The sequence below is a fragment of the Clytia hemisphaerica genome, unplaced genomic scaffold (assembly GCF_902728285.1).
Source record: "Clytia hemisphaerica strain Z4C2 unplaced genomic scaffold, Clytia hemisphaerica genome assembly, whole genome shotgun sequence".
NCBI lineage: Eukaryota > Metazoa > Cnidaria > Hydrozoa > Leptothecata > Clytiidae > Clytia > Clytia hemisphaerica.
The window spans coordinates 1-71,235 of NW_027103758.1; the positions used below are offsets into that span (position 1 = coordinate 1).

At 36.2% G+C, this 71,235-nt stretch overlaps 6 protein-coding genes across 7 annotated transcripts in view; 3 read left to right on the top strand and 3 right to left on the bottom strand.

The window, feature by feature from the left end:
* The first annotated feature begins 809 nt into the window (after window positions 1-809).
* LOC136805521 (uncharacterized) lies at window positions 810-15,913 on the top strand. The gene is made up of 5 exons (XM_067062088.1): window positions 810-830; window positions 12,199-12,373; window positions 13,729-14,246; window positions 14,390-14,620; window positions 15,066-15,913. Exons 2-5 carry the CDS (start codon window positions 12,250-12,252, stop codon window positions 15,132-15,134), a joined length of 942 nt encoding a protein of 313 aa, XP_066918189.1. The 5' UTR covers window positions 810-830; window positions 12,199-12,249; the 3' UTR covers window positions 15,135-15,913.
* Window positions 15,914-21,221: 5,308 nt separating this feature from the next.
* On the bottom strand, window positions 21,222-23,973 carry LOC136805524 (transcription initiation factor TFIID subunit 11-like). Its single transcript, XM_067062092.1, has 6 exons — window positions 23,786-23,973; window positions 23,573-23,640; window positions 23,146-23,351; window positions 22,689-22,821; window positions 22,368-22,514; window positions 21,222-22,138 (listed from the first exon to the last, which is right to left on the bottom strand). Exons 1-6 carry the CDS (start codon window positions 23,884-23,886, stop codon window positions 21,891-21,893), a joined length of 903 nt encoding a protein of 300 aa, XP_066918193.1. The 5' UTR covers window positions 23,887-23,973; the 3' UTR covers window positions 21,222-21,890.
* A 150-nt stretch (window positions 23,974-24,123) lies between these two features.
* Window positions 24,124-29,091, bottom strand: LOC136805522 (uncharacterized). 2 transcript variants are annotated; one of them, XM_067062090.1, is made up of 9 exons: window positions 28,943-29,091; window positions 28,308-28,416; window positions 27,759-27,916; window positions 27,133-27,212; window positions 26,931-27,020; window positions 26,456-26,545; window positions 25,817-25,868; window positions 25,293-25,563; window positions 24,124-24,977 (listed from the first exon to the last, which is right to left on the bottom strand). In XM_067062090.1, exons 2-9 carry the CDS (start codon window positions 28,364-28,366, stop codon window positions 24,245-24,247), a joined length of 1,533 nt encoding a protein of 510 aa, XP_066918191.1. In that variant the 5' UTR covers window positions 28,367-28,416; window positions 28,943-29,091; the 3' UTR covers window positions 24,124-24,244. The 2 variants fall into 2 exon arrangements, with proteins under 2 accessions (XP_066918191.1, XP_066918190.1); XM_067062089.1 differs by lacking the exon at window positions 28,943-29,091 and having other exon boundaries at window positions 28,308-28,527.
* A 615-nt stretch (window positions 29,092-29,706) lies between these two features.
* Window positions 29,707-37,820, bottom strand: LOC136805523 (serine/threonine-protein phosphatase 6 catalytic subunit-like). The gene is made up of 10 exons (XM_067062091.1): window positions 37,676-37,820; window positions 35,928-36,023; window positions 35,749-35,814; window positions 34,332-34,399; window positions 34,054-34,127; window positions 32,688-32,767; window positions 32,506-32,571; window positions 32,239-32,292; window positions 31,550-31,639; window positions 29,707-29,991 (listed from the first exon to the last, which is right to left on the bottom strand). The coding sequence occupies exons 1-10, from the start codon at window positions 37,745-37,747 to the stop codon at window positions 29,740-29,742; spliced, it is 918 nt and encodes a 305-aa protein (XP_066918192.1). The 5' UTR covers window positions 37,748-37,820; the 3' UTR covers window positions 29,707-29,739.
* A 4,617-nt stretch (window positions 37,821-42,437) lies between these two features.
* Window positions 42,438-45,227, top strand: LOC136805565 (uncharacterized). Its single transcript, XM_067062131.1, has one exon. It carries the CDS (start codon window positions 42,438-42,440, stop codon window positions 45,225-45,227), a length of 2,790 nt encoding a protein of 929 aa, XP_066918232.1.
* Window positions 45,228-55,710: 10,483 nt separating this feature from the next.
* The window catches only part of LOC136805526 (transient receptor potential cation channel subfamily A member 1 homolog), a 19,472-nt gene continuing 3,947 nt past the window's right edge, over window positions 55,711-71,235 (top strand). Inside the window, exons 1-8 of the mRNA XM_067062094.1 lie at window positions 55,711-55,903; window positions 56,590-56,816; window positions 57,330-57,498; window positions 58,127-58,245; window positions 68,084-68,319; window positions 68,969-69,256; window positions 69,822-69,955; window positions 70,621-70,831. Of these exons, the coding sequence (XP_066918195.1) occupies window positions 55,737-55,903; window positions 56,590-56,816; window positions 57,330-57,498; window positions 58,127-58,245; window positions 68,084-68,319; window positions 68,969-69,256; window positions 69,822-69,955; window positions 70,621-70,831 (1,551 nt within the window). The 5' untranslated portion in view covers window positions 55,711-55,736. The remainder of the gene's footprint in view (window positions 55,904-56,589; window positions 56,817-57,329; window positions 57,499-58,126; window positions 58,246-68,083; window positions 68,320-68,968; window positions 69,257-69,821; window positions 69,956-70,620; window positions 70,832-71,235) is intronic.

The window sequence follows — 71,235 nt, forward strand, 5'->3', positions numbered from 1 at the left end:
GGACGGTTATTTCGGTCTTATGTCAGCTTTGCTTTATACCGTCCCCCTCGATTTATCTCGATCGAATAGATAAACTCGCAACCTCGTTCCGTCGTTCCCTGCGTAATATCAGCTTTTGATGCTTACTGATAGCGATGGCGTCCATAAGTAACGTAAATAAAGCCTGGGATACACGGGGACGAGGTTGATAAACTCGCTAATTAGCGTAAGGGGGTTAGATAAGCCGGGGCCGAGGGTGGAACTTGCCAGTGATGTCATAACATGGCAACCAAAACGAGGGAGATATCATATGTTGATAGACACAAAACACAAAACCTACTACCTGAAGACGAGAGGTGCCAAACAACCCAAGAACACCTGATACCTTGATGGCAGATCGCGATATTTTATTTGAAGGATTGGTGGACTGGAGCCGAGGGTGGAGGGAGAAAATCAGATCAGTCCGTGTGGTAATCAACCCGTCCTGCCCGTGTAGTATAAGTAAGTGTATGGGTACCAGTGGTGCCAAGTTTTTAGAGTATATGTATGTGTGATGATTCCCAGTGGTAGCATGGCCTACCACATTGAGTTGATTCTCTCTCTAATTCGATCTCCAACGGACCAGAGCTTCGAATTAGAGAGAGTTTTTTCCGCTCTCTAGTTTCAAAGTCAACTTGGCTATGAATTACGTAAAGATAGCTACCAAAGTTTTGTTCATAGTATGATCGGTGGCTTAGACGAGACACGAGAAAAACATTCGCGATTTGGTAAATTTACGAAAAACAACATCAGGCAAGCCAAACTGCCACAGCAGGCAGACAATAAGTTTATTGCATGGAGATTTTAAGAAGGTAAGGGTCTGTTTTTTTCTGACAGTCTTAATAAAAATTTATGGTATTAGAGTTCAGGTTAATTGAGATGTTTCAAAGCCAAGTTGATCAGGCACCTACATACCATAACTTGGTCTAATGTTGACATCCAGTCAGGCACATCCTGGCAAATGAACGGGGTGAGCATTTGCATGGGGTATTCGTCACCCAGTGTAAATGAGATAGGACGTCTCAGGCTAAAAGCGTAAAAATGAATAAAAATGAACTTCAAACTGAAAAAGGGAAAAAAGGAAGAAAACTGGGAACTTTATTTTTTCGTTAAAAGTTTCTTCAATCTTCGAAGACAAAATTGACCCATGGAAAAAAAATTTCATCTATGCAGTTCTTTGAAATGAAGCAAAATATTTCCAACCCGGTTCAATTAAACTGGGTATTCGGCTCTATTACGTCACTTTCGTTTTCAACCCTGTTCATTTGCTAATGGTCGCAAGTGAAAAATACCCCGTTCATTTGCCAGGATGTGCCTGACTGACATCCCTCCTCTAATTCCAATTCCGACACCCTTTTTATCAGCTGAAATTGATAGAAAGGTTGAAACTGTTTTTCTTTGCTTAGTGGTCAGAGAGGAATAATCCCTTTTCAATCAGTGATTCAAGCTTTCATATCATTCCTGACTCTAAAGAAGGGTGTCGGAAGTAGACGAGGGATGATGTCGATATTAGACCAACTTAGCTTATTTATGCGACCATCGAAAAATTGTTCTGTTTGCGTCGCAACAGGTGTTAAAAATGCATGCAGGTGGACATGCAGTCGGAAAAATTCCCCGGGTTTTTTTAAATCGCTTCTGTAACTCGGGGGCAGGTGGTCTCTGGTGGTGACTGACTAGTCGTGTGTCTGGAGCAGGTGGTGACTAGTCTGGAGATCCATACTCTCTATTTAAACTTACGCCACATAAGCAAAAACCCCATCAGAAGCTACTCATTGAGAGTATGGTATTTTTGACCCAGTTTGAATTTGTTTACATTTGGTTTGAATTTCGTGCCAAAAAAGCCGTTGATAAGGTTAGGGGACCCGTCCATATTCATTTGACAACGCAAAACATCAAATTGACGTTATCCTCTGAACCCCCCCCCCCCCACAGATAACGTCAAGCAATGTACTGATGTATACCAAAAGTTGTAGCCATTTTTCATCAAAGTTTTCCCGTTCCATCGCAAAGTCCGTACTTGGTTGTACCGGTGCGTGTATGTGTTCTTTTAACTAATGACTTTTATTTTAAAAAGAAAGTAAAAGCTTCACTTGGCGCTAGGTCCGTGCTGTCCTTTAGGCGTTACACCTTCTTTGCCAACTTGTGCGATGTGGTTCGCTCGACCGCGCAAACAATGAAAATATGATGTAATGATATCATAGCGCGAACCAATGGTATTATGCGAGCAGCAAATTTTCATGTATTTCATACACGATCATATGTTTTCAAAAGCTTATAAAGTATAGTGTGGTTGGTGGTTACAAGTATCCGCGATTTTCACAAAAATGTATACCTTTGATTTCTTATAACGTCAAACCTAACTTTTGAAACCCCCCACCCCCTCGTAACGTCAATTTGACGTTTTGCGTTGTCAAATGAATATGGACGGCTCCCCTTAGCCAATCAGATTTGCGCACTTCCAATCAAAACAATAATATCACGTGATTTCAACAATTGTTCAACAGCCAATAAAATTCTGCAACCAGATTTGGCATCTACAAAAATTCCCGGCCACTCTGTTGTTTCTATATTATTATTCGTTTTAACTAAATGTTATACTTCGAAACCACACAAACAGAGAAGACGGGTCTCCAAGCTAGGTGGTGACACAAACAGAATAATTTTTGGATGGCTGCCCCAGAGCGATCAAGAAAAAAGCTATATGTCAAAAGAACAATTTGCTTTTTCCGGATTTTTCCGGAAAATCAGGGGAAAATATGATGCGGGCAGGTGCAACGCGAATAGAACAATTTTTTGATGGTCGTCTTACAGTATTCAGTAGTTGAACGAAAGAAACACCATCGACAGAAAAAGTTCCACAAATTTACCGACTCACCAACTCAATCAATTCTACTCAATTTTCAAGAGTTTGTCAGGCGACGCGAAACAAAGATATTTATGATAGACCTTTTCGCCTTTTCATCCGCCATATTGAATTGTATGCAAAAATTATGGTGGCCGAATTTCTGTGGTGAAATTCCCTTAGAAAGTATGCAAAACATATGCAAAAAGAAAGTATTAATATAAAACTTACATGCATAATTGGCATTATATTAAAATGTAATCTTGTAGAAGAAAGATTAAATTTGCTTCTTTTGAAAACTAGAAATAATAAAATTCGCTCATGTCTTAGAACAAGCACTTCAAACCATAACATTAGACATAAACTTAAGCTGAAAAATCACCCAAGAAGGTACAAAAATAATCCTTATTCGGCCGACGGTAAATTATTCTTCTGAGAATAGAACCACCAAACGAACGAATCAAAACATTGATCTGAACCCGCTGACGTCATAATTACTGCTTTCAGTTTGCGTGTTTGAAAGTTGATGTGTGTACTCCGTCTTTGTGGAATTTTTAATGGCATGAAAACAGAATATGCTATGTCTTTAAGAACAAATTTCTAAAAGGCTTTTGTTGTTCTGTAAATATTTCTTTTTGGATTAAGAAATTCCATCTTTTATTGTTCTAATGATTATAATATTTCTTTATAAGATGCTTTGTTGGCTTTTTAATCTTTGTGTAAACTTGCATATGTTTTGCATATTTTCCAACTAAATCCAACCACAGCTTTTTCGTTCCTGTATTTTTACATACAATTCAAGATGCGAATGGAAAGGCGAAAAGGTCTATTGCCGCCTTATTTTATAAACATTAAAAGATCAGATAGTTGCTATGACAAAATACACAAAGTTATGGTACTCAGTTTTTGTGGAATCCAATTTTTTTAGGGGCGCCGAAAAAGTCATCTGCTAAAAGCTAGGAGTTATGAATCTAAAAAGTATTGTAATTAATATTGCACATGGTATAGAGCTTTGTGACGGGATTTGTATATGTAACATGTCGGCCTATTGAAGTAACTCATTATGTTATGGTATACATGATAGATTAGAAGACAAAAGATCGAAAAGATATAAGAGGATGAAAGATCAAAATGATCAAATTGTAAACTGGCAGCTTTTAACACCAAATTTAGAGACTTTAACAAAGTAAAAATAATCCAAATAAAAGGAAATTATATTTCTGCAATATCCTTACTTTTACCGAACAGAACATACACTGTTCTGCATTTTTCAGAATATTTATTTTGGTTTATATTTTTTCGAGTAAGAGAAGAAGGAAGACAACCATGATAAAAAAATTGTAAAAATTTCAGTATAAATGCAATCTTAAATCTGATTTTTGTAAATGATCAATCGAAGGCGTAGTATTATTTTATCATGAACTCAAGCATCAATTTGTAAAATTTAGGGTAAAAAGGGGTGCCCCAATGAGTAGTCCAATTGGGGTACCCTTCCTTTTAGTAACACCCTACCTTTTAGGAACACCCATTTAAACTAAATTTGACCCATTTTTACAACTCTAAAAGTAAAAAAAAGAAAAACAAGGCTCCCATTCACTTTATCAAAGTGGCATTGGTAAAAACTATTTCATAAATGCCTATGCTGGGGGTTAGAAATTAGACTTCTGAAAACCCAATGATAAGGTAAATATAGGCTAAAATCAGGCTATTTAGAGCAAAAGAAGGGGCCTTCTCTTTGACAGTTTTTCAATATTATTAAAAATTGATAAGTGGGAGCAGGGTCCTAATAAGGTCCGGGGGTTGGAAAATTTTCGAGAAGTGGAAGGGGATCGTTTATTTGGAACCTAAGAGTAATTTCAATATAAATAAGTGTAATAGACAATTTCAAAATGCATTTGATTGACCCCACAACAAGTTACAAAGTTTTTATTGATCCCCTGTTTTTTATACCCCTGCGATGTGAACAGGGTCATACAATGCTTATATTAGTTGACACAAAAAAATATATTTCCTGTGCAGTCAATGTTTATATGAAAGTCAGCAATAAAAACGAAAGTAATCTCCTCTACTCTGTGCTTCTGTTAGTCACTCCATCTGAAAGCCTTTTTTAATTTCAACCAATGAGATTGCCGCATATGATGGAGGTAACAATAGGCCCTAGTTTTTTTGCGCTGATGGCTTTTCAATGCCTTGGATGACTGGAAGTCTTAAAAATGTCACCCTATTAATGCCATTTTCGTTTGTTTCAATTGGTAATTCTAAGGGTTGAATTCTTTCTTATCTTTAGTTTTCAAACAAAAGTGGGAAGTTAGAACTGGTTAAAATGCAGAGATGATAGTATCAAAAATCTTCTCTGATTGGATGAAAGTGCTTAACCTTCATTTGATAGGATGTTACTTTTCAAACAATCCTACAGCAATTTTCTGATCGGACAAAATAAAACAAATTAAATATTTCCCAGGGGGTGGTTTTTCTAGTTTTTCTACTATTTCTTCATGTTTGCCAATCCATGGAGTCTTCATTTATATATCATAGAAAGCTCATGAAACCTGCTAATCTAGTTTAGAGTTTTGAAAATCCTTAAAGGGGACGTCAGCCCAAATTTTTACCATGCATTTTTGTTACATTTAAACATTTTAGAATGAGACGATCAAAATAAGCTATATATTATTGAAAGTTTTTTTCTTAATGCTTTATAATAGACATTTGAAAATTTCCCTTCTTTTTAAACGTGCTTCTTAAAAGATGAGAATTTTTAAACAAAATTTGTTAAACAAGATTTTCGGTAAAAAGAGAGAGATTTCACAATTATTAAAAACTTTTGAATCGAAAAAGACAAGATTCCTAACGAATCAAGTGATACTTTATTAACCAACTAGGATGCATGTGGACATGTTAGACATATAATCTGAGCGGGATTGATGAAAGAATCTATGGCTTTTGAAACAATCAGTTTGAAAATGGTAGCTGTATTATAAGTTCATATAACACAATGTGGTTTAGCTCTAGAATCTTTAATATCATTACAGCAAATTCCCCTTATCATTTAATTTTAAAATGCACTTTGATCGCTATATTTCTTTATCTTTTGATCAGGAATTCTGAAGATCAGAATCCTCTATTTTCTACATTTAGTCGCATGAATAGAAAAAGGACCTAACTCCATCACTTGTAAGCAAATAAAAACAGATAATTTTGAAGAAAGTAATATTCATGATTCTGTTCTAAGATTGAAAATATTTCCAGCTTATTTATTGTTTATGTTTATTGGTTTTATCTACTCTTGGCTAGAAAAATATGATGTGTTCTGTAATTAGAGTTGCTCTGATTATAAGATTAGTGCCCTGTTTTAAAAGTCAAAAAATTGTGAATTTTATGCCGATGGCTGCTTCTGTCTCTCCCTCAATTTCGTAATTTGTTAATAAAAGAAAGAGGAGGGGGAAACAGAAAGACAAAATATACTTCACAAACTTACTCTCCTTCGTTCATTTTCTCCCCCGTAGAGTCAAAACAATAAAGATTAAAAATTGAATAACTCAGCCAAAACAAAAGATTTTTTAATCGCTCTTTTTGCGATTCATTTTTTTCATCGTGGGTATCTTCTCTCAAAAAATGACAAAAATGATATCCCAAAGCTGACGCCCCCTTTAAGATAGGCGAGCAATCATTTTCTGACTTACAGTTTCTTTTTTGATCTCTTATTGGTTTCTTTTGTGATTCACTTGTGTCATCATTCTAATGAGTCATTTCTTAGAATAAAAACACATGAAATTTACTAAGCTGAATGACTCCAAATGCAATATGTAATCTTGGCAAAATAACCTGATAGCGGATCTTTTTTCTTATTAGCGCTTAATTCTCATCTATATATTGACTTTTCCATACAGGCTATTTCAATATTTGCAGACTTGGCAACCTAATGATTACATGCGAACTTTAAGGCTTGCTGTGTGCTGCTGCGTGAACACTCTTTTTGAGAAACACAATAATATAAAAATTGAAGAAGAGGAGGAAATCAATCTACTATCGGATTATAGCAAAAGGTCTGTCAATTTGATGTCCAGCACAGGTTTTTTACCCCTACCATTTTAATATATATCACAATAAAAATTATTTTGTATCTATAGACCTTTTGCTAGATGCAATACCATTTTGACTCCATAATGAATTAGTGGTGAAAACATTACGTAATGGCTCAAAAACATTACATATATTTGTGTCTGATAGCAGATCAATTTCTTTTTTTAAGCGCTTACCTTAATTCCATTAATTTTTGCGCCTTTTACTTTTGTACCTCTAATTTTTGTACCTTTAATTCCTGTGCAGCTTATAAAATAGAATTTTTGTGCATCCTTTAGTTTTCGGGCATCTTGCAATTACTGGGTTATTTTTCTGAGTGTTTTTGAATATTTAAAGTGAGTTTTACTCAAGCTCAGTGTGTAATCAAGCTAGATTTTAGGGCATATTTACCATGAATCATTTAATTTTATTAAAAGAGCCCTAAGATGAGATTTCTACACGTTCAGAACAATTACTTATCAGTTATTCAATAGCAGGGTGTTTAATAAAGGTAATATTCTTGCTCTTTTTGGCAAATATTGTTGAACACAGCAATATTTTCAACACTGTAAAAGTGAAATATTGAATCAGTCGAATTCATGAGTTATTAGGGAAAAGATGCCAGAGGTGCCCAGGAAACATTGAATATTAATTGCATTGCAGAAAAGATTTTTCAGATTTTTATTAAGGATTTGCTGTTAGATTGCTTTGATTACATTCGATTATGTTCACTCAATTCAATTGCATTCGCTCGCATTAATAGCTCTCTCAGCTCCTGCGGTGCTTGCGTGCTTGCTCTTATCTGATTTTCCAATGACATATTGGGGGTTGCCCACGCTAATGCTCTAAAGTTCTAAAGGAGTGGGCTAATCTAATTGCAATCAATCTTATCGAACATTAGCCTAATCGAACATAATCGAATCTCAATTGAACATAATTCGAACACAATTGAACACAATCGGATATTACCTAGGAATTAGCCTTTCAATTGCGTTCACCAATCAAATAGCAATTATTAGATTGCGTGCAATTACATTTGATTGGTTCAATTGAGATTTTCGCTCGAACTTGTTCAATTGACATTGTCTGGCTTTTTAAAATGCGTCCTTTCATCTTAGCGTCCCATAGGTATATATTGAATTCTATAATATGTTGTTGGACCTTCCTTGAGGTCCTATAAATTAACCTGTGTTCGTCTAGTCTGAATCGCAGACCTCTACAAAACCCCAGGTAGTATAGGATGCTTATGCTTAATGATCTACAAACCGCTTTCCGGTTCAGTTTTTTTTTAATTCGATGTATTTTACAGAATCTTGGTGAGGTAATAATTTGATTGACATTGATGTGCGCGGAAAAACGATCGTTTCGAACGTTTTCAATAGAATGTTTACAGTAAAAGTTTACGAAAATGCGTCCTTTCATTCGTTCTTTACAAATTCAAGCATCAAAATGTAGTTTTATGAAGCAAATTTTTGTTGGTGCACACAGAAGATATATACATCATGGCACTTAAATTCAATAAATCTATTTTCTAATCTTTTAAAAAATCTCCACATTAAACAAGAAAGGAGGAAAAAAAAGGAGCAAACTTCCTTCCGCCTACTTTTTTTTCGAAATCCTATTATATATTTTCCAATCTATGATTTGGTGCCTCACAGAAAATTTAAACATTACCTAATGTTTTATTTGTAGACACTCGCCAGCTTTGACCCGTTTTTGGATAGACCATTTTAACGCCGGACCAATATTCCTTTATTTTAAGGCCCGGCGTTAAAATGGTCTATCCAAAAACTGGACATAGCTGCTCACATGGGAATTATAATTTTATTTTTTCTAATTACTCATTAATTTTTACGACTTGTCGATTCTAGCAATGTTTGAATTTTGAATTTTTTCAATTAGATCAAACTTGTATCATATGTAGCTGATAATTGTAAGCATGAAACTTTAAAAGTTCTACATTAAAAAAAAAGTTTTGACTCATCATTATTGTGTGAAATCAAGTGCGTATTACTTATGGGTAATGAATCAACGGATCCTGCACATCATTATTGTATTGCTCCTTTACGTAGAGCACTGTCTTTGGTGAAACAAACCCACCTTTATCGCTACTATATTCTAATTAGCCTACTCTATAATTATAAATTTGTTTTAAAATGTTCGAACTACCTTATTAAAGGAATATTACTAGGCAAATATTAAGCAAGCTTGAAATTTCATATTAATTCGTGTTAGTTACATTTCTTCTTATTTTCGTGTAATAAGTTATTTTTCATTTAGCCCAGGAATTATTTTTTCAATTCAAAAAAATGATTTTTCAAAATTTTCAATACTCAAAAAGATGGAAAATTTCAAGATATAGTAGGGGGAATTTTGTTCGATTTTTTGGAATCGCTTGACTGTTTTGTTAAAGCACTTGTTATACATTTTTGGAAAGCTAAGGGGTAGGGGAATCGAAATTACTATGCTTCCAATTTTTTTTCGGACACTTTGGTGTGATTTTCAGACAAATATGACGGTCTCAGGCAAAAATCATAGGGTTCAAAATTAATGAAAATTTTAGCTCGAGAAAACAGAGACCTGTTGTATATTTTTGGAAAGCTCTTAAAAAATTAAGATTAGAGATATATTGCAAGTATAGGTGATTTCTGTACCTAACTCGAGATATTAAACCCTTGAAAACCGTGTTTTTCAGCCAGAAACAGCTATTTTGTCCAGTTTTTGCGCTTTTTGAAGCTCAATATCTTGAGTTAGGTACTGAAATCACCTATACTTGCAATATATCTCTAATCCTAATTTTTTGAGAGCTTTCCAAAAATATACAACAGGTTTCTGTTTTCTCGAGCTAAAATTTTCATTAATTTTTAACCCTATGATTTTTGCCTGAGACCGTCATATTTGTCCGAGAATCACACCAAAGTGTCCGAAAAAAAATTGGAAACATAGTAATTTCGATTCCCCTACCCATTAGTTTTCCAAAAATGCATAACAAGTGCTTCTAACAAAACAGTCGAGCGATTTTACAAAATGCCCTCTACTAATAATAAAATTATCCTGCATGGAAACTAAAACACAGTCAGACAGAGAAAAGAAAACTCCTGCCATACATTTATTTACATAATATTTTACGCACCACTCACTTAACTTATCATAAAATCTCTAAAAAGCCCTAAAAACTTTCAATTTCAAGTTGTATTTTATAGGAATACAAACAGCAAAATTTAGCCATGCGTGACAGTGTGCGAAAGATTTACAGTGGGGAAAGGGTTATCTCCTTTAGCCAAGAAGTTGAGGCAGGATCTTTTCACATATTTGATCATATTGCTGGAGTTTCTAATTAATCAACAAGATATCTTGATTATGATTTTAAAAAGAAAAGTTGTATTAAATTAGGATATAATCCTAGGTATTGCCCGGATTTGTTTTAGTCACTTGGTACATACCTTATTTTTTGAGAGAGAACTGATTCTGTGTGATATTTACACAATACATTATGGCAGGACCAATGTATTTATGTTGACAATGATGTTTGATTTTTAACAAATCATTTTGTATCCAGGCATAGCTCATCTTGAACCCTAATGTTTTTTCAAATTCAGTTTTGAATTTATGATAATGATTAAATAGTTTTTATTCTATGACTCGAACAGAGTCTTCTAGATGGCACTAAAATAAATTTGTTGGATTTGTTAACAAACGATTGTTTTTCAAGACCAAAGTTTTTTAGAACTTATTTCAAAAATGTGTTTGCGTTACGACCACATTTTGAACATTTATCTTCTTGGAAGGTGAGAAGCTTCTTTGTCATCATGGAGTTTCCACCCTAATGAATTCGGAAACATAACATAAATTCGATGCAAATCATTATAGTAAATAAAGTTTGAAATTGTGTTCAGCAAGGTAATTTCCTCTTTTTTCATCCTGTGAGATCCCTTAGATAGCCAGAGATTTTAGTAGTATATTGAACCTTGCATTTTGAAACTTGCATAAACAGCCTTTTTCAAGGGTATCCTTTTCACTAATGGGATATGACACTTTGGTCCTTGATTTTGATGGGATATTTGTCCCGGTTTTTGGTACTGAGCGCTTGTTAATGCGCCATGTGCTTAATGTAATATAAATTTATCTGTTTTTTTTAGACACACTGTATACAAAATCCAGACTAACAATGCAATCCAGTGGCATCCTTCAAAGAATCTACACCGTTAAAATTTAAAATACTTAAAATACTTATCCAACAAACTAAGTAGGAAATGGACATGCTGTGACGGATGGGAAGATTTTCATTTCAGCGCCAACCAGTCGGACATAACACATCAATATCTCAAATTCATAGACCTACATATTTTTTACTAGTTCAGTGTCAATTTTATGCTCAGGACCTCGTGAAAAAATGATACCTTTAGAGTTGAAACTTTCGCGAGGCTGCAAAATCGCGAAATTACGTGAAGCTAACTTTCGCAAATTTTACTTTTGGAACGAATTCAGCGGATATAACTTTCGCGATTTTTAGAATGTTATTTTATTTTGAAAAAGCGAGAAAAATGCACAAAAACTGAAAACTGAGTATGAAATATCAAGAAAAGGCAGAAACTTTCGCGAAAAAGGCCAAAAATCGCGAAAATCACGAAAGTTTCTGCCATCGAAGTTTCTGCCCTTAAAGTAGACATTACCCATGAAATATGCCCATGTGACGAAGGATTATGTCCGCTTAGGGTATCTTAGAATTCTTTATCATAATAATTCTCTCTGATGTTGTCTCAGTCCATCATTGTATGTTGTACTCAAATAATTGAGTGTCAAATACCGGTTCTTGCTCCCATCATTCCCTTAGCATCAATGAAATTTTTCATCATTGTTTATTCGAGGCTTTTCTGGCCAGTTTTTTCCCAATGGTATGAATGTGCTTCATAAAAACTTTTTTCTGAAGTATTTTTCTTTGTTATGATCATCGCAGCACTCTTATTTTTCAAAATTGTGGAAACTTCATTCATTTTTATTTCGCCCTTCCTGCTTTCAATTGAAGAAAAAAAGAAAAAGGTGAAATGTTTTCCATTTGAATGTCGATGTCTAATGTTAAGGGTTGGAGATTCTTTTACGACAAAGTGAAATCAAAAAGTAGAAATAGTTTTTCTATATTTTGAGGCTCAAATATTCCTTCGTCATGCCCAGTTGTATCTGAGAGAGAATTCTTTCGTTAAAAAAAGATTACTGGCTGAAATGATTTTAAATTTAAAGTATTTTAAATGTCATGATTTGATTTTTTATTTATCATTTAGTGAATCAAAGAGAAAAATAAAAAAGGATATAAAATATAAAGAAAGGGGAAGATGAGGCCACTGAACAACAACAGCCTGGTCAAGAAATGTGAAGTGGAAACTCAAAGACTTTTCCAATTGTTTCTGACCGTTGGAGAAGATTCGCACAAGTTTCAATCCTCAGAAACTGATGAAGGTAAGAAGCTTTTATCTGCCATTTATTGTTAAGGTAAGCTAAGATTTCGTTTTCTAAGATTTTTTCCTTAAATTGAATCATTTTTGCGTGGTTTTGATTTGGCGATCGGCAAAAATTTTGAGACGGTTTGAGACACTATATTGGCTGAAAAATTTTTATTTTGTATACTATAGTCGTATAGAAAGTGATTTTTCGCATAGTGTTTTTTTTCTCGAACAATTTAGAGCATCGCCGATTTGTTTTAATTTTACGCGGGGATTTGATTTAAGCGAATTCGCCAAATTTAATCCCCGCTAAAATTAATCCACTAAAGGTTTTACTATTTTTATTCATGGTAGAATTACTTGACTGGCAACGGCTTTAAGTCCCCACCTGAAGATGTTGAAAAACTATTGATTTCCTAGGGTGAATTTTGTACCTTCAATGCTGGCTCACCATGGGGGACGGTTACTTCCTCTCTCTAGGGGATTTCCTTCCAGCAATAATTAAAACATGAACAAGATGTTTGATCAGTTTTTCTGCGTGAATATAATTTTTTCAATGGATATAATTGAGAGTGTATGGTTTTGCATTTTGCACACTTATCCTGAGGGGAAAGTCTCATAACTGTTCCAAAGACAAACATTTCAAACAAACGTAGTTTATTGTTGTTATAAACTTTTCAAAGTTCACAAATGTTTAGATTTTATTCGAATTGTAAGTTTTTCTTGTTGAAACGAGAACTTAATGTTTTTGTTTGATGGTCTGTGTGACGTCACGGATTTTGTATAATTGTTGTTCGAGGTGCGTCAGAAGGATTGTGTTAATGTGAAAAACGTGAAGAAAATTCGCACGTTTTTTCTTTGCAGGATAAGAGAATGAGAGTTGTCAATTTGCTTTAATTTGTAAGTTATCTGGGAACTGTTACAGTACTTCTCTACCAAAATAATACATTTTTAGTCGATGTGATAAAGTCGAAGCAAACTGGAGAAATCACTTCAGGTTTTGTGTTACTTTTTAGAAGCTGCACCAGGTGAGTTTTGCTGGCAAATGAGAGAGGACTTTGTTGGCAGCGGTTTTTCATCAATTGTATATTGTCTCCTTTACTTTACTTTGATATTACAATATTACCATTCAGACCAATCATGATTTTTAAATCAGAGTCAGACACGAAAAACTCTTGCATGAACTATGAAAAAATTCTTTTTATTTTTTGTGTCACCAAGAATGACGGTGATCAACTTTGATAAGCATTTTAAAAGCGCCAATTATTGTCAATGAATGGTAAACTTTTAATTTTTTATAAGATGCTAAAATGTTTTTAAGTAGCTTTTTCTCCGTGATAATAATATCCTTTAATTTCCTTTTCGTTTCAGTTCAATATTTCGTTCGTGAGAGGCCGTCGTCAGTTCGTTCATCCGGCTCCTTTGGCAGTGCTTCAAACATCAGTTCACGAGGTCTTGATGATGCCTCGAAGTTTCAAAATGCGTTCGACCATCGGAAGCAAAGTGATGGGATTTCCATACCCAACAGGAGTGGTAGCTCACCCATGATAAACAGTATCGCTTATTCGCCAAACTTAGTATCCGATTCAGCGCGAACACCGCCCAATTCTTTTAACGCTTCTTTCACTTCATGTACACCGCCCTCTTCCTCACCTTCCTTGAAACATGCCATCGAAAGAAAACGACCAAGCTCGTCTGACTTCTCACGGTACAAGCGAACTGTCGCGGAAGGTCCATCCGCCGCTGCCGCCACCTTTATACCTTTTCCAAGTGAACAGCAACGGCCGCGCTCGAATACAGGTCCAAGTGAAGAAGTGTTGGCACAAACGGCACGAACCATTGCTGATATCGGTGATGATATTGAACAAGAATACGGAAACAAAATGACGGTTAGTTTGACCACTTGTATGCACTCCGCCTTATTTTCTTCACGTGCTTTATACGCTATTAGCCAGTGGTTTGAATATGGATCAGTGTCGATGCCCTTTTTCCTTCTTACTCCTTGTTTGAAAACCCCTTTTTTCACTTACAGAAATTAACAACGGATTTGGTTGGCTTTCTTTCGGAGAATACGTCGATGTCTTACGAAGTGTTTGCAGCGCACGTCAACGAGTTGGTTGGAGAGGACCGCAATTGGACCAACCTCGTGTTCGTCATGCATCTTGGGAAGCGAGTGGTTCGCACAACTTCTTACGCAGGCGAATATTTCGGAAGATTCCTCGGAAGTGCTTTTGGTGAAGAAATCGCTCGTTCGGGAAGCACCGTAAGTAGTTGTTATCTTTCCATTACTCACCCTTAACTTCTTTTATAACGAGAAAAAAGAATAAATAAATTTGAAATAAGGTATGGTATTTTGATTGTTTGCAGTCTAATCGTTAAGCATTTAATAGACGATATCGGCTTAACGAAATTCTCCCCGAATGATTACCCATGATGCATTGCGCAAAAAATTCAGTAAGTTAATATTGTCCGTGAATTTTTTTGCGCAATGCATCATGGGTAATCATTCGGGGAGAATTTCGTTAAGCCGATATCGTCTATTAAATGCTTAACGATTATTGAAATCAAACAGCATAAGCTGGCCGTTTTGCTGTGAAAGAGGACTGATTTTCAAAGATCATAAATAAAAATCAGCTTTTTTAGAATCCATTGGAGTATCAAACTGTAATGAATTGAATAATCTTTCATATGGATAATTTTTGTAATAGGATCGATATGTTCGCGAGCATTCGAAAAAGAAATCCTCTGCAGGGGAAGAAGAAGGGTCAGCTGTTTGACGGATATCGTGTTTTTGGAATGTTCAAAGCGGATTTACAATGGTGGAGATGACACTTGACATTGACGCTGTCCGGTATAAAATCCTCGTTTTGGAAATTTATTGGAATCATCACCCAAAAATATTTTTATGCCCCACATATATGCCTTGAAACTTTGTTGTTAATGGAGATAAAGAGTTGACTGGATTCAGGCAATTTGTACAATTTTTACTATGAGAGAATGAAAATATAGATTTTTAGTTGACTTGAATTCAAGCGGATTTTTTAAAAAGGAAGTCAGAAGTTTAGTATTGAGAATTTATATATATTCAGAATTATTTTATCTCATAAGCACAATACATTTTTTTCTGAAATTGTACTTGTCGTGATAGATGACGACTTCGTCGCCTTTGTGTTCATAGAATGACGCCTTTGTTTCAACCAGAATCGATAAGTGTGCACTCCTTTTCGAAAGAGCCAGTTTAAACATCGTTACACTTCTTTTGCTTACATGTCGTGACGCAAACAGACCTTCATGAAAAGTTTTTTCAAGACGAATTATTTAGTGCTCACAACAAGAAAAGATTGGTCCCCTGATTTCGATTAACGGAATCCTGGCTGGTTCCCTTCGTTGAGTTTGATCAGGGGTCTGGTACTGGTTCGTGGCGTCATTATAATTTATTACATACCGTGTATGTGAAATATTTGAAATCGTGGAAAGTTTTGCCGTGTTTGAATGGCTTTGCTTTTTATTATAATATTTTTCGATAATAATTTTTTAAAAATAATATCGAACCTAACGAATGCTTTTTCATGAGCTTTTTATCCTTCTTCTTTTTCAATTTGAATGAAACTGAAGTCATTCCTGTTTTCCTTTTTCTACAAAACCTCTAGGCTGCACGCCTCTGTTATGTTTTGATATAGTCCGCTCCTCAGCATGGAAAAGCTACATAGGGAAGTGTTTATTGTTATTTTCCTGAAAGTTAGGGGCATCTAAATGGAATTCGGCAACTGAACCTAAGAATGCCATTTTTAGAGCATTTTACCGTTAATTGCCAATTATTGCCCAATATCCGGGGGGGGTACTACCCTTGCTGAACAACGGGGGGATTTTTCTATTTTGGTGTTTTTACGATCCTATCTGGGGATATGCTGGGGCTCATAAAGGGGAAAAAGGTACCTTGACTCGCGACACAGCGTTTTTTTCCGTCAGCGGTCGCAAGCAATCCAACTTTAGCGGCCGTAACCCAACTTATGAAAGGTGGATTTCTTAGCGGTCGAAACCGAACTCAGATGAGTAAACAAACTTCACGGATATATGAATGATTCTTTTGTTTTGATACTTTCCTCCAAAATTTTCCAGTAACTTTATGTCTACAAATTGAGTCTGAAATCGTGTGTGCTTATGGACATGTTTTTTTTTGACTGTATCGAAATTTCAAATTCAAAAATCCCAAATTTTACAAAAACCTTAATAACTTCGATGCAAATGTCATTCGGGACTAGAAAATTCACAGAATTGGAGTTGATCATGATACAAAAAGTCCTGCAAGGTCAAATTTATGAATTAGGAGTGCAATATGATCATTTTGGTCATTTTGACTTTATGCTCATATTTTACTCATTTTCTTGTAATTTCTAAAAATTCTGATTTGAAGCCAATATTTGACATTTCTAAAGTCAAAATACCTTTTCAGGAGTAAAATAGGACAAAAAATGAGTGAGATACGAGTAATTTGGTCCAGCACCTTAGAAATTTAAAATTTACAGCTTACACTGCAAAATTAACATTTGATTTATAAAATATCCCAAAAATTATTACAACATAGTACTCTTTCGATCTGGACCAATGTTGAGAAAAAGTTTGCGAGTGTTCAAAGATCAAAATGGTCTTCAATAATTGAATAGTCAAAAGAAAAAGAAAACACCGCTTATGGAAATTAAATTCAAATTCAAATAATTAGGAACATATATTACAAATTTATAATGATGAAAGATGAAATGAACAGTTGCTCTAGCTTAAATGAGTAGGTAATGATTTAAATAAGTCATTCAATTTTAAATGCTTGCATTTCTTTTTGCAACTTTCATCGCGACAGAAATAAAATTTCCCTTTATTAACTGGCGCCATAACGTGTACAGAGTACGTTTTGTTTGCGAAAACCAAAACATTTGAACGTTCGAAATGTAGAACGTCCGTAATGTAAAACGTTCGAAATGTAAAAACGTTCGAATTTGTAAACAAAAAATAGACAAAGCTGTTGGGAAAGAAATGTGAAACATTTTGTAGTTCAGAGATTATTTTAGTGGCGGTTGAGTTTAGAGACCATGTTAAATCATTTTTCACTCATATGATATTGAAGAAGGTTACGTTATTATATTTAGATAACATATTATTGTAATCACAAGTTTTTAATGGGGCAAATTTTAAATTTCAACGAAAATATTCATGCGTGTATTCCTTATCTTTTCGCAAGGTTTGCCGTTATTTGCTTATTTTCAGTGATATTTTTTAAACAAAAGGGAGGACCAGAAAATCAAGGATTACTCCCAAAATCTCCGTGATATGCTACTGTGCTCTTAAAATGTCGATTATAGTTAACTATCTTCATAATAGCTAAGGAGTTTTGGATGATTAAGGGAGTACTCACGAAAAAACTAGGTCTTGTCAAAAAGGACCATTTAATCATCGGGCACTCATTTTTCGCTGTTGAATCAGTATAAAATTTACTTAATAGACTTATTAGAAAGTTTTTGAATGTTTTTTCCCAGAGTATCTCGGAGTAAAATATGATAAATTAGTCCAAAGCTTTACTAAGAACATATTTTCTGTACGAAAATGACAGGACTATAATTAATCCTCTGGCACTCTTCAAAAGAGTTTTTTTGCCGTAAAAATGTTTTATAGTGTATTCAAAAGACAAACCGCAAGCAAAACCCCCAAAATTATAAGAGTAGATAAAGCTAATGGAGAAAATGTCATTTTCTAAGAAATCGAAAATGACCCCTCAAATCATCAAATACTCTTGAATTTCCAAATTTTTTTGGCTAAACCAAATCTTAAGGCCTAAAAGCACCCATATCAAAAGTTTTAAGTTCATATTTGAACTACAACATCTAAAAAATTGAGATGACTTTTTGTATCTTTGCTTGGAGGGACTAAATCGAATCATTTACTACTCCTAACTTTAGACCAATATTGCTGTAAGCCTATTAATGCTAAACATCTCTAAACTTCAAAAATGGAAGGACCAATCTTATCTTAAACTACTCTGCAAATGACGTCTTTCTAGCTTTAAAAGTTTTATGGCTATTTTACTATTAGTGACGGAGGTGAAAAACAACGATTTTGATACAGTCAAAAAAAAACAAGTCCTTATAAAGAACTTTTCATTTTCTGGCTTGAGAAAATATCTTTTCAGAACAAAATTTAACAGAAAACGAAATTGAACATAAACTGTTTCGTGGCCGAAGTCTTACTTAATTTTCGTATTTTAGAAGGCTAGAAATCTTCAATACTGATATTAAGAATGTTCAGAGCAATCTTGAGTTCTACTAAAAAGTCGTTTTGTCGGGTGAGCCTAGTATTTTCTTTTGATATATTTGATAAAAGGAATCAAAAGACTTAACGACCAATTACCGACAAATTAAACTCCTGTTTCTTTATACCTCCATGGTGAAATTCAGTTTTAAATTTACTTAATTTTCTCAATAAAGCCTGTTGCGGCGGAGAGAAGAATGCCTTTTGATAGAATTTGAATTAAAAAACGGTTTTGTGCTCGTTTAAAAGGTCTTCAAGAGTAATAATAATACCACAATATTACCACGTAGAAAAAATCAAATATGGAAAATGAAGATAAAGAAGAAGAAAAGAATTCAACTTCGAGTGTACCTGTTGTAAATGCTATTTTCACAACAAAACTTCCTTGATCTTAAAGTGAAACCTCCTGATCTCAGCTTCATATAGTTTTTTTTTCCCGAAAATTTCTTGCGTCGAAGGAGGTCGAAGGTAGCACGCTGGAGTCAAAAAAGCCCGTTTTTGCTGTTTTCTCATTCCAACGGGCGACCTTCAAAGACCTATAACTCGCTCTGCAATGATTTCGTGTGGGAAATAATTGTATATCTGAAATCAGGAGGTTTCAAAGTATCTATCTGCCAAAAATGGAGATTTAGCATCAAATGACATGAATTTTTCTTCTTCATTTTCGAAAATTTTTTGATTTATTTTTCTTAAAAATTATAGTGCTCTAAATTACGATTTCAACAGTATATTATTCAAGCATTCGCTGAAAAATGGCAAGCAAAACAAAGACACACTTAAGCACTTAAGCGAATGGACTTTAGAATATCATCACTGTGAAAAAGATATTCAAAAATGTTAATTCCATTGAAAGATGTAGGCCAAAGGAGTCTGATTGACTTTAAAAACCATCAAAAACAAAGAGGAACCTATTTTATTGTCAACCAGACAGAAGTTCTATGCTATATTCTTTAACTGAATATATTATTTTTGAATATGTTTTGACAGTGCAAACCTGATAACCCTGATAACCATGATAATAATTGAAGATTTCCAAAAATGAAAATGAAGACCATGAGGACAATTCTACATGAAGTTGTGTTTTTATTTTTTCAATCTAATAATATCAATGTAACATCTCACTCCTTACATTATTTCAACAAGCACAAAACAGCTATTTAAGTCGGATTCTAACAATATTTTCATCTTTTTGTCTCCGCTGCAGATTATATTGGGACAAACTAAGGTGAAAATTTAAAAAAATTGCTGAAAAAACTAAATAGGCCTTTCTCTATATGGATGCTGGGTGATAGATCCAGGATGCCATTTCTTTTTGTACAAAAAAATTAATTTTAGATGGCAATTGTTGCTCTAAAATTCGCTCGCTCTAAGACATAAATCTTGCTTTTAGAAAATCGGATATAAAATAGGTGTTTACATGACATGACCCAAAAGATCTTCCTCGTAAACTCATCTACAACAATGAGTCCAAAGGATTCTCCTCTCACTCAATCACCATAAAGCGAGAGATTTCGAAGATTTTCTTTTTTTACAAAATAAACTTTTCTCAAATAACAACTTGAACTTCATGAACTTCATAAAAAATTAAAAGCAACTTTATTTTTTTACTGTCGAACGTGCTAACCGCACTGGCTCAACTTCAGTATCTTTGAAATCATTCGTAGGACCAATTGTAAACTTAATGGCTTAAGAAAAATTATAGCATTTTGGGTTTTAGCCTCGTTTAGGCTAAAAACTCGTCCCCAGGCCCCAAAAATGATAATTTTCTAAAAATAAAAAAAACACCCCCAGGGATTTGCCCAAGGATCAAGTGTGCAAAATTTCAGCCAAATCGAATAATTTTTGAAGTCTCCAACCTGCCCCAAAGTTTTAGCCTCGTTTTGGCGAAAAACTCGTCCCCAGGCCCCAAAAATTAAAATTTTGAAAAAATGAAGAAAAAACCCCCAGGTATTTGCCCAAGGATCAAGTGTGCAAAATTTCAGCCCAATCGGACCATTTTTGAAGTCTCCAGCCTGCCCCAAAGTTTTAGCCTCGTTTTGGCGAAAAACTCGTCCCCAGGCCCCAAAAATTAAAATTTTGAAAAAATGAAAAAAATACCCCCAGAGATTTGCCCAAGGATCAAGTGTGCAAAATTTCAGCCCAATCGGACCATTTTTGAAGTCTCCAGCCTGCCCCAAAGTTTTGGTGACACACAGACACACAGACACACAGACATTCTCAGATTCTAGCTCAACTGAAGTTGAGAATAAGAATGTACTATTTAAGAATGTTTATGATTAAATCTGCCAAAAAATTAAAATATACTAAGAACACCATATTTTTGCTTGATGTATGCATTACATGTTAAATTGGGTTTGGATTCTAACCTATGAATAATGTTAAGAATATCTTAATACGGTTCTTATCAAAATGTCAAGAATATCGTTGATGAACTGGAAATACACAATTCTTATAAGAATATATACGGTATTTTTAATTTTTGGTCCAATCAGGAAACTTTTCAAATTTGATTTGATTTGATTATTACCGCAGTTTCAAAATGGTCTAAAGGAGAAAAACCAAATGGATTTAACTTTTTACAGTGATGATTATATTAGCCTTGGTAGATTTACTGAGAAGAGATTTTTCAAAAATATCCATTCAATCCAAAGGTATCAAACAAAACAAAGTTTAATGCTGTTCGACTCTCAAAAATAGTTATCGTTTCCACTGCAGGTTATTTGTGAACAGACTATACTCGGCGGTAATACAGCCATGCGCTTTAATTTCTTGTCTTTGTATGATGACTGGAAAGTGCTTCTTCTTAACAAACAATAACATTTTACTGTTTCATCTAAATTACAATTAACAGGTAGTCAACCAAGCAACCAATATAGGGTCGGGTTACTGGGTCAAGATCTTTGTTTGCTCCTATCACAATTTCAGGGCTGTTCACCAGCATCTTCCTCAAAAAACAAGTAATTTTTGAACTTCTTCTTGACAGTGTTTTTCAACATAAAATTTCACAGGTCATTTGTGTTGGGATATTTAAAGCAGTTTATGTGACCTGTTCACTCAAGTGCCACCTTTCACCTATCTTACGTTTGATATGTTCAATCAGTAATTGTGACGCTTTTTAGCTTTCGAAAGCCTTATATTCACAAAACTATTTTGTTTTGATGACAACCCAACTTTATATTCGATGAGCGAATGCCACGTTCGATAGTGAATTAATCCCTCGTCTCTTATTTGGTTCTCTATGTCCTTAAAAGATTCCTTAAAGTGTGTTTTGAAGGGTGGCGGATGTTATCTCTGCGTTCGATGAAATCGTTGGCCATTTTCTCGATATCCGATTCAAGTTGTATTAGTCGGTCCATTTCGTCACCCTGTTGTTTTTCAATGTTGTTTTTGCGCTCATCAACCACATTAGAAGCAGGTTTGGGATGGATGTGTGCTTTGCGTTCGGCACTCGCCGTCGGCTTCACTAGGTCTTCGTCCGAGTCGTCTAGATACGGAAAGAAAGAATCACTATTTGTACTTGAAATTCTTTGGCAGAGACCCCATTTTAAGTAAACTTCAAATCGAAATCAAATCTGACATCTCAATAGAATTAAGTCACATAAAAGTACTCGCAAATATATGATGATTTTTTCCTTGAATTTTCTTTGTAAAGCAAGTTGTTATCCCGAGTTTTCCAGGCCGCGAGGAGGTTGGTAAACAGAGAAGGATCTCACCTTCTTCATTGGTATCGAGATCTTGGTTTCCACTTCCGGAAGATTGATCATCACTGTTGGCTTGTTGAATGACCACCGCCTTCTTCTCAGACACTGCAGAACTATCTTGCCGTAATAGAAGTGAACTGGCTGTCGGAGAAACATCATCTGAAAAAAGAAAAGTTGGTTTATTTTCATTAACAAATTTTCTTGGCTCTTTCCTAAACAATGAAAATTAAATGCTTTTAAAATCATTATTCTAATGTATGCGGACGTTAGGAAAAACTAATTGTACTATCAAAAAACTGTTCAACTTTGGACAACTTTCAATCAACTCAATACCTTGGTCCTCCTCATCGTTATCATCATCCACTTGTTCATCCATATTCATCGCGTTTTTGTCCAACACAAATTGCTCCACTTCTTCGCTTGCTTTGTTCACCAACGTACTGGAAGTCGGTGAAAAACTCCTCCTCTACAAACGAGATTTTGAAATGACGCGTTAAAAAGGGTTGTTGATAGGTAAGTAAAGTTCATTCTTTTTATTTTGTGCTGAAAGGGTTGTGCAACGAAATTTCAAACTCTTGAAGTTGTTGACTTAAAACGAAAGGCTTCAAATAAGGTCATTTGCAAATCTTGATGAACATCAACCTTTTTTCGGCTTTATTGAATATCTGAGTATAATGCAGCCGAATTTCTTTAACTCGAAATTTCCTAAACCTGAGCAGATTTTCGTCCCCCTGCGTGTTGCAGAATATTGCTAAAAATGTTCATAAATGTTCACAAATTTTCAATTTACCTGTATCAGACTTCTTCGTAGATGCTTCTTGAGCTTTGGAATGATTAGTCTTTTTGGAACCATAGGAAAAGGTGCACGACGTTCACTTCTTTCCAGTAAAGATTCTGTTGGTTCCACCTCGCGAGCTTTCAAGAAAGGTGCGGTCAATCTAGCTGTGGCTGTTGCTTCGAATCCTGTTGGGACTACTGCTCCTGGTGCTGGATATCCTATAAAGAGGAAGAAAATGATAAAATTAGAAGAATGATGCGTGTGAGCAACCGAGCCTAATCATGAGAGCCATCATGCTTCCTCCCTATAGGGCCACAGTAAGCTAAAAATGTCTTATTTATAAAAATGACTAGAAAGCTACTGTTTCATTCAAAATATTTTCAGTAAGATAATATGAGCTATAAGATATCAAAAACAGTGAGAATCGAACATTTCATACCATGTACTTCAAACAGTACCCCAAAAAGGCCAACAATGAAAATTCTGATAAAGTCCATTATTTCCTGCCTGAAAAAAAGAAGAATCAAGAAGTGTTGATTCACGAAAACAACAGCCTTTAATGTGGTAATGGAGATGATGTCACACGAGCAAGTGTAAGGTAGAGAGATATCTAATTAACGATGGACGATAAATCAAAGTTGAAGCGACTTACCACGTTCTTGCAGCTTTCTTCAAATTTGCATTCATGCAGCAAAAAAGTCGTCTTTCCGCAGCTACAAACCTAATCTCCCTTGTGCATTCATGCGTGTGCATTAAAATATCTAAAACTTAAAAAAATAGTGTTTCCTTCATGTTTGTGCAAACACAATTGCTCTACAAAAAAAGTATTCTGCAAACTTGGTTTTATTCTAGAGCCAAGTGCAAACTGGCGCATTCTAACTATAACTAAGGAGATTTTTTCAACAATTGTGAGTACCAAATTTAAGTGATTATCGCTGCTGGCCAAACCAGACAAAAGAAAAACCGAAAAAGTCGAACTCTGATGGCCGGTTAAACAAAAGAAGGATAATCTCGTTTCTTTCAAATAATCCTTTGAAGAATAAAATGTACAACAGTAAAATATCTCAAAATATCTAGGTAAATCCCCACGAACTATTCAAAATGTGGGCAATTAGTATGGTTTGTTTTTGTAAGAAGTATTGTGCGATGCTGTATCATCAAGTCCCAACAGTGAATTTATGTCAAATTTGTTGCTTCTTTGAAATGCACCGACTTCCAACTTTTTCCTCTTGTAAACAAAGTTGTCACTGGTGTCAATGAAATGTCGTTTTCGTTCAGAAGGGTAAACTTCCAAAGGAGCGTAATGATGATTAATACGCGGACTCGTACTTCGTGTTTCTCTTCGAGGAAGTTCCAATCGAGATTCCCTTCTCGCTACCTCCAACACAGAGGGATGCATAAAGCTTTGCTCTTCATGAAGTCGTCTTTCAACTTTCAACCAATAAGCGTCTCTATCACTAGATTTACTGAAAGGCAAATATCGTTCGTCGTTATAAAGCTTTTGTTTCCATAAAAGATCAGGGCTGGAGACAGGTGAAAATTTACTGTCATCACTTTGATCACTGTAAAATTGTTCAGTTGCAGCACTGTCTCTGTAAATGTTCTTGGACAAGAAGAGAGGTGAGTATCTCTCCGATTTGATGAGGGGAGGAAGATCGGGAGGCGGTTTGGAGGGAATTTCTTCTACTTTGACAGCTTCCACCGGTAAACTTCCATCCACTGCCGTCATTTCATTGGAGGCACAAATATCCGAATGTTCTTGACTTGTGACAAGGATTGGGGTGACGTGAGGGCGCAATGTCGGCTCTATTCGAAATCCACTTGTATATGTATCATACGTATTCCTAAATAGTGAAAAAGTGTTTTTCAGGGAGTGGCAAATATAAAGATTTTTCGGTCACAGATTAAGAGAATCGCAACCAAGTTAAAAGGTAAGAACTTTTACTGATAACGCAATAAAAAGCGAGAAAAAGTACATAAAGAACCACACAAAGTTGCACTTGAGAAAACATTTAACATCTTCAATGGCTTCAAGAAGGGCGTATTCTGTATCCTACCCAAAAAAGATATATGCTAAGTGAGCCATTGATAAACTTTTATCTCAGATTTCATGCATTAAATCAATGACATACTGAATAATGAAGAAATTTGGGACATACATTTCTTTACGAAAAGAACTGCTAGAGCGTGCTTCTTTTTCCTTTTTCCGCGGGACAGAGGCAGTTGTATTGTTTTCACTGTTATTCAGGGGAGTGGCAAAGACGACCAGTGTGTTGACGGTTTTCTCCTGACGACCTTCTTGAATGGAGGATTTCCTCAGATGACCGCTGAATTGGAAAGATCTGTAAGCTGTATAGAAACGACTGCTACAACTGAAGGCGCATTTCATACGACATACAAATCGGCGTGCGACAGGTGGTGGTGGTGATCCTGTTGAAAAGAATGGCATAGAAATATGTTAAAATTAAAGCCCTTCCCTCAGAAAAGGACAAAAAAAGAAACCTGACGTTTCACTATATTAGTTCCTTATCTTCACATAATTTTGTTTATAAGAAGCACTTTCCCGAAATTTTATCGAGATAAAGGTCAGTTGCTTGGTAGCCGACCATAGAATAGCAGCACACAAAAACAATGGAAATATTTTGTTTCTGAGTGAAGTACGCCGAGTGAAAAGAAAACATACCATGACTTTCATTTTCATTTAAAGCATCTGTTTGATCAGAACATGTCGAAGCCTGAAAAAAACAACTAATGCTACAGAGAAAAAACAACTTCATGAAAGACACTGAATACTGATTTTAAAAGAATAGACATATCTCTCATACACGAAAGTCGTCATTACAACGAGAAATTTGCATTTTATTAGTTAGGGATTTGGTGGAATGTCAGGAATAATCATACGGCTTGAGATTTAATGATGCAGATTGCTCCTATGTTTCCGAGCAGTGATATCAATAAATTTCGACTTTCAGCAAGAAAATAATGCAATTTCGACATTAAGCATGCAAAGCCAATTTAATATTGAAACTAAGGGATTTGGAGGTTTAATCAGAAACACATAAGACTTCTACAGATACAAGCAATTACCGTGTTTCGCTGATTTCGTTTTTATTTTCAAATATTGAAAAAAAAAACAGCCGGTAATTGCAAAAATAGTTAAAATACTTTGAAAATCTTTATGGGAAGACTGTTGTCAAATTTATCAATGCGAGCAGTTAAATTTTGATCAAAAAGGCGCCCTTAGTAAGATTGAAGGTGGCATGGGCGGTAATCATTTATAAGGGAGAAAATTAGTTCGAGAGAAAGTGAAAAACAATGAAACCTCAGTTTGTTGATAATTGACATTTTGCTGGGCAACGCAATGATCCAAAGGGTTGACGAATTGTAAGAAATTCTCGTGAATAATGCCCGCCTGTAGAAGAAAAAATGGACGATATCGTGACTCTTTTTACCAACGCTTTATTCGTGCAGATATGACGAAAATAGATTTCATGACAAAATCACCTTGTATCAAAGACTCACGACATTATGCAGAGAAATTAGTTCTCCTTGTGTAATAAGTCACGTGAGAACTAATCCAAAATTAATTTTAAGCAAAAAGAAACATCAGTGAAGTTTTCTTATAATAAAAGAGCACGCCAAAGCTTGGTCAGGACGAAAGAGTACACAAGGCAACCACAAACATTGATAAAATATCAGAAAAATTTCTAAATTTTCCTATCTCAAAGAAAACACACATGTAAGATATTTTGACATTGAAGGAATTTCATGATTTTGATTTTGAAAAAATAACAAACCTGACAATAACCCAAGTAATCTCTGACGGATTCAGAAACAAACAAAACCTTCATATCTTCTGTGAGTACCAACAAAAACCCCTCAAGTGCCTAATAGGTAAGTTTGAAACAGAGTTTTTCAAATGAGGAAAATCGTTGAGGAAATTTTCTCGTGTAATGATAGCAAATAATGTTATTAAAAAAAACGAAAGTGGAAGAGTACCTTGGAAAATATTTCTGTCACAGCTCCTGTTCCTTCCTTGATCAAAGAGGAAAGCGTTTCTCTTCGCAAAATGGAGGCACCTAAAGGAAAGTTAGGGTAAATAAGTTTCAAATTGACCATATTCTCTCTACATGAAGTTATTCTTATGAAAGGGGTGCACGAGAGGTGAGAAAAACAGTAAAAACTTTCGCGTGACTCCAGATTTCGTTTTGAAAAGATAAGGGAGCTCTAAATATAACTTTAGAAAAAGAAAAAGTGAATTAATTGAAGTAAGGAAATTGTCTCATGGAATCTTTGTCACGAAGGTCATTGCATGTTTTCATGAGCACCCAAATATAGAGATTCATGCAACACGCATCTCTCGTTGCCATCTCGTGACGCATTTCGAGCGGTACATATTCTCTCAATTTATTTTTAACAAGAAAACTGTAAGTATTATGTAAATCACCATACCAAGATTTTGTGTAACAGTAAAAGTTATCAATGACGACTCAACTGTTTTTCTTCTGACTTTGCTGACGTTGAAATTAGTTACAGATTTTTTTCATAGAAAAAGCCTATTTTTCCAAACCAAAGAAATGAGGATCTTAACACATACTCTTAAAACATAAAAATTTGAATGTTACCTTTGAAAAAACTTTTTGCTCGTATATAGCTGACAGCAAGTCGTAGGATGGAGCTCTTGTCCAGTTTAGCAATCACTGATTCGGGGAATGGTAAAAGCTGTGCCAAATTGTTGAATTCAACATTAACTCGATCTCGATGCCGTTTTGAAGCGTTCCCACTGAAAATTTATGTATAATGAACATTTAATGGAAATTCATTCAACTGAATTCAAAGTCCTTCTACTCTGCATATAGTATATGTTGTTTGAGGAAATTCATCCTAAAATACCTTTAAAAACGCATTCCTACTCACTATTCATTCGCAAGTAATACTCCAGAGATCAAAATTCAGCACAACCTGCAAAAGGTTTACTTCACAGAAATCCCAATCAAAAGAAAGAAGAGTGGCATGTGAAGAACTAACATAAATTCTTTAAAATCGGTTAAAGTTTAAGTCTGCAATATTTTCTCAACTATTTGACCACTTTATCCTTATTAAGCGTTGACAAGACTCCCCCCGTCAATGACCAAAGAAGCACCAAGAAAAAAATATAAGAAAAAACAAGTTACCCAGTAAACTTCTTCTTTCTTCGATTGTTGAGGTCGATGTTATTGGTTGGAAGATCCATGATAAGCACCAGTCAGTGGAATCGCAGCAAATTATAATGTTAAGCGTAATCTAATGGAAAGGAAGTAAAATTCATTGCATGTGCAGTGACTATCGAAATGACCTTGAAGATGAAGAGATGTTTCTTTTAACACGTCCCCCTCTCTACGAATGAGGGAGTACGAAAGAAGCTCTCTAATTAAAACAAAAAGTAAAGCAAAATGACAGTGCCTTTTTCTAAATATACATGTCTGAAAGTTCGTCACGTAAGTCACGCAATCGAAAAACAAAACATTACATATCATATCAGAGAAAGAGATTCTTTTTTGAAACAAAATCGAAGGAGCGAGAAGTTATCTATTATTTATTCCTTCACTGTATTGATGAGAAAGCTTTCCTCCTATTCAGAGGTGAAGAAATAAGAAGAAGAGTTTGTGTGGATCTCCATAACATCAAAATCAATACTATGCGATGAACTTTCGATTTACATTCAAATAGCAAAGAACAAAAGTGAAAGGACAGAAAATTGTCTTATGACCTGGCCAGAGGAAAGATGTGTTAATAACGTCTTAATTGTATCACAGACAACAATACTCACGTCTCTGATATTTTCTTGGTCTGTAAAGTTTTCCCGATTTTACCAGCAGATAACGTCAAAGAGTGGAAGACAGTTTGTGTTTTCCGTGTTTTTCCAATTTGTTGTTGATACAATCGATGAAACGTTTAACTTTTAATGTGTGCTTATCTAAACATATTGTTTTAATAGACCACGCAACGTCTGAGAATAGGCCAATCAAATCGCTGAATTGTATTATGACAATCTTATTCGAAATACAAACGTCTAGAATTTATGCAAATGAGCTTTCCTTTCAAATATCTCTCATTTTTAATAGAGGAGTTTGGTTCTCAATATAATATGAATGATTTATTAGGCTATTGTTTCGTAATCAAAGAATGGTCGCGTGATTACTTCGCTTAGTCACGCAAACATATCAAAACAAAAGAAAAGGATATGTCTTGCAAAGGTTTCCAAAAAGAAGATTTTCTATTCATTCTCATTTTTAATCAACCAAATCTGTGAAGAAAATATCTCAAAGCTAGGCTAATAAAGTTCAATGAGAAAAGCAAATAAAAGTTTTTCCTCGAAAAATGATTATGTTAAATAGTAATGATTGTATAGTGTGTTTGTCTTTCTTTGCGTACGTGATGACGAGACTAACCAAAAGCAAACAAACAGATGAGGTTTTCATCAAGTGTTTCAGCAAAAAGTCCTTCACAACCTAACGGTCTTATCTCGCAACCTACCAAACAACAAACATGAATGCCCTCCATATTATCGCCGTTAAATTAATTCATTATATCTACAGTTGCAAAATCTTTGAAGGAAAAGTGTTCTCATAAAAAGTACGGGGTTGTGATTCGGCGTGATGGAATCACCCTGTTTTCATTCGGGACAGCTTGGAAGAGCTTTGCTTCTCTTTTATCAGCACTGTCAAAGGCTAAAACAGCTGCAATGTTTCCACAACGATAGCAGTAATTGGGAGCAGACCACACAGTAACAAGCTTCTCGTCAAACATGTACTTATATCCTTCATTCACAAGTTGATGCGCTCGGCAAATCAATTTCAAATTATTGATATCCATGAACTAAAAAAAAAGAAACAAGTGGCATTATAATTACTTCACATCGTGTTTTCAAACTATTTTGGTCGACGGGCTAGGATGCGTCCTTTTCATAGGAATAATTTATTCAATAAGAGCCATAATAACTGATATTGTCAAATAATGAGAACAGGCAAGGTCGGTTCTGGAATACATGGATATCAAGATAATTGAAAAAAGAATTAGGATATAAACCCTCAAGCCTCAAAGTAAGACTATATTAAGAATAATAAGGGCAAGGGTGAGGGGAAATATGAGCGATGTCAAGCATCAACAAAAAAGTTAGGTTCTAATAATGAGCTAAACGCACCGGTGAATGCATAGAGCGGAGGTTGCACCTCAACAGCTTTTAAAATCGATCCAAAATGTTTTCCTAAAAATTCCGCCTATACGTTCCTTCTCTAGCGAGTCAAAAATGTTGACGCAAACCTTATTATGACGTAATAAATTTTTATTGCCCCCCACGTTGACACTTTTCACGATTTCTGGAAAACCGTTTAAAGTATCTTTCTAAAAATTTCAAAGTCTTTTTGTAAATGACTTTAGAAAGTTTCAAAGTTTTTGAAGCAATTGAATAATGATAACTGATGTACCATTGATACAGTAAACTATTGTCAAAGTTAAGGCTTTTAGCTGACAAATGCTGATGATGCTAAATGATAATTTAGTTTATATTGGCGAAGCTGTTTTAGTTTTCAATTGTTGTAATAATATTCAAATAATATTTGAAAAACTCCAAATTTGCCAATAAGGGTTTAAAAACTTTAATGTAACAGTTATATAGGGATGTACCCGGGTGTTTCAAAAAAAAAGTGTACAAGTTTGCATTGAGATTGTGAGAAAACTAAAAATGTTATAAATCTAAACTTTTCACTATTGGAAAGAGGAAAGGCTAACTTAAATTTTGAGCTATCATACTTTAAATTTGCCACACGCGTTCAAGAGTTATAAAGAAAATTCTAAAAAATTCTCTTTCGAAAAACCATGATTTTTGAGAAAAAAAGAGGGGATCACAACTTTTTCTCTCTTTCTTTTTTGTACAAGAAAAGAGCGTGTTTTGATGCGATTCAATACAGTCACTTTAATTACTGTAATTACAATATTTAAATTTAACGATTTTTTTTGCTTGCTTGTGATAATCAAAACACTCGAAAGGCTCTCGAATCTTTAGGTTTTGAAAAAATACAGAAAAAAAGCTTTCTTAGTGTTATATAAGCTTCACTTTTGATATCCACTTTTTTCTCAAAAATCATGCTTTTTTGAAAGAGAATTTTTTCAAATTTTCTTCAAAGTATGATTTAGCTAAAAGTTTAAGTTAGTCTTTCCGCTTTCCTATAGTGAAAAGTTGAGACTTATAACATTTTTAGTTTTCTCCCAATCTCAATTTAAACTTGTACACTTTTTTCTGAAACACCCGGTAGTAGGGAAGGAATATCGTGAAAAACTGTACCTTTAGGAGGACTGAAACATTACCAGAGTGCTTGGATTAAAGAAAAAGTAAAATTTAAAACTCTATGAATGAACAATTTTAAGCATCTCTAACCTCGCTTGTCACTTTGCTACCGAACAGCCAACCGGCACCACGTGGACTCATAAACCATGAGGAGATGTCATCAGGATCAGACCAAACCAAATGTACACCCATTGTTAAGGAAAAAGTCTTCTTAGATGAAAAGATGATCATTAAAAATAATTTATGATCCTGATGGTTGGGAAAAAAATTTAGGTTGATAGGTTGATACAAGGTAGCTGACAGGCTCAGTCTACAGTCTATTATAAAAATTTCGACGTGTGTACCGTACATAACGGAAAAACAGAGGAAAGAAAAAAGTAAAGTAGTAGGCCGAGTATTAATAAAGATACAGGATCCTGGCGCAGAATTCTATTGGGTGTTGAACAAAGATTGAATTCACGTGATAGTATTGTTCTAAAAATGGAAATGTGCTTATCTGATTGGCTACCTTATCAACGGCTTTTTTTGGCACGAAATTCAAACCAATGTAAAGAAATTCAATTCAAACTGGGCCATAAATACCATACTCTCACTGAGTAGCTTCCGATGTATGGTATTTCTTGAGAAGTGCGAGTTTTGGTTAGAGAGTATGGATCTCCAGTAGATAAAAAATGCCCCACAAAATGCTTTTCATTGTAAAGAGAACCAGTAAACTTTATCAAAAAAAGAAAATATCTATCACGTAGTGCTTTCTTCTAATGTAAATTTCAGAAAAGGATATCACACAGTTTGCCTTTCTGGGGAATTTCCATGTTCCTTTCAATGGTACGTATCTAAAAGAAAAAAGATTCCTTTATAATCAAGGCTGAACTAGGAAGAGATAAGCTAATCCATCCTGCACTTTACGACTTAGCTTTTTTGAGAATTTTACCTGACCTTGTTTGGGTCGTCGTTGGAATGAAACGCACATCTTAGATTTAGGAAGTACACCAATTAGTAATCATCTATTTTTGTTCAAACATAAGTTCAAAAAGGCAGCAGCATACCTGATCAATTGTTCTTATTTCCGGTGACAGGCCACCATGGACACATAACACTTCGCCGTCGATTAGCTTAAAAGTGATAAAATGCATAATTTATAGCGCTGTAGCAAGGAAGAAGATAAAAAACGCGACCAAATATTTTAGATAAGGTGAAGGAGAGAAAACCTTTCCAAAAATTGTCTTACAGCCGCAACAGTGAGTAAATCAAAGACACGACAACAGTACTTCCAAGCTTGTGCATTGCCATATTTAGACATACATTCATCTGAAAAAAAGAATGGAAACTCATCATCAAATATTCGAGAATATCTTTTGATGGGTATTTAATTTGGCGGATACAATAGTTAAAAACACTAGTGAAGCAAAAATTGCTTTATATTCCACCCAAAAGATGGCGATTTTGAATACATGTCGCTTTAACTGATAATGTGGATGTTTGCAGATCTGGCCGGTTTGATTGATGATTTCTTTTGGGTCAAATATCAAGTTGTTTTAGCCTTGTCTTATGCACCAAATTTGATCCTAATTAGAACTGATATGCCTAAGGCAGTGGCTGATTCAGAGAAAAAACATGCTTACACTGATTTTAATAAAACTCTTGTGATTAAATATTAAAATGGAGTCTTCTATCATTACAATACTTTCAGATGATGGTGGAAAAAAGACTGAAAGGATGATTCATAGCACATATGGCCTTGAAAGAACCTGTCCGACCGAAATCGAACTTAAAATTAATTAATTTACTTATTTAATTTGAAAATTTGGGAGAAAACTAAATAGAACATGCATTGGTCATTTTGTTGCTAGTTTGGCGGCGGTTAAAATTATTTCATGATGTCATCACAACACAAGCCTTAGTCAGACAAAACTAAAAAACCTTTAAAAAATTTCAGATTGAGTTGATGGAATTTTGTACTATTGATATCATTGTTGATTTTTCTCCAAAGATTTTAAGAATAACAATGAGCCTCAAAAGTATTTTGTTCACTAGATTCTTATGTTTGAATCTTTAACTTTTTCAGTGTGTCTGTTATCTAAAGTGTACATCAGGCTTAACCATTTTCGAGCTTTTGAATTTTGAAAATAATTTATTTTTGTTTTGTTCCTGTTTTTGCACGTTTTAGGCAGTACGTGGAGGGAAATTTCTATTTTAAAAAAATTTGAGAATTATTATTTAGAATACTTTAAGGCTCAAAATTGAAAAATTCTAAAAATCACGAGACTCGCACCAAATCATGTAAGCTAAAGATAAACTATCAGTCATGAGATTTTAAAAAGGAACTTTTTCAAAGGAAAATATTTTTGCTTTATGGAACTGAAAAAAGGTGTTACGAGGTTGTCGAAATTAAAGAAGCTTTTTTAATCGACTCGTTTTGATGCAAAGTTCTAAAATATTTAGAATGAATTACAACTTTAAACTTTAAGCAAGTATTACATCCTCATTATATTAGCAACTCTGAAAGATTATAAGTCTCAAAAAGCATAAAATACCTTGCTATGCAAATAAAAGATCATAGTTGAATATTAGCATGTTAGATTTATAGAGCTTACCATAAAATCCATATACTTGAGTAATCTGACGACTTTCATGATTACCTCTCAATAATGTTATGTGTTTCGGATACCTTTATGGAAGAAGACTTAAATTTAGATTGATCTCTCATTACCATTAGAATTAATCAATAGAACCTTCAGCATTTTCTAATAAGAGTTATGATTCACAAAAGATACAACAAAAAAAATGTAATTAGAATTTACAATAAAAATTCAGGTTTCATTGGAAATAGAGGGTGTGGGTTATACAAAGGATCAAAGAAAATTTGAAATACTTCGCTTTTAATGTTAATAATCTTGTCAATGTTTCCAAGCTGTAGTATCCACGATCAACAAAGTCACCCTGAAAGGTAAGGTAAGTGAATCCTATGAAGGTATAAACATAATATTCTATAAAGTACCCAACAAAATCAGATTAAAAGAAGCTGAGTGCTGCACCTACCTGATGAAAACTGTAAAAAGACGAACAGAAAAAGAAGAAAAAAGCTAAACAAATAACAACTAATCAACAAAATGTTGAGAAAAATTAATGTACATTTTAGGCATTGCTAATTATGCAAATTGAGCAAAAAATCTGAGAAATCTAATAAGAAAATCCATAAATCAAACAACCCATTTAAACAATCCAAATAAAAAAATTGTTATTCACAAAAATCTGCTTTCAGTCAATGGCCACCTCCTTTATTCTACAGATTTGCACAGATTGATATGATATCTTTTCAAAAATGAGAATCAAATGATTACATTAACCAAATTGGATTTCAAATCAAGAAATCAAGTCAAACTAACCAAACCTTTTAGGAAACTTTCAATTCTTTTTTGTAATCAGGGGGGGTCAAGCAGTTAGTACAAGACATCATGCCGGTTAGTACCGTGGTGGTATACCTACAAAATTTTCAAAAATCAGTTAGTACTTGATGGTACTAAGTGACTGCTAGGGTGGTGTCAAGTAAAAAATCTAGGAAAACAGTTAGTACAAATGAATACTAAGTGCTACTTTTTTACCTTTTCTAGAAAAATATTAAAAATAAATACTAAAAGCAATCAGGGAAATCCCCCTCCATAAGAGAAATCAAAGAACCTAAGACATTTAAGTCTTCCCCTTTGGAGTTTGTTTGGTATTACCCTTTAGTTAAACACTATATCAGGGGAATTCCCTAACTATAGATTGATAAATAAAAGAAAAAAGTCAGTTGATTTTATAAATCATGAAAAAGTATTTTTTTCTGCCTTGATTGAACGCTACATATTATGTTTATGTTTTTGGTTTACGGTGTTTCATTATTGTATCAATTGAGAAGTACTTCGTTATTTGAAACTCTTGTACATATATCGCTGTACAGCGTTGTGTTAAAATAAAATTTTTGATTCATTTTAATTCATCATACCAAATCAATAACTGTTTCAAAACAATTTTGGGAACATGGTTTGACAAAAAGTAAATATCACACTCTCGTTTGATAGGTTTTAAGGGGTGGTCCTTAGTGAATTTCCTTTGAAGTCACTTAGTATATTTCATACTAACTGTCAAAGGGTGGTGGTGTGGCCTCTTTCCTCCAAAGAATCACTTAGTAGGCATGATGTCTTGTACTAACTGCTTGACCCCCCCTGTTGTAATCAATAATTAAGTACTTTTAGGTATCAAATTCTGAAATGGCAAAAAAAGTAAAAAGTAAAATCCTTTTTACAAACCATGAAAATATAGTTAGTATCTGGAACCTGGCCACCAGTGCGGAATAACTCCTCCAAGTCATAATACTAGAAAAGAAAGGAAAAAAATTTAAGTTTGGTATCTTGCTTCTAGACAAATAATTGTGGAAAGGAGCTTCTCGTGATAAATATCATATGCAGCATATATTATGTTTAGATACCTGTCCATGAATATCACCACAAACTGTTACAGGTGTTGAAACAGGCTGAACATTTGATTCTTCCAAAAGAAGATCACAAACATAATCACATAATTTCTGAAAAAAAAGGGATGATTCATTAAAAAGATGACAGTGATTCATTTCTGTCGTGCATCATGAAGAAAGTTAACACTTATCATAACAATTTTATGTGATCCAGAACATCCAGCTTTGACCTAAGGACAATGAGCAACAATGAACATGCCTTTATATGTATAAGGATTTTTAAGTCTTCTCGATTCGAAATCAGGATGACTAAAAACAGCCCTACTGAGCCTTGGCAATTCATATTTGGGAATGTTCTGTGCAAGGTCAAAGATGTAAAATAAATAAAAGTGAATAAAAGTGTGGGCTTAGCCTTTTGCCTTGGCAAAAAATATCTACTTTAAGGTATGTGTTCACCTTTCTTGACACATTCTCTTTAATTGATCATATCTTTAGAACAACAAATTTTTATATATCGAAAGTATATATTTTCTGAAAGCCAATAATATTCTCTTTCTAATGGTAAAAGTTTCAGCTGAATTTAAAAAACTGGGTAGGATATAATTAAAATCTTAAGAATTTTAACCTTACCTACTTTAAAGAAGTTAAAGTCACCCATAGCTTTTGAATTTTGAAAAAATAATTTTGATATTATGTTCCGAATTAATAGAGCTAAAAAAGTGTCTTGGGATTTTTTTTGGAATTGACTTTAAGGGGGGGGGGGGGGTTTCAGGGGGTACCCGACTCCGCAATTCCGTCAATTTTTTCTCCAATTTCTGTCAAACCGTCTTAAATTGAACCAAAATTCCGTCACCGAAAATTCCTTTGAAATTCAATATTTTTGTCGAAAATTCCCTCAAATTTGGAATATCTTTTTCAATTCCGAAATTCCGCAATTTTTTGTGCCAAATTCCGTTTTTCCGCACTAAAATTGTCTAATTTTCCGTCTCCGTCAGAGAACCCAACTTCCGTAATTCCGTCTAAATTTTCGCCAAATTCCGCCACTCCGTCCGAAAAAAGGGCCAATTCCGCTCCTCCGCCAAACGTGAAACCCCCCCTTTAACTCTGTAAATTTAAATGTGATTTTTTCAGTTATCTGTAAATTGAGGAAAAACAACTCGGTTAGAAATAAAATCCAAAGACACTTTTTAAGTTTGATCTTTTGGGAATCTCATAAAAAAAGAATGAAGTCGATATCTAAATGCTATGGGTGACTTTAACTTCGTTAAAAGTAGTATGGTGTGGTAAAACTTCGTTTTTTTCTACATCAATTTGAAATTTTTAATGAGATGATTGCTGTTTATTTGAGTAATCAGTGAAATGTGTCAAAAATATTACTATTCAATAGAGGTGAGAATAAACATCAGCTGAATTCTCTCTTTTGTCTTTGTTGTTTCCGAAAAAGACAATTATTTGAGTAAATAATCCATCATAAGACGAACTTTGTTTTGAAATTTAAATGGTTATAACTCTAGATCAAAAAAAGATTTTAAGATCGCGATTTTACCAAAATGAAATCCAGTAACTTTTCTTCCACTTTGACTGAAAAAAATCTTTTGACAAAAAATCGGAAAAAGGTGTACACATACCTTAAAAACAATTTTAAATCGCAATGGCTGACATAAAAATGAAATTCTAAAAGGCTGAAAATATAAATATTCAAAAAGTGCTAAATTTGATGAGATTTGACATAATATTACACAAAATGTAGTAAGAATAAATACCTTCAAATCGTTTTCTGGCAAGTACTTGCAGTCTTTGGCAAATTCAACACATTGGTCAATATTTATTGTCATTTTGAGAATCTAAGCAGTCATTTCACTCCATATGGGTCAGTAATTACTTTTAAGATGATATCTTTTATGTTGAAGAGACGAGCATACATTAAAACAAAGGTTTTTTTTAATGGGCATGGGTTTAGTAAAGGATTCTAGTAGTAATATGCGTTTAAATTGTATCAGTTTAAACATTACAAACAAGCAAAGTCCACTCTGAAGCTTTTTTTATTTTTTTTTTTTGGCATTGATTTTGATATCAAATTTTTAATGTACGACCACGATCCTGAAAATGTAGCAATATGGCTGAAACCAACAATAATGGGCCATTCCATTTTATATCCATACAGGGGGGGTGGACGAGTATTTCCAGTAGGTGATCCGAGAAAAATTTCCAGAGGGTGTTTTCTCATTTTTCCAAGGGGGTAAAAAGTTGTTCTAAAACTTCCAGGGGGTAAAAGACTAATCTAGTTCGTCCACCCTCACTTTAAGAGATAAAAAGAATTTTTCCAAGGGTATTTTTGCAAATTTTGCTATTTTCCAGGGGGCATCCAGATGTTTCCAAAAATTTTTTTTTGACTTGAAAAGGTTCGGCCACCCCCCACCCCTGTATGGTTTTTTAATGGAATAGCCCAATAGCAACAAGGAAATTCAGCAAAAATATGGAAACTGTGCGCCCTTTCTCCAGTTCAATAAGACACAGGATTTGAGTCACGTGAAGAAAAGGGATTTGAGTCATTTGACATCTCTATTGAAAAACCAGCGCAAAATAAAATTGAAATAAAATTGAAATAAACACTCTCAGCGTCCAAATTACTGCTAAGTGATCCTTTTCTATTTATTTTCACTCACATCTTTAGCTCTAATTACTCTTTTAGATCAATTTTAAAACTTATTTTAGCAAGAAGACATAGTTGCACCAGTTGTGTAATCGTTTTTTGTTGTATAGGAAGGTTACATAGAACTATGTCGATATTCAAGCTTTCATTTCATATGCGATAGCATTTTAAGCTTTGAAATTTTCTTTATTGCACTCTGAGCTTAACAAACAGGCCATATTTTAGAAAGGCAGGGCAGCGTCCGTTGGTAGCCACAAAGGGTACTTTTTCTTGTGTTTTTCTGCTAAAAAGGCTGTTTTTACCAAAATTTTAGAGATTTTAGGAGGGGCTGTTGAATAACCAGATAAAAATTTATAAAACTTGAGCTAAAAAGCACGAAAAATAATGAATAATTTTACTTTTAAATTTCTTGTTACTTTGTCTACCATTTTCATTTTAGCATTTTTGTAGACTAGTTTTTGTTTACATTTTTGCTACCATTTTGCTAGATCCAAACCATTTCTTGTACATATATTATTTCCAAACCATTTCAAGTACATTTATGATGACATCATCAATATTTTTATATAAATATAGGATCACTTCTCACTCAGTTCATTCACTCATAAGTCCTTGAAGAGTCAAGACATGATGTTGGATCAAAACTTCAAATCTATTTAAATAAGAACTCAATTTTCAATTGTCAATTTAATTTTGCAAAATTCAGACTTTGTCTACGTTTGGACATAGTCATTTGGCTTTCAGCCATCTTGGTCAGCTTCCAGCTGTCACTTCTGGCCACTCTGTTTCACCCTCTCTCAATAAATGGTTCCAAGCACCTATTTGTGATAGTCTGTGAAGCACCCGATAGACAACATTCAAACAGACTCAGATCATCCAACCAATCCAATCAAATCCAACTCAACCAAATTAATCGATCACTCAACCGAATTAATCGATCACTCAACCAATTGTATCTATCGACCAATCAACTAAACCGATAGAATCAAACTTCTGTATCACATTGATCATCATCGTGACACGCCCACTTCAAATTACTTCAACAAGGTACATCAATCTATCTTCTTCATTCAACCTTTATGTCATCAAGACCTAAACGTAATTTCAAACCAATCAAGTACGATATACTTGGTTCAACTGGACAAGTCGTATACAAACCAAACCCTCAATCTGAAGTTGCGCCTACTGACCAATCAGACATTTCAAACGTACCTTCACCAACCATGTCAGAGTCTGACACAACCAACTCTGATATAACAGACCTGATAGATGAGGCAAATGACCTGATCAATGAAAGTCCACTTCGTGCATGTGTCACATCACAAGAAGTTGATGACCTCATCAAAGAACACAAGAGTCATCGCACATCCATCCGCCAAAAACTCAAAGACGTCAACGCCGATGATGTCCTACGCTTATCCATCAACAAATGTTACGACTCCATCTCAAATGCCATCAAGGAAGCCATCAACTACAAAGCGAAACTCAACCTTGTAACCCATATGAAACAATCAAGTGAGTCAACAGCTAAAGAATCTGCTACTGTTTTTGCTCTCGAAACACTGGACCGCACCATGATTCAGCTCCAGACACAGTTTGACCTGAAACTTGACGATGTAAGTGATGTTGACCTTGTCCAATTTAAGAACGAAAGCAGCTCTATCGTCAAGAGGTTTGAAAAGTTATCCAAAAAGTATGAAGAAGTCCTACAGTCACCAATCACAAAAGCAGAGACATTGTTATTAGTAAAGAACATTGGTGAGAGATTTGTCAAATTAGATTCTCTCAAACACAACTTCATCACAAATGTCAACAAGGAGATATCGTATAGAAAGCTCGACAAAGATTTGCACTACAACAAAGAACACCTGAACATCAAACTCGACCAATTCCATGGGTATGATTCTTCAGTTGACTTCTATACATTCAAGGATAATTTTGAAAAACTCTACCTACAATCTACGCCAGCCAAGTTTCTGCCTGATCTTCTGAAGAACAACTTCTTAGCAGAGCCAGCCCTAACGTTGGTGAGAACCTTCACCGACATCGATGAGATCTGGAGGAGATTGAAAGTTGCATATGGCGACACCAAGATCATGCTAATGAAGAAGATTCAAGTGTTGACGAAGTCCGACCTATCAAAGATCAGGGATCCTGAAAAGTTAGTTGTCGCAATCAGCTCCTTCACCAACATGCTACGAGAAGTTATGTCAATGGCGAAACGTCACAAGATCCAACCCAACCTCTACAACAGTGAGACACTTACAACAATCTATGCTCACCTTGGAGATGCACGCCTCACACGTTTCCTGTCAAGTATCAATGGCGATCAACCAGATGAAGAGGGAACCTGGGAACGTCTGCTCAAATTCCTTGAAAGAGAAGAAAATCTTCAACAGCAAAAATCAACTGTCAATAACTTCAAAGCTGATCGCAAAGATGCACCTCCACAACCAAAGACAAAATGACAGCCAAGAGATTCCTACTTTGGCGGGCCAACACGCTCACCCATCTGTCAAATCTGTGGCGAATCTGACCATGTTGCAACCTATGGACCTGACAACACAAAGGTGGTGCAGTATTTCGCATGCCAGAAATTTGTTGAGAAGACACCAGCCGCAAGACTGAAGATCATTCGCGACAAGGGTTTGTGTCATCAATGCCTTCTTCCTGGAGCAAAGGCAAGTGAAGGCAAACACCAAGAAGGACGATGCCAGCGCAAGTACATATGTCCACATCCAAGCCATCAAAGATATCCTGTGAAGAATCATGTTCTCGTTTGTGAGATGCACAAAGATGATGATGTCAATCAAGAAGTTCTTGACAACTTCAAGGAGAGATGTATGAAGTCATCCAACCTACCAACATTCTCCAGAGAAATCCAACTCTCCTTCCATGTTCAATCATCCCACGTGGCAACACCTTCTCCACGAGACTCCATCCAGAACAGAGGTATCCATCTTTTACAATCAATTCAAGTCAATGGAAACCAACTCAATATCTTCTTCTACTCCGGATGCAGCAACTTTATATTGTCTGAAAAGGCAGTAGCACTCCTTGGACCACACGCCAAGCTGAAGGACAATAGACGAACTCCACTCGGTGGCGTTGGTAACATGTCTATGAAATCACTTGGATCATACTACGTCGATCTACCACTCCACGATGGACGCACCACCACACTTTCAGGCATCTGTCTCAAGCAAATCACATCAGAGTTTCCCATCTATCAGTTGAAGCAAGTTGAAGAAGACATCCACAAGCACTACAAGTCATCTGGTGGAACCAAAAGCCTTCCAAAACTTCCGTCCTGTGTGGGAGGGGAGATCCATCTCATGATCGGAGTGAAATTCATGAGGTATCAACCAAAACCAATTCATCAACTGCCATCTGGACTCACACTATTTGAATCTTCATTTGCCAGTCCAAACGCAGAACGTGGTGTCGTTGGAGGACCACATAATGTCTTTACCGAAACACACAAGAACTTCCCTACCATCTTCCTTACCCACCGGCTTCAAGAATCCAGCTCAAACGTTCCTCTTCTAGGATATGGAGGGGAAGATCGATCATCAATCATTCAATGTGAAGATCATGACTGCTCATCTCAATCACATCTATCCAAGCTACAAAGAGTCTTCGAGGAAGTCGAATCTACTGGAAGCGAGATTAGCTACAGATGTCCAACATGTCGAATATGTACTTCATGTAAAAACCACGAAACAAATCATACAATCAGTATCAAAGAAGAGGTTGAACAGAGCCTCATCGAGTCATCAGTTTCTGTCAACCTAGAAACTTCAACCACTTAAGCCACTCTTCCATTCATCGACAACACAGTAATCAAACTTGCTCCAAACAAAGACCAGGCTATGAAAGTTTATCGCCAGCAGCTTCGAAAATTCAATCAACCAGCCAATACTCAAGACAAACAAGTTGTCATCCAATCAGAACAAAAGCTACAGCAAATGGGTTTTGTCGAATACGTCAAAGATTTACCACAAGACGTCCAACACATGCTTCAAAAGTGTCACGTCAAATACCACATTCCTTGGCGAGCTGTCTGGAAAGGTAACTCCATCAGCACTCCATGCAGAGTAGTCTTCGATGCTTCACAAGCAACGCCATCTGGACACAGCCTCAATGACTTGCTTGCCAAAGGAAGAAACAAACTCAACAAGCTACAGGAGATCCTCATTCGTTGGTCCTTGCATCGCATCGCACTACACACAGACATAAGCAAAATGTACAACACCATTCAACTAGATCAATCCCAATGGTCATACCAACGCTACATTTGGAACAAAGATCTCAATCCTGAATCTATACCAGAAGAAAAGGTCATCAAAACCCTAATATATGGTGTCAGATCAAGCGGTAACCAAGCTGTCTACGGTTTAATAAAAGTTGGTCACTTGTCAAAGGAAGAATACCCTGATGTCAATCAAACTATCCAGGACGACATTTATGTGGATGATTGCATTTCTGGGGAAGACAACCAACAAGCTGCCCACCAACGAGCAGATGAGTTGGAGCTAGTCCTAAACAGAGGAGGCTTCCGACTAAAAGGTGTTACATTCTCAGGGGAAGATCCACCAGATAACCTCACTGATGAAGGGGATACCATTTTTGTTGGTGGAATGCGGTGGCATGTGAAAGAAGATAAATTATCAATCAATATTGGTGATCTCAACTTCGCCAAGAAGCAACGTGGGAAGAAACCGTCAAACACAAACAACATCATTCCAAAGCATCTCACCAGATGCCATTGTTCTTCAAAGGTTTCTGAAGTGTTCGACCTGACTGGCAAAGTCGCTCCAATCATCGCATCTCTGAAACTAGACGTTCAACAACTGGTTCTACGCAAGCTCGATTGGGATGATCCAATTCCTGAAGATCTTAGACCAATATGGGAGTCCAACTTTGAACTCATCAAAAGCATTGGCACCATCAAGTTCAAACGTGCAATAGTTCCTGAGGACGCATTGAACCTTGACATCAACACACTCAACTTTGGGGACGCCAGCAAATCAATGATCTGTTCCTGTGTCTACGCAAGATTCAAAAGACGAGACGGCTCATTCTCATGTCAACTTGTCTTTGCTCGCACACGTGTTGTTCCCAAAGATATGAGCCTGCCGAGAGCCGAACTGTATGCAGCTCTGACAACTGCTTACACTGGGGAAATAGTCAGAAGATCATTCAAGAACTACCAGAAGAGTTCCATCAAATTTACTGACAGTCAAATCTGCCTTCACTGGTTATCAAACAACGAAAAACCATTGAAGCTCTGGACCAGAAATAGAGTTATTGAAACACTCAGATTCACACCCAAAGAAGAATGGTTCTATGTTCAATCTGAAGACATGGCAGCGGACATTGGTACAAGGAAAGGTGCCACCATCAATGATGTTGATCAAAACTCAACATGGATCAACGGATTTCCTTGGATGACACTACCTCAATCTGAAGAAATCAAACTTAATGAAGCAGACACATTGGAAGCCAAGAAAGAATTTGATGCCCACTTTGTCAAACAAATGCCAGATGTCAAAGACAGATACGCTTTCACTGGTTACCACATCAACCCAATGCGTCATTCATTCAGGAAAGTCATCAGAATCTTTGCATACTGTGTTCGATTCTGCAACATCATTCTTAAGAAAGCTGAAATATCAAAGCCATTGACTGATGCAGACCTTGAAGCATCAAGACAATATTTCTTCAGGATGGGAACTCGAGAAATTGTGCAGTTTATTGAACCCAAAAGGTATGAGAAGTTCACATCACGCAAAGGAGATCTTCTCATCTATACTGGTCGAATTTTGCCAGGCGACGAAGTCACCATTACTGGAAGATTCACGTCAGCAATGCGAGATCTGGCAAGTACAACCTTTTGCGTACCAGTATTGGACAAGGACAGCCCAGTCGCTCAAAGCCTTGCACTTGATGTACACTGGAACCATCCTGTTTGTAAACATTCTGGTCTTGAATCAACTTTGCGTTACATTCTCAAATCTGCATACATCATCGATGGACGTCAACTTGTTAAGAACATCAGAAAGCAATGCACCAGATGTCGCTATCTCACCAAAAAGACCGTTGAAGCAGCAATGGGTCCAATCCCTCAATGCAGCATCACCATTGCACCACCATTTTATGGCACGCAAGTTGATCTTTCAGGTCCTTACCTTGCCTACTCACCATTACATAAACGCACGACTGTAAAGATTTGGCTAGCTGTATTCTGCTGCTGCACAACATCAGCCACTTCTATCAAAACCATGGATGACTACTCAACTGAAGCATTCATTTTGTCATTTATCAGATTCTCCAACAATCATGGCTTCCCAAAGCGACTATTTTGCGACAGTGGCAGCCAAATTATCAAAGGATGTGACCAGATGCGCCTTGATTTTAACAATATTCAACACCAGCTTCACAAGCGTGTATCCGTTGACTTCACTGTCTGCCCGGTTGGTGGACACAACATGAATGGCAAAGCTGAAAGAAAAATTCGAGAGATCAACAAATCCATTGAGCGAAGTGCCCACAAGGAAAGATTGTCCATCCTTCAATGGGAAACATTAGCCTCAATCATTGCCAATAGCATAAACGATTTGCCAATCAACATTAGGCAAATCAGATGTGGAAAATCTTGATCTTATCACTCCAAACAGGCTTCTTCTTGGAAGGAGCAATCACAGAAGTCCAACAGGTGAAATGGTTACTTGTGACAACCCACAAAAGCTGTTAAAAGCAAACACAAAAATCTTCAATGCATGGTTTGAGAATTGGCTACTCAATCATGTACCAAAATTAATGGAACATCCAAAATGGTTTAAAGGAGACAAGAACCTTCAAGTTGGAGATATCGTACTCTTCACCAAAACTGACTCTCCAATCTCAACAACATATAAGTATGGTATTATCAATGAAATCGAACCTTCCAAAGATGGCATTGTTCGAAAAGTACGCGTCAAGTACACCAATGCCAATGAATCGTCAAGTCGTGAAACCTTCCGCTCAGTCAGAAACCTTGTTCTGATACTATCAATTGACAAAATGGATTTCGCAGAGGAGACACACGACAACAACACTCAAACCGACTAGCACAATACTAGTCACTCGGATGCCCGCTACACACTTTCCATATTGATACGCTTTGTTCACGATACGTAATGGTTGATTATGTTTATGCATTATGGTCGATATGTTTGCTCGATACATTAATTGGTCGTTATGTTTTGTACATGATTTGTTTAATTTGAATGTGTTTTGTTTATTTTATTTAAAGAAATTTAAAACCACCCTGGGGGAGTGTTGAATAACCAGATAAAAATTTATAAAACTTGAGCTAAAAAGCACCAAAAATAATGAATAATTTTACTTTTAAATTTCTTGTTACTTTGTCTACCATTTTCATTTTAGCATTTTTGCAGACTAGTTTTTGTTTACATTTTTGCTACCATTTTGCTAGATCCAACCCATTTCTTGTACATATATTATTTCCAAACCATTTCAAGTACATTTATGATGACATCATCAATATTATCATATAAATATAGGATCACTTCTCACTCAGTTCATTCACTCATAAGTCCTTGAAGAGTCAAGACATGATGTTGGATCAAAACTTCAAATTTATTTAAATAAGAAATCAATTTTCAATTGTCAATTCAATTTTGCACATTCAGACTTTGTCTACGTTTGGACATAGTCATTTGGCTTTCAGCCATCTTGGTCAGCTTCCAGCTGTAACTTCTGGACACTCTGTTTCACCCTCTCTCAATAAATGGTTCCAAGCACATAACCTATTTGTGATAGTCTGTGAAGCACCCGATAGACAACAGGGGCAGCGTCCAATGACCGAACGCTAAAAGGGCATGAAAAATGGCCTGACAAAACTGTTTTTTAGATTAAAATGCTACTGTTTGATCGCCATCTATCTTTGTAGTAGTTTGTATGTAGTGCATAGAAAATCTTATATGGAGAGCTAAAAGAGCTAAAACATATTCCTTTTCTTGCAAAGTTTTATATTGCTTCACAACAGAGTCTATTTTGGTTTGTTTATATTTCACCACAACTGATAAAACAGACTGACCTTCCCGCGCAGCCGGTTTATTTCAATTTTATTTCAATTTTATTCTGCGCTGGTTTTTCAGTAAAAAATAATAAACGATGTAAAATGAAAACGTTTTCATTTTCCATCGCTTATTTCTTTTTGCCCTATCGCAAATAAAACAATAGGTTTTTAATCCCAGACATATGTCTGGATTTATTTTTTGCGACAAACAAATTCACGATGAACTTATTTTTTCCAGTGGACACCCAGCTTTAGGAGTAAAGAAGTACACAATTTAGGAGAAAACAAGGACGAAAACAAGGAAGAACAATGTGTTGACGACAAGGATTATATAGAAGAAATTGTGAAAAGCGTATGGGTTTCGATGTAAGGGTATTCAAGGCAGGATGCTTGCTAGGAATAATGAAATATTTATAAACAAAAGATGAAGGCCATTGAAGGTTGAGAGATCTTAATTTTTATGAAAAATTCGAAATATTCTGGTCTGTAAAATACACATTTTTCATCCCACCATCTCGAAACTTCACTTGAATGTTTCTGGCCTTGAAAAAAAAACATTTGTGAAATTTTAATGAGGTTTACTTGGCTTTTTGCTGAGCTATAAAGAAAAACGTCAAAATTTTTTCTTGTATTTTGGGGCAGTTTTGACCGAATTTTTCAAAATAAATGGACTGTAAATCAAAAAATAATCATCTAAAATCCATAAAACTTTCCACATTGCTACAACTACCAGCAATGAAGGCATTAAGAGCCATTTTCTGTAAAAATCAGGCAGAATCAGGCAGGTCGAGGAAGTGATATCCTCAGATTTTGCTAATTTTTGGATAGTTTGCTCAAATACATGAAAATAACATCCTGTGAAATTTTTTTTGAAAAATCTTTTTTCGTTCCCAAGATATGGGCCTTTAAAATTTGGGCCAATTTGCCCAAAAAAGTGCACTTTTGATAAATCTTTGACTTCAAGAGCAATTTTAGACATGATCAAGCTTAAGATTCATTTCAAAACATATTGTCCTGGAAGAAATTCATGGGTTCTTTGGAAAGATGGCATTTTGAGAAAATTTTTCTGACCCAATGGCTAGAAATCATTGCCTGAAATCACAACAATTCTAATTTTGAATAGATTTTGAGAGCAATTAGCTGGCTTGGCCACAAGTGTCACATTGATATTTTTGTATATTTCTGAAGTCTTTATGGTCATCTTTAACTTTCAATTAAAATTTCCATGTGACACTTAAGGCCACGCCCTAAAATGGCGGTTAAACATAGCTTTTTGCTCAATTTTTAGTGTTTTCAATGAGCTTTTAAAGCTATGGCCCTAAGTTCCACCACTGAAACAAACCATTTTTAGTTAGTGTTTTGGCCATATTACCCAATCCCAAAATCAAACCCATGTGCTCTAATACCACTTTTGCACAATTTATCTTCAAAAATCTTTTTAAGTCATCAAGACTTAGCCAATTTTTCTCTTAGCAACGTATTGTTTTTCCCTAGCAACCAGGCATCCAGCTTTATCAAAATTTTCCAAACTGTTTCCTAGTGGTTCCAGACCATGGTAAATGTCTTAGATTGCAATAGCAAAGTCTTGGACACAATATTCATTGAATTTTAGGGCAAATTAGGGTCGCAGAGACAGAAATAGCAGACCCCAACAGGTAACAAGGAAGCAACTTTGGCTGATGATTGTTGCAAAACCCTAAGTCAATTCAAATTGATTCTAATGTTTTTAACATTATTGCAGAGGAAATATTAAGAGAAAATAAGTGGGGGTACTTAGCATAGAAGTTGAAGGTTCTTTTAACAGGTGAAATGAGGCTTTTGACAAGAAATTTCACCGCTAAGAAAAACGCCAAGTCTCTTGTTTTTCTTTGTTTCAAATGCTAAATTATTTGCAATTGATCTTTGAAGGGAAGTCTCTTCTTGCATTTCATACCTTTATTTGTACTGTTTTGTCATTATAGATACTACACAGACCTAGAAAAGAACTTTGAAGAAAGTTATGCTGCCTTACAGATGGACTCTAAGAGGAGGAAAGGATACAGAATTTCAGTGCAATACTGAGTTTTTAGAACCACTTTAATTGAGTTTCATCAAGGCTGATAATTTCAAGTCAAATTATTTTAATATTTCGATCAAAACTAATATCAAAGCGTCAAAATTCAAATAATGAAATTGGGTGGAATCTAGCATAAATGGTTCTAAAAAATCAATGTTGCACTGATATTCTGTACAATCCTCTGTCAAATACTGTAGGTAGAGTCCACCTGTAAGGCAGCATAACTCTCTTCAAAGTTCTTTTCTAGGTCTGAGTAGTATCTATAATGACAAAACAGTACAAATAAAGGTATGAAATGCAAGAAGAGACTTCCCTTCAAAGATCAATTGCATATAATTTAGCATTTGAAACAAAGAAAAACAAGAGACTTGGCGTTTTTCTTAGCGGTGAAATTTCTTGTCAAAAGCCTCATTTCACCTGTTAAAAGAACCTTCAACTTCTATGCTAAGTACCCCCACTTAATTTTCTCTTAGTATTTCCTCTGCAATAATGTTAAAAACATTAGAATCAATTTGATTTGACTTAGGGTTTTGCAACAAGCATCAGCCAAAGTTGCATCCTTGTTATCTGTTGGGGTCTGCTATTTCTGTCTCTGCGACCCTAATTTGCCCTAAAATTCAACGAATATTGTGTCCAAGACTTTGCTATTGCAATCTAAGACATTTACCATGGTCTGGAACCACTAGGAAACAGTTTGGAAAATTTTGATAAAGCTGGATGCCTGGTTGCTAGGGAAAAACAATACGTTGCTAAGGGAAAAATTGGCTAAGTCTTGATGACTTAAAAAGATTTTCGAAGATAAATTGTGCAAAAATGGTATTAGAGCACATGGGTTTTATTTTGGGATTGGGTAATATGGCCAAAACACTAACTAAAAATGATTTGTTTCAGTGGTGGAACTTAGGGCCATGGCTTTAAAAGCTCATTGAAAACACTAAAAATTGAGCGAAAAGCTATGTTTAACCGCCATTTTAGGGCGTGGCCTTAAGTGTCACATGGAAATTTTAATTGAAAGTTAAAGATGACCATAAAGACTTCAGAAATATATAAAAATATCAATGTGACACTTGTGGCCAAGCCAGCTAATTGCTCTCAAAATCTATTCAAAATTAGAAGTGTTGTGATTTCAGGCAATGATTTCTAGCCATTGGATCAGAAAAATTTTCTCAAAATGCCATATTTTCAAAGAACCCATGGATTTCTTCCAGGAAAATATGTTTTAAAATGAATCTTAAGCTTGATCATGTCTAAAATTGCTTTTGAAGTCAAAGATTTATCAAAAGTGCACTTTTTTGGGCAAATTGGCCCAAATTTTAAAGGCCCATATCTTGGGAACGAAAAAAGATTTTTCAAAATAATTTTCACAGGATGTTATTTTCATCAATTTGAACAAAATATCCAAAAATTAGCAAAATCTGAGGATATCACTTCCTCGACCTGCCTGATTCTTACAGAAAATGGCTCTTAACATCTATTTCATGGAAGAATTTGGCCCTGTGTGAAATTTAAGAAGTTTTTTTTTTTTAATTAGAGTTTTTCACAAAATTTTGATATTCGGGTCTGTAAAATACACATTATTCGTGCTACCATCTTGAAATTTTTCACACACAATTTTTGATGCTTTATATATATAAGACTCTGCAAAGTTTTAATAGGTTTTTGATATGTAGTCCATGAAATATCTTGAAATGCAGTACCCTATCCCAGGCAAATCGGCTCCAAAAACGATTGCCATGTAAATTGTACCCTCAAAACACCCCCTCTGAAAAGTTATTGCCCCCCTGGTTAGCCTGAAAACCATCGGCATTGCGATTCTCAAAACAAAATATAGATGTTAACCACCAAAGATAAGTGACCCCTAATTTTTTTCTGAGAATAAGGGCTTTTCATTAAACTTGGTTTGACATTTTGAAAATGATTTTGAAATTTCCACTGACCCCCCTAACTTAAGAAACTCTTCTGTAAAGAGGTTTTTGCGGTTTTGGCCTCTACAAAGACGACCCTGCCGGTGCACCCCACAGTCAGGTGCTGTTGTCGGGTGTTTGAAGTTAGAAATTTAAACACCCGACAGTCGGGTGCACTTTTGTGATTATTTCATCTCTCAATACGTGAAAACTCACACACATAAAGATGGAAACATACTTGATCTTGTTTTCACAAACAATGAAAACATTATCCATAACTGCTCAACAGTTCCTGTCCTTCAAAGTACCTCACACCAAAAAATTGTCCTGGTATCAACCTGTCTTAATGTTAACACTGTATCAGATGAAGTTGAGCAACCAGGACCTTGTACAGGTTTTAGCACCCTGAACTTCTTTTTATTTATTTATTTATTATTTATTAAAGGATTTACAGTCCAGGCACACTAGGGCCTCTAAACCGGTCTATCTACATAATGATTTATAAGAAATATTTTTACTTTTATTTTAAAACAATTTCTTAGAGTAGATTTATCTATAAAGTTCTTCCTGTTACACCACCCACCCCTCCCACCTGGGGAAAACACACTAAGTTCACGCACACACAATACACGCACACACAAACACTAAGTTCACGTATACACACACACACACACACAAAGATTATTCGTCTTCAGCTTTGTATTTGTCTAAATAGAATTTTGTAGCTAAAGATGTAAAGGGTGCTTTAGTTCATCAGTATCAAGGTTGTGAAAATCAGTGTCAGGATGATTTATTAGTAAGTCATTCCATTGTTTTGATGAAAGACGAGAGAAAGAGTTAAGTCCAAAATTTTTGGTTTTGACCGTAGAAAGTTTTAGTAGTTTAATAACTTTGCCCCTGGTGCCAGTTTTGTGATCAATTTCATCAAAATTAAGTGTTGATAGGACATCAGATGGAAGATTACCCTGGAGGTATTTTTGAATAAATAAGATATTCATTACTTTCACCTGATCAAAGATTTTGAGTGATTTAAGCTCAGCAAAAAGGGGAGTGGCAGAAGTTCTTGGCTCACTAAAGGTCATGAGTCTTAGTGCAGTGTTTTGAAGAGTAAGAATCCTATGTGTGACAGTATTGTCACACAGTCCCCAGAGTTGACCAGCATAGCGAACATGAGAAGCAAAAATTGCATGATAAATGTTTAGAAGGATGTGAATTGGAACATAGTGACGAAGTTTGGATATTGCCCCATTTGCCCTTCTCAATGTAGCAGCAACGAAAGAAGTATGAACCTTCCAGTTTAGATGATTGTCAAGGTGAACACCCAAATACTTCACACTCTTACTTGGTGATAGAATTTTCCAGCAAAGCTTAATTCTTGGAATGCAGTCCATCTGTCTCCAAGGGGAACGAAAAATAACAAACTCAGTTTTGCTAGCATTCAAAGAAATTTTGTTGGCATTAAGCCAGCTGACCAAAACTCTGAGATCAGCATTAACCCTCCCACAAAGACTCATGGCTCCGACTGGGGTTCTAGGTCCCCCCGCTAAATTTAGGTCCCCCCTATCATCAGCAAAATGATATGTTTCAGAGGTTCTTATACAGCGGTGAAGATCGTTTATATACAACAAGAACAGCAGAGGACCCAAGACTGAACCCTGAGGACTCCATGATTAATAGATTTTAAAAGGAATTTGAGCCTGCAAGAGAAACATACTGGGAGCGGTTAGTGAGGTAAGATCGGAACCAGTCGTTAACAATGCCTCTGACTCCGTAGTGATCGAGTTTTTCAAGTAAAATTTCGTGATCAACTGTGTCGAAAGCCTTTTGTAGATCGACAAATACACCACAGGCAAACCCACCATTGTCAAGATAGCTTCGGATACGTACGACAATATTAATGAGTGTATGCTCAGTAGAGTGAGCCTTACGAAAACCAAATGTCGAGAGTAGATTTGATTATGGTTTTTCAAGAAAATCAGAAAGACGTGAGTACATCACTTTCTCAAAAAAATTTTCAATGTTAGATAAAAGTGAAATTGGCCTATAATTAGAGACTTCAAGGGGAGAACCTTTGTGTTTGAAGACAGGCACAACTTTAGATATTTTGAGAGTAGAGGGAAAAATACCACTGAGAAAGGAGTAGTTTATCAGCGCCGATATTGGCACAGAAATATCAAGTCTTAAAAGTTTAAGGATTTTTATAGGAATACTATGAGGACCACTTGCTTTTATTTATTGAAAAAGCCAATCACCTTCGCAATTTCTTTCTTGATTAGTGGTTGTGCTAAGAGGATGGAATGCAGATTTGGATCTTTCATGAAACTGCTGAAGTGATTGTAAGAAGGCGGCATTTTTTCACGAATAGAATCAGCTATAGTAGTGAAAAATCATTGAAGGAATTGGCTACTTTCTCTCAGGATCTGATGTCAAAGAGTCACCTGTGATGATTGAAATGGGTGATTCTGAGTTAGCCCTTGTTGAGATTATATCGCGAACACCAGACCAGACTTTTCTAGAGTTTTTAGAATGGAAATCAAATATCTGATGTAGTGGTTTTTTTTACTACGTCCTAGTCAAAGTGACTATCATATTTCGATACCTACGATATAATTCATAGAGTCGATCTTGGACTCCTTAGTTTTAGCCTTAGCGTGTTTTGTTTGGTAGTGGTCACGTTTTTTGATTGACTTCAAAATTCCTGGCGTTATCCATGGTTTTGTTTTTGATCTAAACTTGACGTTTGGTAAGTTTGACTGTGGGTAGATGTCTCTCTACAAGTACTTTCATTCTGTCATTAAAAATATTGAAACAGGAGTCTGGATTATGACCAAATCTCAAAAAAAGGGTGTCCCAATCAACTTCAAGAAAATCCAGAATAAATTCTTCTCGGTTGAAACGAGACCAGTCTTGCTGAAAAAAAGTATTATCTTCACCGGGAAACTTACCTTCAAATGATGGAAAGAGACAAAACTGGGGGAGATGATCTGATATGGAAAGCATATGTTGCCAGATACAGTTCCATTATCAGATGGGCTAGAAATAATATTATCAATGAGAGTCTTGAGTCCTCAGTTATTCTTGTTGGTAAAAGGATCTGTGGAAGTATAAGATTAGAATCGAGGATATCCATGAAGGACATTATTTCTGAATCATCCTCGCATTTTAAAAGATTAAGATTGAAGTCTCCAAGAAGGAGGAGTTGCTTTTTCTCAGAAGAAATTTTACTAAGCAGAGGTTTTAGAAAATCTTGATTGGAGCCAACCATTTTTGGATGGCGATATATAGTACCAACAATGATATTGTACTGTTTGGTAGGATAATTTCAGCAAAGCATGATTCAAGACTACATGAAGAATAGCAAACTTGGTCTAGGTCTGTCCTAGGTTTGTAAGAGAAAGAGTGTGAAATATATAAGGCTACTCCACCTTTAGAAGATTCAGTTGGTGTAAAAAACTTTTCCTGGTATAGCAAAGTCCTCTTTTTTTTCGAGAGGACTTTCTGTTTCGGTGTCAACAAGGCTTTTGGTTTCTGAAATCCCTATGACACTAAATTTAGAATTGAGGAGGGCAAGCAAATCTTCAAGGTCGTCAAAATGTTTTGAAAGTGAAGCAATGTTCAGGTGAAAGGCAGAAAATTTAGATGGAGTGTTGGCTGCAAGCGATTTGAATTCATCGCAGTCAACATAACTACAGCTATGAGCTTGAAACTGAAATTCAAGCTCATCATCGATTTCGTCACTAAGGCTAGTGACGACCTTGTTGAGATCAGATATTAAGGATCGAAGTTTATCACTCAGTTTATCATAAATGCTTCACGAATGAAATGATAAAGGATAATGACATGTTACAATGTAGGAAATGCCAGAGATTCGTTCATTATGCTTGTTCGGAGCTTCCCGCATACCAAATTCAGCTTTGTCTGCAATACAAAAGCCGACGCTTCGAATGTAAAAAATGTGTTACAGTCACGCCAATACTTTTGGAAAAAATCAAAACAAGTAAGCAAAGAGTCAGAAGTAACCAAATAACACAACAATAACGGAAGCAGAATGTCAAGATGGAGGTCAGCAAATATTTGAATCTGTTTTCAACACTAGATTGCATAATCTAGAGAAGAAAATGGAGGAACTTATAGCTATGAACAAAGAAGACGTCGCTAAAGAACCAAACGGGCAACATATGCAGATATCACAAAGGAAGAGGTGAAGAAACAGGAGGTTATCATCAAGAAATTTATCAAAAATGAAAAAGAAGAAAGAGAAGAAGATCGCTGGAAGAACTTAACTAGATGTAACATCATTGTCCATCATTTAGGTGAAAATAAAGATGAGAATAAAGAGGAACAGCGGGCCGGTGACAAAGATTACGTGGAGGAAGTTGTAGGAAATCGTATGGGATTAAAGATAAATGTTGTCACTGCAGAACGAATCGGTGCTCGAAAGGATGATATGTTCAAGACGAAAAGTTGGCGGCCATTGAAAGTAACGTTGGCCAATGAAGAAGACAAGAAAAGAATTATGGCCTCAGTCCATAAACTAAATGAAGATAATTTCAGTGTAACAGATGACTTCTCCAAGAAAGAACGTGAAACCATTAAAGAATGGCATGAAAAAGCTAAAGAGAAAACGAAGAATGAGAAGGATGAATGCTGTGTATGGAAAGTGAGAGGTAGCCCTCGGGCTAAGCTCTACTTTAAGAAAATATGTAAAAAGACCGTTATATTGATGAACTGTAAATTTGAATTAGATTGTTTCATAGAGGTCAATAGACCTGCGAAATATACTCCTATAATAAAAAAAAACACTTAAACTGGTGGGAAACGCCCGGTGTTTTCGGATATTTTCGTATACAAGATTACTTCACAGGGGTTTAGCTTTGTTCTTGATAGGCCTAAATTTAAGGCCGCTGAGCTCTTAATAAGGCTAGTAAATTGATTGGCGTGAATAGGCTTACTTGAGGCGGCAAGAGAGGTTTTTAGACCGGCAATATGTATTTTTTTCGTGCCTTAGACCGGCGAAATTCACTGTTCGCTGGGTTTTAGAATACAGATCCCTGACGTCATGAGTTCCGTTCACTTTGCACACTTTTTTCCGTAGATGTTGTTGACATCAGAACAACGTAAAGAGATGATTAACATGAAGAACAAAGACAGTAACACGTGTCTTCATGTGGCATGCGCACATGGCTATGAAGATATCGCTAACCTACTCATGGAAAAAGGTGCCGATGTGAAGAGTAGGAATTATAATAACGAAACACCATTACACCTTGCAGCTTATTATGGACAAAACGAGTATGTATTCTTTCGAACTCTGTAATTCCAGCAACAGTTAAAGAACAAACTCGAGCCCAGGCCCTTTTTTCGCTTTTTAATATCCGGATGGCTCAATCACGATCCCCATAAGAAAAATCAAAATGGTGCAATTTTCCATGGGCCTCGTGCCAACTTAAATTTGCACTAGATCTTACTGAATGAAAATTAGCTGGGGTACTTGCGTTGAATTCGAGAATGTCGGAGTTTACGGACAAGGTTACGTTACAGCCAAAACCGTAACGGAAAATACGTTAAAATTAGACGATCTTGAGCAGTTGATTTCAATATAAATGATTGATGCTAAAAAGAAAATTGGGATTGGTTAAAATCATTATATTCACTCCTCCTTTCTCAAAAGGGATAGCCTTAAAGAAGTCATTTAAAAATAAGTATTTTATTAAGTTGTCTTAGTCTAGCAAGCTAGACGACTAATTCAGATATAGTAGAAATAAAACAAAAAGTAATGGAGGGAACAAAGTTTATACAAACTAATATTATCCCGTAACAATTATCGTATTATCATATAACGCCTATACTACTGTATTACACGCATTATAAACGACTCCAGTCTAAGTTGTCTCAACAATGTCGCGTCAGCATTGTATTGTTGTAAAGGGAAAGGGAAAATAGGTAAGTCACATACGAAATTACTTTTGTCGTCACAGTGTTGTGGACAACATTATCGATATTGATAATTCAACCATCAATGACAATGACAGCAATGGAAACTCACCATTACACATGGCTGCCGAAAGTGGAAATTTCGATGTCATCAAGTACCTCTTGAAAAGTGGCGCCAGTATCAATGATAAAAACGCCCTTGGTTTAACACCCCTTGAAATTGCAGCTAGTAATGGTCAAACTGACGCAGCTAAAGCTTTGATTTGGGGAGGTATATTTTTGTGTGTGTTTAAAACCGTTGGCTGACAGTTACAAGATTGTTGTATTAATCCGAATTAATGCTCATAGTGGGAAATTCAGTGGTATTTTTGGAAGCTTTTTTTTTAATTTGTGGTGAAATTTCTTCTAAGAGACATTACACTAAAATCACTCCTCTGCTTGATGGGTAAATGTTTGACATTTTTTTATCCTCCGTTATTGGCCTTCTTAAACACGAAAGATCTCGACTAAGAACCCCTCTGAAGTTTTCTTTATAAAAAGTAGACTTAACTTGTTTTTTTGCCTTAAAAGCTGGTGCCCCCGGGATTTTTCCAATTATGACAATCCGTCGTTGTTTTTTCTCGTTTTTCAAGTTCAAATACAGCCGTTTGAGCCCTGGGATTCGGTTCCGATAAAAAGCACAGACGAGAAAAATGCTTAACTCTAGTATCAAAAATTAGTAAATTACTGGTTCTTTGTGTTATTACCTGGGTTCACGAATCATCTTTACTTGACTTTTTAACAGGTGCAGCATCGGGGAGTCGGTGCGAATCAACGGGTTTGAATGCGTTGCATTACGCCAGTATTGGTGGCCATAGTGACATGATTGAATATCTATTGGAGTATTGTGATATCGAAGAAACTGACTTGACAGGACGGAACGCACTTGATCACGCTATTGATAATCTGAATAAGTAAGCTACACACTTTTGCTTCACAAAACTAATGTCTCACTTTGGTTAACGTTTTTTTAAGGAGTCAGCTAAAATTTAGTGTTAGATGTTCTGTTAAAGTTAACCGTTTTTAGATGTAATGAGTTACAAATAATATCATAAATAAATAGTTTAAGCAAACAATACAAGATTTGTTCTTAAGATGTTTTTAAAAATTTTTCTTGTTGATAGATTTTTTCACTCCTGACAATGACCTCTTGTAGTGAGCGTCGAATACGTATATATAGTTTTTAAATAAAAAACATGAAGCTTCTGGTTATTCTTTTTACCATTAAACAATACAAGCATTTTAAATTAATAAATTGACTACTTTGCTATCAAAATTTTTCAAACCAACCGTTGAGATATTCTTAAGGTATTCTTATGATCTAAGCATTTTTCATAACAGTTATTTGATACGCTCTCTAATTCGATTTTCATAGATAATTGGATTTTCCATCGAATAGGGTAGCGTATATCAAGGCGTCGTTTATGGGAACATCTTATGTTTACGGTGGCTTTCAATATTATCAAATAATGGAGCCTATCGAATAGTCGAACATCGAATTAGAGAGTGTCAACTGTATTTTTATATTTTCTTTACGAACAGAGACGCTGTCTACTCCATATTGAGTCATCGTGATTGGAAGTTAGCATTACGTAATAAAACCATTGATGAAGACAAAAAGTTGACCACGCCCTTGCGAAAATTGATCAAACGAATGCCAGGTGAACTGTTGGTCGCTTACAACCTCGTCCTCGTGTATTCCCGACTTTATTTACGTTACTGATAGAGAAAAAAACTATCTAGCGCTATCAATAGGCATAAAGAAGCCAATAATACGCAGGGAACGAGGTTACCTCGATGATGAGAAACATTGCCGAGTGCCGATAAACAAAAGAATGTTGAGTAAATGTTTGTCAGCTGAAAAGATGATGCATAGGATCAGGTCGGGTTAGCGTGGTACATGGGCACCAAGCCTATCAGTGAGAGTGACTGATACGCTTGGCGCCCAAAGATAAATTTACTGACCGAAAGTAAACCCCGCCTAATTCTCCACCCAGTTTCACTGATACGCTTCGCACCCAAAACGCGTTAGGACCTAGACCCTTCACTGATACGCTTCGCACCCAAAACGCGTTAGAACCTAGACCCTTCACTGATACGCTTCGCACCCAAAACACCTTAGAACCACACCCTTCCACTGATAGGCTTCGCACCCAAAACGCGTTAGAACCTAGACCCTTCCACTGATACGCTTCGCACCCAAAACACCTTAGAACCACACCCTTCCACTGATACGCTTCGCACCAAAACGCGTTAGAAACTAGACCCTTCACTGATACGCTTTGCACCCAAAACACCTTAGAACCACACCCTTCCACTGATACGCTTCACACCCAAAACACCTTAGAACCACACCCTTCCACTGATACGCTTCGCACCCAAAACGCGTTAGAACCTAGACCCTTCACTGATACGCTTCGCACCCAAAACACCTTAGAACCACACCCTTCCACTGATACGCTTCGCACCCAAAACGCGTTAGAACCTAGACCCTTCCACTGATACGCTTCGCACCCAAAACGCGTTAGAACCTAGACCCTTCCACTGATACGCTTCGCACCCAAAACACCATAGAACCACACCCTTCCACGGATACGCTTTGCACCCAAAACGCGTTAGAGCCTAGACCCTTCACTGATACGCTTCGCACCCAAAACGCGTTAAAACCTAGACCCTTCACTGATACGCTTCGCACCCAAAACGCGTTAGAACCTAGACCCTTCACTGATACGCTTCGCACCCAAAACGCGTTAGAACCTAGACCCTTCACTGATATGCTTCGAACCCAAAACGCGTTAGAACCACATCCTTCCACTGATACGCTTCGCAACCAAAACGCTTTAGAACCTAGACCCTTCACTGATACGCTTCGCACCCAAAACACCTTAGAACCACACCTTCCACTGATACGCTTCGCACCCAAAACGCGTTAGAACCTAGACCCTTCACTGATACGCTTCGCACCCAAAACACCTTAGAACCACACCCTTCCACTGATACGCTTCGCACCAAAACGCGTTAGAAACTAGACCCTTCACTGATACGCTTCGCACCCAAAACACCATAAAACCACACCCTTCCACTGAGTGTATCGCCTAGCGAGGGAAAAGAAAAGTTTTCGATGAGAAGGTTCTAATCATTTCTCTAAAAGTTCAGTCCGTAAAGGACCATCAAATAAAACCTGGAATATGGATAGTATCAATACAGACTAATTATATATCCAATGGGAGGAAAGCTAGATAGGAGCTTTTTTCTTAAGGGAAGTGACAAGATCAACTAACTGCAATCAGAACAGATATCAAGTCGCAATGAAGATAGAGAAGACAAATTCTAAAATCAAAGTAACTAGAGTTACTTTGATCAAAATCAAAATGAAGATCGACACTGCCGCAGACGTTTGAGTTATTGGAGAAAAAAAACATCTACCTTTATTCAGAATCCAGCTGAAAGATTTGAGTAAAACATGATCGAAAGTTAGCTGGACCAGATAAGCATAGATCTAAATGACACGGGTGTTTTGTTACGATAGCCTGAGTTGGGCAAAAGTCAACGTTTGAAGTGATATATGTCTGTGAACAAGTACCCAATCCACTACTTGGACAACCAGGAATTGAAGCTTTGTTACAATCATATCAGGAATCAACTTGGTGGAAGACCAAAAGTAGAACAAAAGTAAAATTTTAAACAGTGAGAATGACTTTGTAAAATATTTTAAAGAGATTTTGGGGGTCTAGGGCAAGTGAAAGGATTCCACATTATCTGCACCGAGAAAAGTTCAAATTCCGTTACTGGAACCATTGCGAATGGAGATTGATCGCATGCTGCAGATGGCAGTTATCGAAAAAGTAGAACAACCAACAGACTGGTATCATCCAATAGTAGAAGAAATCATGATCATGATACTAGATTGAGAAAAATTTTAGGACAAATGAAGGACAACAGAGTTACTTTAAATGCTGACAAATGTGAATTTAGCAAGGACAGAGTAGAGTCTTTGGAATTTGCTATATTATCAGAAGGATAAAGCCACTAAATGAACGTGTAGAATAAATAAACCCTTAAAATGTTACAGAGCTTACTTAGACGCTTCCTAGGAATGGCACAACAACTATCTCGTTTTTGTCCAAGATTATCTAAATCAGCTGAACCACTTCAAGGATTGCTTAGTGTGAAGAATGACTTTCTATGGACTGAAGATCACACAAAAACGTTTAATCGAGGTTAAAAAAGTGTTATGGGAAGTCCTGGGGACAGATGGGAATCTAATCAACGGAATAAGTGTAATACTATGCCAGAAACATAAATACGATTGGAAGCCTGTTGATTGTGCTTCAAGATTTTTATCCGGAAGTGAGAAAAACTACTGTCCCATAGAGTTAGAGATATTAGCTGCTACTTGGGGAATGACGAGAATAAACTTATATTTACAATTTATTTATTTACATTAATATATTTCCCAGCTCTATCGACCTCTATGAAACAATCATGCTTAACATTTTACAATTTATGGAGATCTTTTTCCCATTCTGTGAGCATTTTTTTCCAGTTCAATGCTGGACAAAAGGTTGTAGACAAATGAAATTTCAGTGAAAAATAATGAGAAATAGAGCAAAATGACTCTTCAATGTGTCTGAAAGGGGATGGAAGTTAAGAAAAACACTCTTGAAGTCGTTGCATTGCTTTTGAATTGCTTTTGAGTGAATCACAAGCAAAAAATCAGCGTTTTGATACTGGTGTAAGCCAGTTAATTAAGCCATTGTGGTTTGCTCTTGTGGTTAGACTGCAGTGGATGACTTTTAAAGACTTTGAATGGGTTTGGAAAGCACCCAGAGCCTCTTGGGAACTTGTTTTTGATCGATATTGAAGTATTTTGCAAATATTGCAGAAGTCTACAAACCTTTTGTCCAGTATTGTTGGCGACAGATGTTGCAGCTACAACATCATCTCCAAGACCATTCCATATGTCAATACTTCTGTAGAATAACGAATTTGTTTGATACCTTCTGACACCATCATTTGCAAAGTTTCTTTGTAGTTCGTAATCGTGCTGACGTTTCGGGCGTTCGCGAAGGACAAAATTTTGACAGGCTAATGATTTATCATAAACGTGAAGATGTTTATATACTTCAACCATATTGCCATTTTTAAGTCTGATTTTCAGTGTCGGAAGGTTAATCTTACGGAGACGGTATTCGTAAGATTTGTTCTTGTACCCGCTAACCAGTCTCGTGGTCTTTTGCTGAACACTCTCGATGGCATCGATATGTTTGATGAGTCGTGGAGACCAGCGTACTCAAGACGAGGTCGGACGAACGCTATAAAAAGAGTGCGGAGCATTTCTGGTGAAAGAAAGTCAAAACTTCTGCTGATCAGACCAACGATTGAGCTAGCTTTCTTGATTTTACCAAAGATGTGTTCTTCAAAATTCAGTTCCCCGACGATAATCACTCCGAGATTTTTTTCTTGATCCACGTGCTCCAGGATTAACCCGTCTATGTTGTATGGATGGGCATGTTTGATGTTCCAAAATTTTCCCAGTGTTAGCACGTGTCATTTATCTGGGTGGAATCTGTGTGGTCAGTCCTTTGACCATCTTTCCATTGCATCGATATCATGTTGCAAGCGAATGGCATCTTCAGCACTATTTATCTCCTCAACAAGCTTAGTGTCGTCTGCAAAGAGGTACATATCAGAGCTTGTAACCTCAGGTAGATCGTTGATATATAACACAAAAATTAATGGACCAAGAACACTTCCCTGTGGGACACCGCTGAGTACTTTACCTTCCTTGGATAGTTTACCAGTTACCTTGACATACTGATATCGATCCGACAGAAAGGATTTGATCCAGTCTGACGTGTATCCTTTGATACCGTATGCGTCGAGTTTCTTGAGTAATCTGCGGTGTGGAGCTGTATCGAAGGTCTTGGCAAAGTCGAAATAGATATCCTACTATGCAATAGATAACATCCTAACGTCCTACAAGGACTACAACATTTCAATTTAGAAAGCGACCATAAGCCCCTCATTCCTATTTTGAACACTAAACTTATTTCTGAACTATCACCCAGGATTCAAAGAATGAGAATGTTGAAATTTAATTTTACAGCATCATACGTACTAGGCAAAGACCTTTATAGATGCAGATGTGTTCTCGCGAGCACCATGCTCACAACCAGCAGAAAGTGATATTATTTACGAACAAGAAATTAACATTCACGTGAATAACGTTATACCTACCTTACCAGCCTCCAACGAAATACTTACTAAAATTTCCAAAGAAACTAAAGAAGAAAAATTATTAGAAGAAGTTCAATATCACATTCATAATGGCTGGCTAATAAATCGCAACCAGTGTTCACCATACTTAGAGCATAGAACTAATTTGACAATATTGAACAATTTGTTGATGTTAAGAGATAGAATAGTTATACTTATACCGAAAAAACTGCAACTGGAAATTCTGACTAGAATACACGCTGGACACAACGGGATAGAAAAGTGCGAGCAAAAACGACGATCAAGACAGAGTGTTTTTTGGCCCGGCATGGTTAGGGACGTTAAATCAATCGTGAAACAATGTAGAACTTGTGCACGATTACTGTCATCAAAACCAAAGAGTCCATCATTGCATCAAGGCATACTGGATAGAGCATGGCAACAAGTGGGTAGCGATATATTCTATTTGGAGGAGAGAACTATTTAATTGTTGCGGATTACTATTCATTGTGGTCGAGGTTTACGTCTTATCTTCCGCAACATCTGACTTGGTTAGTAGAATCCATGATAAAGAGTGTCAAAAGAACGAAAAAGTGTATTAGATCCAACCAAGACATTCTAATGGGGCTACTTATCCTTAGAAACTCACCCTTACAGTGTAGACTATCACCAAAACAACTTCTTATGGGTCGACAGTTGACAGACAACTTACCCAAAATTCATGAGCCCAGACCTGAGATGCATCAGAGGAATCTTAACAAAGATTATCCGAGAAAAGTTACCATATGTAAAGGATTTGTGTTCAAACATGAATTTGAGTCAGTAAAAAAGCCTTCGGCTTATAAAAACTATCTTCTAAACATCAGTCAAATTTTCCACATCAAAACACTATGTTCCTCTCATAAGTCTTCATAAATAACAGTGACGAGTATCAAATTAGCTACATTTCAATATGCTGTTTATAAATCAAAGTTTGATTCCCGAAGGACAATAAAATGTGACGTCATAGAAAATTACAAAAGCCTCGAGGGACGTATAATAAAGATAACTATCCTCCAAATGATGCTGGTGATTAAGTAATTGTTTACACCATACGATATGAAATTACAAATTACAAAACTAGAACTTTTTGTTACAGGTAGTAAAGTGGCAATACAAGACGCTAAAATAAAACAATGGTCAGTAAAAGGAACGGTCCTAGATTGAGTGGCCCCAAGATCATACACGATAAACGTTAACGGCAAAATATTGAGAAAATAAATCAACTGAGAAAGGTTTACAATCATCAGGCCAACACCTAGTCACCTACCTAGAGAAAAGGTCCCCTTGCCCCTAGCTCCCCACCAGGGCCCCTCAAGCCCCAATCCCAAGGAAAATGAGCTTTCAGAAGGTTCTGCATCAGACACTACTTAGTATGATTTAACAGACTCTGGCCGTGAGTCAGACGGAACAGTACCTTACAAGTGATTTTAAACAGGAAAGCGTAAAAGACAGTGATGAGATGAGATACACAACTACAAGTAGACGCGAGGTTCGTAAGCAAAAACAGTTTGAAACATGATGTGAACGTTTAAACTATTGATGGTATTATTCATTGTATTAAGAGAGATGTTAGGATCTAGTCTATAATATAGTCGGTACCGTAAGGTCGGCTTTGTATCTTATAGTCAGAGCCGGTACTTTAGGATGTTTATTTTAGAATCAAACAACAGCAATAAATAGTTTTATTAAAGCTAGTTTACGCAAAATAGCAAAACCGGGGGTTTTTGATCTTGTGGCGGAAATATCTCGGGATTGGATGGTCCGATTGACTTGAAATTATATCAACACAGCTTCCCCTCATAGAAAGGTCTGATCTGAGTGATATAGATTTTTCGTTGATTTTACAATTGAAAAAAAAAAAGACTTTTTGGGTTTTTACACTCAGATTTTATTATTTTTAAAAATGTTTTTCACTCAGATCACAGAAGGTCACTAGGGTAACATAACTGCCGAATATCAAAAGCTAATTCTTTCTGGTTGGTGCTGAGATTTTCTGAGGTTTGTTAAGGAATGTCCAAAACCTTATCAGGTCCGATGCCCACCAGTTTCCATCGTTTTTAGAAAGTCAGGTACAGCTGAGAAGAAGCGTTTTGACTAGAGGATTCCAAGAAGTGCTGTGCCAAAAACTCAAAATAATCCTAATTCGAGATATCGGCAAAACAATAATTTAATGATATTTAAGTTACAAAATTCGTCCAAAAACACAATCGTTCACGAACACGTGCAAAATTTTGACTGGTGATGCAGATAACCATTCTAACATTCTAACGGTGTTTTTCGATAATGACGTTATTGAAACCATTATTTTGACGTGTTTTTTTCGACGGATATTTGCCCCCGCAGGGAGCCTACAGCAACCAAGGATGGCATTCATAGCTTTTTACGTATAAGGAAGTTGGGCAAACATCTCCTAATTTTGCGCGCGTTTTTCAGTATTCTAATTCCGCTTAAATGGTGTCCCAGTAGCATTCTTATCTTGACGTTATCTCGTTTTATCATCATCAAAAAAATTTTCCTGAGCTAATTGACCTGATTACCCATTTTGAAAGCTCAGTTTGTCTTTTTCTTATCCCTAATGAATCTAGGAAATTTCCTTTTTTATACAACAAGTAGTTATTAAGCGCTCCGCGTAGGTTAAAAAAACCACCCAACACAAAGTGTTTGAGTAGTTTTGCTACGATGGATTTATCATACAGACTCTGGATAAACATAGAATGAAACGGTGGAGAGCCAAGTATTGTCTTTCTATTGTTTCAGAAAACAATCGATGTACTGGATTTGTCCGCAAAAGAAAGGCTCGAAGGACTCTGATTTTGAAAAATGATTAATACTCTTATTTCTTAAATGGTCTCTAACTTTTTCTATTCATACTTTTGCTTGCAAAAAGTTGAAAAATAAATGCTAGAATACCGAGCGGATACATTTATAAAATCTAGTGTGAGAAAAAATCATAGGACGAGTAAAATCAAATCAAATGCTTATAATGACACGAAATTTTAAATTGGGAATAACTTTCCGAGGAGAGCTGAGATTGACATACATTAGACGTGAGTCCCATAGCTCCACTGTGGTATGAAAATCTTTTGGTGGCACGTGGTGGCACGGTAGATTTTTTGAGGTTGAAGTTTAAAAAATTCTGGTGTCGATTTCTTATAAATAACATGTTTTGCATCTTTCTCGCATTTTAAAACGTCATAACGACGTATAACTAGCAATTAATTAGACGAGTTTGAGTCTCGCAGGAAAGCTTAAAGTCTCATTTGGGAATTGGATAAGTGTATTTTGATGAGAAGTGCAATGAAAATGCTATGAAATATCATTTTAATGGCTGAAGGAGGGTGAACAATAATGTCATTACTGCGAACAAGGCTTGAACATGAGATACCAGTAAAAATCAGTCAGTTGTTAATCCAGTGTCAATAATAATTCCATGATTCTACTAAACAACCGTGTACATTAGTGAAATAATATATGAAAGCAGTTAGCATAGGCGTAACGAGATACTCTGCAAAATTCACGGATGAGAGCGGTTCTTACGACACTGTAATTATTGGTCAGCCTAAGCTTAGCCTAAGCCTATTTTGAGTGTTAAGCGTACCAGTGGAAGAGGGTGGTTTGAAGACGTTTTGGGTGTGAAGCGTATCAGTGGAAGGGTCTAGGTTCTAACGCGTTTTGGGTGCGAAGCGTATCAGTGGAAGGGTGTGGTTCTAAGGTGTTTTGGGTGCGAAGCGTATCAGTGAATGGTCTAGGTTTTAACGCGTTTTGGGTGCGAAGCGTATCAGTGAAGGGTCTAGGTTCTAACGCGTTTTGGGTGCGAAGCGTATCAGTGAAGGGTCTAGGTTCTAACGCGTTTTGGGTGCGAAGCGTATCAGTGAAGGGTCTAGGTTCTAACGCGTTTTGGGTGCGAAGCGTATCAGTGGAAGGGTGTGGTTCTATGGTGTTTTGGGTGCGAAGCGTATCAGTGGAAGGGTCTAGGTTCTAACGCGTTTTGGGTGCGAAGCGTATCAGTGGAAGGGTGTGGTTCTATGGTGTTTTGGGTGCGAAGCGTATCAGTGGAGGGGTGTGGTTCTAAGGTGTTTTGGGTGCGAAGCGTATCAGTGAAGGGTCTAGGTTCTAACGCGTTTTGGGTGCGAAGCGTATCAGTGGAAGGGTGTGGTTCTATGGTGTTTTGGGTGCGAAGCGTATCAGTGGAAGGGTCTAGGTTCTAACGCGTTTTGGGTGCGAAGCGTATCAGTGGAAGGGTGTGGTTCTATGGCGTTTTGGGTGTGAAGCGTATCAGTGAAGGGTCTAGGCTCTAACGCGTTTTGGGTGCGAAGCGTATCAGTGGAAGGGTGTGGTTCTATGGTGTTTTGGGTGCGAAGCGTATCAGTGAAAGGGTGTGGTTCTAAGGTGTTTTGGGTGCGAAGCGTATCAGTGAAGGGTCTAGGTTCTAACGCGTTTTGGGTGCGAAGCGTATCAGTGGAAGGGTGTGGTTCTATGGTGCTTTGGGTGCGAAGCGTATCAGTGGAAGGGTCTAGGTTCTAACGCGTTTTGGGTGCGAAGCGTATCAGTGGAAGGGTGTGGTTCTAAGGTGTTTTGGGTGCGAAGCGTATCAGTGAAGGGTCTAGGTTCTAACGCGTTTTGGGTGCGAAGCGTATCAGTGGAAGGGTCTAGGTTCTAACGCGTTTTGGGTGCGAAGCGTATCAGTGGAAGGGTGTGGTTCTAAGGTGTTTTGGGTGTGAAGCGTATCAGTGAAGGGTCTAGGTCCTAACGCGTTTTGGGTGCGAAGCGTATCAGTGAAACTGGGTGGAGAATTAGGCGGGGTTTACTTTCGGTCAGTAAATTTATCTTTGGGCGCCAAGCGTATCAGTCACTCTCACTGATAGGCTTGGTGCCCATGTACCACGCTAACCCGACCTGATCCGATGCATATGTAAACTTCAGATCGGCCCTGATTTTATTTAGTTATAGCTATTCTTCAATACTTTATGAAGTATGTTTTGGCCTCGAATATTGGTTAGCCTCTTAAGAGCATAATTTTGGGGTAAAATTGTTCCCACCTATACAATCATATCTTCTATTTATAACGGCTGCCTCCAACCATAGTTGTAGGGTGAAAGGGTGGTAACAAGATTCTCACCGATTCTCGCCAGCTTCAAATCTCTCACCGACGGATCGAAGGAGCCCATCTTTGGGTTCACTTCTAACAAAGCAATGACATTCAAACAAATTGGGTGTATATTCAAAACATTCCTTTAGATGTTGCTCAATTTGTGTTTGACCGTTGCATCAATTCACCTGAAGACCTACCCGTCGACAATCCAGATTATGAATTAGTATTGAATTACGAGTTCATTGATGATGTGTACAACGATTGGCCATGTGACATCGTGCGCTATGAAGCGGAGGAGGGCCAAAAGAAAGGAGATGTCTTTACCAGGAAGAAAATCCAACGCATCATGGAACAGAAGAAAACACACACTTTCAGCTATATGGTAAATAAGTTAGTTTGCGATCGCAGTCGAGGGCAACCCAAAATCCCGCTTTTCTTTTTACCTGTCGAACCGAAGGTAGGAGAGGGTGCCACCTCCTTTCCTCGGATTTCTCCACTTACCATCGTCCCAACTTTAGTTTATGAGCATCAAGCATTATGGCATCCAATTACCAATTACCATTCTCGAATCTTAGGTATGACCCGGTTGGGCTTCGAACCTTTTATCTTGTGCACGGTAGCCGTATGCTTTACATTCATGCTACCGCCGGCCGTTGAATTAGCTTTGGTATTCTATATCAAAACTATAAAAAAGAATGAAATTACATAACCATAAAAAGTTTAAAAAGTTTAAAAGAAAAAAGTCATAAGAGTAGTGGTATTTCACTGGTGATTGTTTTCCCACCTATTCTCCACCTCGTATGCCTTTTCAGAGTTTCTAGCTCGATACTGTCTTCTTATCCGCTGATTCTGCCAAGCTCGTTCCCTTGGCTGTGGTTTCGCTAGATAGTAGATAGGGACATTGGGAATCTCGTTAATCCATTCATGCGCGTCACTCATTAGATGACGAGGCATTTGGCTACATTAAGGGAGTCATATGTGATGAAATGAGATAACTCAGGTAACGCACTTAATATTATTTTTATCCACAGGTGGCATACGACAGAGAGGACTTAGTTTCTCATCCCCTTATCCAAGCATCACTCAACAAAAAATGGCAAAAATTCGCTGCATATTTATATTACTTCAAACTGCTGCTTTACGTTTGCTTTCTGACGTCATTGACTGGTTACATTCTGGTGACAGCACCTTTGAGAGAACCATATCGATCTAAAGATTGTACGATCGTCCAAGAGAATGCCACATGGGAGATGATTGTGTTCGTGCACTATGGCAAATTTGCCGTCATCATTCTTGCATTACTACATTTGTTATTTGAGGTAGGGTTTTTCAAAGAAATCATATCCTTTGCTCATAATCTACACGCGAATAAAAAGCACACTAAAATCCTACTTTAAACATCTTCCGCTCTCGATTTCTAGGGTTTATTGGTGGAAGTCACTTAAGAACGAGCTATATAATTGCCCATTTATAATCGATACAAATACAGTGTTGTGCTTTTAACTTCCTCGTTATAATGCATTAGTTTCTCCCCTGGAATTAGCTCAAATATAAATGAAATTCTGAATTATGCCGACAAGTGCCGACACGTCAATAAATTTCTATTGGAAAATTACAAAATCAAAATATTTTTAATTTCCCTAGACACAATTTTTACCATTCATATATGGTATATATTTCTTTACCCAATTAACTCAACTTTTATCACTTTTAATCACTTTTATAGCCTGTTAATTACTTTCTTATATGTTTTATATGGTAGAATTTGTTCAAATGTTTTTATTCATACATCTGATGATCGTCTTTGGCGTAAAACAGCCTGTAATGTTTTTGATTATTTAAAGAAAAATAAATTTTGAATGAAATTCTGATCTCAATTTTCAGATTGTCCAAATGATTGGCCAACTTGGTGATTACCTTCAACTGGACAATTTGCTGGAGTGGATCATTTACATTCTGGCAATCGCTAACGTCATTGATGATTTTATTGTCCTGCCTTTCTTACGCAACGGATTAATGTGAGGTTTTTTCGGGATGTCTCTAAATATTCTGTGACCAAATCCAATCGACTTTTCAAGACCCATCCAAAAATGTTTTTCCCGGCTTCAACAACATCTAGGCATAAATTAGAATGGTATTTTCCATGGTATTATACATGTTTGTTAAGCGCTGATTAAAATTCTGATTTTATTCAGAATTTCATGGCGCTGCTTCCACGCCAATCTTCAGTTAAATGAGATAACCTAGAGTAAAAGTTGAAAATTCTTTTATAGTCAAAGGAAAGAAACGATTTAATTTTTTTCTGACTCTGATTCGACGTTCTCATTATTCGATAATAATGAAAGTCGCCGTCAATAAGCGAACCTCTCATAAACAACGCTCTACTATACTCTATTATTCGAACCCTCTCTTATTTGATGAAAATCTAATTCCCTTTGAAAATCAAAATAGAGAGTAGCCTAGTTAACTAAGCCCGTATTCACAAAGCATTTTCGGTGCTTTAAAGATTTCTATATTTACGGATTTCAAGTCTGCCTTGGAATACTGTTATTCAGTCAGTCACAACTTGCCATCAGATTTATTCTAGTGACTGAATCAAACTAGCTTAGATTTCTAGGCTAAATAGTCTACTGTATATGCAAAAAGACAAAACTTCTTCAATCTTCTTTTCATTCTGTTTCAGTTGTGGCATGTACCAGAAAAGTTTTGGGTCATTGGCTTTATTTTTGTCATGGTTGAATTTTGTATTATTCATGCGTAAAGTTCCAGTGTTTGGCATCTATATCGTCATGTTCCTTTATGTCTTTAAAACATTCTTCAAATTCTTCGTTGTCTTCATTTTCTTCATCGCCACTTTCGCTTTTGCTTTCTTCATATTACTGAGAGACGGACAGGTAGGAGTATTAGGTTTTACTAAACTGAGCTTTAGCTGTTATTTTAACATGCATGGGGGATTTTTTATTCCATTTCCATTTTTTTGTCCGATGTTTTTTAAGTAAATTTATTATTGAGGGACGGACAGGTAGGAGTATCGGGTTTTCCCCACTGAGCTTTGTATGAACCCTGGGGCAGGAGTTTCTTACTCCTGGCCGACCAAAACCTCTGATCGGAGGTTTTTTGAAATTAGTATCCTAATGGTAACAATACTCAATAGCAGTGTAATGCATCTACTTTTTCTTTAACACTTATGATGTAGCGCCGTTTGACGTTAGGTAAAGAAAAATGGCTTCTTTGCGGGTACCATTTTGACCCATATTGAGTAGTGCTACAATTAGATAGCACATTTCAAAAAAACTCT

Bases quoted from the DNA above. Each gene is read 5' to 3' on its own strand.
- LOC136805521 (XM_067062088.1), top strand. From the start codon at position 12,250: ATGAGGCCACTGAACAACAACAGCCTGGTCAAGAAATGTGAAGTGGAA. The intron at 12,374-13,728 runs GTAAGAAGCTTT...TTTTCGTTTCAG, and splicing joins ATCCTCAGAAACTGATGAAG to TTCAATATTTCGTTCGTGAG. The intron at 14,247-14,389 runs GTTAGTTTGACC...TTTCACTTACAG, and splicing joins AATACGGAAACAAAATGACG to AAATTAACAACGGATTTGGT.
- LOC136805524 (XM_067062092.1), bottom strand. From the start codon at position 23,886: ATGCACACGCATGAATGCACAAGGGAGATTAGGTTTGTAGCTGCGGAA. The intron at 23,641-23,785 runs GTAAGTCGCTTC...TCTTTTTTTCAG, and splicing joins AAGAAAGCTGCAAGAACGTG to GCAGGAAATAATGGACTTTA. The intron at 22,822-23,145 runs GTAAATTGAAAA...TCTCGTTTGTAG, and splicing joins TACGAAGAAGTCTGATACAG to AGGAGGAGTTTTTCACCGAC.
- LOC136805522 (XM_067062090.1), bottom strand. From the start codon at position 28,366: ATGGATCTTCCAACCAATAACATCGACCTCAACAATCGAAGAAAGAAG. The intron at 26,546-26,930 runs GTTTGTTATTTT...TTTCTTCTACAG, and splicing joins ATTACTTGGGTTATTGTCAG to GCGGGCATTATTCACGAGAA. The intron at 25,869-26,455 runs GTTTCATTGTTT...TGTTTTTTTCAG, and splicing joins TCAATTATCAACAAACTGAG to GCTTCGACATGTTCTGATCA.
- LOC136805523 (XM_067062091.1), bottom strand. From the start codon at position 37,747: ATGACAATAAATATTGACCAATGTGTTGAATTTGCCAAAGACTGCAAG. The intron at 32,768-34,053 runs GTAAGCTCTATA...TCTTTTTTTCAG, and splicing joins TCAAGTATATGGATTTTATG to ATGAATGTATGTCTAAATAT. The intron at 32,293-32,505 runs GTATGCTGCTGC...TTTTTCTTTTAG, and splicing joins AAATAAGAACAATTGATCAG to ATACGTACCATTGAAAGGAA.
- LOC136805565 (XM_067062131.1), top strand. From the start codon at position 42,438: ATGAAAGTTTATCGCCAGCAGCTTCGAAAATTCAATCAACCAGCCAAT.